This window comes from Rhea americana, unplaced genomic scaffold, assembly GCF_003343005.1.
Source record: "Rhea americana isolate MKP2758 unplaced genomic scaffold, rheAme1 scaffold_41, whole genome shotgun sequence".
NCBI lineage: Eukaryota > Metazoa > Chordata > Aves > Rheiformes > Rheidae > Rhea > Rhea americana.
In genome coordinates this window covers 992414-1064290 of record NW_028186546.1, presented here as the reverse complement: position 1 = coordinate 1064290, position 71877 = coordinate 992414, and the positions used below count along the sequence as shown (strand labels likewise).

Here is a 71877-nt window from a genome sequence, read left to right as displayed (position 1 = left end):
TCCTTGAATATGAAATCCCCTGCATGTGGACATTCTGGGAAAGTGGCAAAAGACATCTATTCACAATAGGATTGCAGGAGACAGCTGAGGGACTATTTCCTGGAATGATGAAAAAGACTTCTTTGTGGATATCTGTCTGGAGTGTTTCTAATTAAGTGATGATTTGAATGCTCCTGGGGTTTTGCTGAAATACTAGTTATATATTGAGACATGCTGACCCTCATATGAGCACGTTTTTAGTATTACTTGGATAGAAAGAAGTTGATGAATGCTTGAGCTGAATAAAAGCAGTAAAATGTGGCTGAAGGCAAGTGTATTTGAGCTGAGGAGGGGATCAGAGGTGTATAGTCATTCTTCAGTGGCTGGGTTTGGAGTTGGGACCCAAGATGTTGCTATAGTGATTAAATGTGGGAGATTATGCTTCTGAGGTGACATTTAAAACACAACATGGGGGCAGAGCCATACCCACCGGCTGTTCTGCACGTGTAAGTACTTGCTGTGAGCAAGTAGATCTAGAGCCACCTTTCCCTTGCTTCATCATAAATTGGGGAAGTTTGATGCTTGTTAGGAAGAGATTCAAGGGCTCACCTGTAGGCTTTTCCGTGTCATCTCCTCCCCTTCCTTTACCTTCCTTCTGTTCCTTGCACTGTCTCTTGCTCCTCTCCTCCTCAGACATAAGCAACTCCCATTCCCTTCCTAGTTGCAGGCTGATCTGGCACCATCTCGTCCTCATCTCACTTTTCCTGAGCACTTCAGGCACCAGGTCTGGCTCAGCATAGCTGAACCTGAGCTTGGCGTGGCCAAGTTACCTCCCTGCAATTTGAGACCATCACCTGAGCATCAAGCTGTGCCAAAAGCTCCTCCAAAAATACCAGCCTTTTATTTATTTCTGTGTTTGGGCAGGCCTCATTCGAGGCCTTCGCATCCTATGTCTCAGGAAAGGGACGTTCCTGTTGTTCTTGTTGGCCTCACTAGCATCTTCTTCCTGTCCAGATGGTGTTTCCAGCAATATCCTTCTGGCTCAGCCTTATCACTCCCTATTTATGGYCCTCCATGGACCTTCCTAAGCTCCTACTCCTTGCCTGGGATCACAACATGTCTGCCCTCAGTGTAGCGTTGGCCAAGTATCTCTTCTGCCAAAGACAGCAGAGGTGGGTACCATCTCCACACTTGAGCACCTCTGTGCTGCCCACTCTCATGTCCCCTTCTCCCTCCACCCCCACCCCGTCCAGTAGGATCTAGCAAACAAACAAACAATTTATGAAAGCTGAGAGGGAAAGCCAACAGCAGCTGCTTTAAATCTGTTGTAATGCTGGCAGCAATTGCATAAGGTTTTTGCATAAGGCAGAGGTTTTGTTGATGTCCCCACCCCATTCCTGAGAAATATTTAATTTATTTTAGTGTCACTGTGCCCACTGCCCATGCCCTCAGCACATTTGCAGTGCTGGAACCACCCGTCCACATTTGCAGCACACTGCCAGCAAGTGGCAGCATCAAAGACCATCTTTGGAATCATTTCTCCCCTGACACAATCCCACAAGAAAGAGGCAAGATTCAAAACAGCCTCCTCAGCCCAACCCAGCCAAGCTCAATGTCATTCCCTAGACATGCAGGGCACAGTAAACAGATGGGTCTCACCATGCTCAGGGGATTGGTGGCTCTTGGCCCTGACCGAACAGCAAGGTTTCAAATTAAACRACCCTTCAGCAAGAGCATCCTACCCCAGTGATTCTCATCTGCTAGCAAGATGCATTGCTAGGCCCATGGCATAGTATTGCACGAACCTGTCCCCGAGCTCTGGTGTGCATTAGATTTTGGGGGTGAAGCAACTGCCCTGTTTTGAAGATCTTACCTGGCCTTGCAGATCTGCGGCAAAGTCAGACTTCACATCTGCAGCCCTGGGAGCTGAGATCTGCCTTCTCAAGACTCACTTTGCACCAAAAACATCTTCAATATGAAAAAAAATCAGCATAGAAAATACTGGCCATAGTTAGAATTCTACCTGCTATGTCTGTAGCATAACTTGTAGGCCAGATCTTGTTGTGTACGCTGACATATAAGCGCAACTTTTCCTTTGCAAATCAGGTCTGCACACTGTTTGGGGAGAGGTAGGACCCATATGCCCAAAACATTAGTGCAGAGCAAAGCCTGCAGCTGCAGAGTGAAGAACAGTTCATAATCTTTTGAGATGGAAGTTAGTCCGTCTCCTTATCTGGAGATATTCAAAACCTGCCTGGATGCAACCCTTTCTAACATGCTCTAGGCGACCCTGCTTGAGCAGGGAGGTTGGACTAGATGATCTCCAGAGGTCCCTTCCAACCTCAACCATTTTGTGATTCTGCGAAGCTGTAAGATCTGCAAGGATCTGCAAGAAAGTCACAAGAAACTTAGAAAGAAAAAACTAACTAAAAAACCCTACTATTCTAAAGCAAAGAAACACCCCAAATTTTGCTTCCCATGCCACAAATTCCCATCAGGACTGTAGGGGGAGAAAAAAAATATATCTTTCAGCATCCAAAACTTTGTGCTCAAACAAATTATACACATCTTATCATTTTACCCTGTCCTGTAAATTGTAAGGATACTGCCAATTAAGGATTGCCAGCGTGGAACAGATGGAAAATATTGAATGAAAAAAAATCTGGTTCACTCAAAATCTGCTGTACTAATTTCAGCCCAAAAGGATATTTTCCCCTGCCTCTGTTCCCCAAATGCCTTTCTCTTTAGGGACTTCATTCCAATTTCAGGCACTAAACACCTCAGACAGAGCAATGAAGTATTCAGGACCGTGATGTTTACATCTGTGTTAGGATTCATGGCCAAATGATTTGTTCAGAGCTGCAGAGGGGATTTGTAACTGTGCCAGGAAATAAATCCACATTCCCTGAGCCCCAATATGTTTTCTTAACCACAATGTAATTCATCCTGTCTCCAGAAAGGCACATTTGGAGGCTTTAGTATGRGCTTACTGGGAATGGTAATATCTGTTTCTCCCCAAAATTTAGAATTTCTATCAAAAAATAAGAAATCCAAGCTGAAAGTTTGAAATCTCTAATGGACTTTTTGTTGTTTTTTTAAATCTCATCAACTCTTGAGATTTTTTAAAAATGGTTTTAACTTCACAGCATTTTGATTCATCCTGTTTTGACTGGGTTTAGCACAGAAGTCAAAACAAAACGAGATGATGAAATCTGAACGAAACCTCCCTCTCCCTCCTCTCTCTTTCAAGTGAAATGAGAAAGCTGAGAGCAGGGTTTGACTCCCCTGGGACAAATACTGTCAAACCTCATGCACCCCCATGAAAACGCTCCTACAAAACTGCTTCYGGAGCCATGAACAGTTCTGCCAAAGGTATTTTGGCCTGCTCCACATTGAAGGGAAGGGGGAATAAAAAAAATAATCAATCTGTCATTTAAGCCTACGTCCCTCTGCCTAGCAGAGTCCTCGGCCTCCCTGGACCGACGCAGTAGCTTTGAGGTTTCTACCTGATGACAGCGGGAACCTGAAAAACGAAGTGCACGTCAGATGTTTTTCCCTGGCTCTTCCGAACRTTCACGTCACTAATGAGAAAGGTGGGTTTTCTGCTGAGAGTTGAAAGGATTTCAGACTGCAAAACAGGGAAAGGCTTTCCCCTGCCTCATGGGATTTGCAGTTCATTGAGAGGAGATGAAGGAGAGGTGACATGAAAGAACGGCATAAAACGACGAGCGGTTCTGAGCGCAGAACTSCTTACTTCGCTATTTTCATCGTATCTTGAAAAAAAATAATCCACCTAGCTGGATTAAAAGGCAAACAGAGCACCTCGTCAATTTAAAATGTGTTATTACAATGCCTAATTAAACTGTGGAGCTCATCACCAACAGACATTATGCAAGCTCAGGTCTTCGCAAGACTGAAAAAAGAGAAGTGGAAAGAAACTGGCATTTGTCTGGCTAATGGAGCATCTTCAGTTATGTTAGTCTGGTTTGAAAAAGTTATCAATTCTCGTACTACAGAGCACAAATAAGCTACCAACAGCCCATTAAGATGAAATTTCCCCTGTGGGAAAATTGCATAATTTATCAAGTGTAGTGTTTCTTACATCTTTCTTTGAAACAGCTGGAAATTATTAATGCCGAAAGCAAGATCTGGAGAAAGATTGGCCACTGATTCTGGTGCTCTCTGGCAGTTTCTGTGCAATTGAATAATTAAAGCTCTGAGGGTACAAGCAGGCCAGGCTAGAGTTAAATCAGTCTTGTATAACTTAAGAACTTCTCACTGGGTCTAGAAAGCAAAAATGCATTCTCCTAAGCCTATTCCAGGAAAAAGAGGGAATCAGAAAAGTGTGGGACCTTCCTACAACGTGAAAACAGATCGAAGGCAGTTTTACAAAGTGTTCCAGAGCCAAAAGGCTACGCCAAAGCTATGTGTGCTCAGATTCCCCAAGTGAGGGCTGTGGTTGCCTTGGTGACGACAGGATACAGCGACTACAACTCAAGAGGATTTTAACCCAAGGGAGCAATCTGACAGCAGGAAAGAGGGGTTGCTCTTAGTCATAAATACAGGGAAGTGCAGGTCTGTGAAGATTTTTTGTGTTTTCCACATAATTACATAAAAGAACCTGTGACATCCACCAACAAAGATGTTAGGACCATTACCAATGGTACCGATCAGGAACCTTCCTGGAAACCGTTTTAGTGTCTTTCGTCTTATGCGTCAATTGCTTACAATTCGAGACAGGGACTGTCTTCAATTTTATACACAGTACTTAACTCAAGCCATGCCCACAACTAGCACTTTGAGTTTCTACAATAATACAAATAACAAAACTGGACAAAAAAAAACAATTTTTTTTTGTTTCCTGGAAAAAGTGCTTTACTTCTCATTGAAAAGTCCTCAGTTAGACAAAAGCTTCCCTGAGGTACCACTGTAGCAGAAACCCGTAATGCAACCCGAGGGGAGAATCTGGTATGTGATGGCAAATGCCATGACCCCTGCAGAAGAATGGTACAGAAGGCCACGAAGAGACAACTTTATATCTTCAAAATATTTTTTTCATCTTTCAATTAAAAATACTTAATTTTCAAATTTTTTATTGAAAAAAATCAAATTTCCCATGGGGGAAACTGTCACACTAAGTCATGAACAAGATATTACTACCCTTGCTTTGGTTTGTTTTTTAAAACCAATGTACCTGTGGAATAATGTTGCCCACTAGGGTTATTGATTTCAGTTGTCATAATCCATATCTCATGAAATTGATCTTTTTCCCACTGATGTGTAAGTGAGAACATAAGTCAGGAGCAACACAACTGGTTCACTACCAGGACTGCAGCAGAGAGAGAAATCCATGCAAAATCACAGTGCTTAACCATCACTGGTGTCACCTCACACATAAAGGGAAAACACAYGGAGAAGCACTCAGTTCTGGGACCATAATTACAAAAATAAAACTGTACCAATATCCTACATACTCTCTCAAGAGGCATATGGGCACCCTAATAGTGTTACAAGAGATGAGTAATGCCTCAAATGCCATAGATGTCACCAGCAGCCGTTTGTCTGAGACACAAGTCTATGTCAAAGTGGGTAGGGCCTCATTTATTTAATCCAAAGATGCCAAAGGTGCAGCACAGAGCAGAGAAACATGACTAAGTACTAATTTCATATAATGTGTGCTGGAAGCTGGTGGAGCTCGATATCTTGGATATTAAGAAGAACTAAATTATCCACAGATTCTCGATTAGCAAATTGCTGGAGGATATGTGCCCTGGTAGAAATGAAATGTGATGTTCCAGCTCTCATCTCTGGCACAGGAACTCTAACCTACCCATCACTAGGAGCCTGGAGGGTGCAGTAGGAGTAGGTTGCTCTGCACTCATCTTTCTTACATTGCTTATCTAACCCTGTGCTCCTTGCCTCTGCAGGGAGTGGGTTTTGGACTAGATGGACCTTGTGATGACTTTTCCTGTCCCCTTGTTTGATATTAGCCTGGAATTTCTCAGGTATATTAAGTGCTTTTTCATATCAGGTCAGGGCCTGTTTGCTTTCCTCCTTGCTCCAGTCTCCCCCAGACACYAAGTCATGCTTTCCACTTCTGAAAATTTTGATGTAAAGCCAGCTGTCATGAGCCTGCTGAAAACTCTGTCCTCTTCCTGCCCTTCCCAGGAGCCCACACTTCTTTTTGGATGAAAGGGCACAGTCCCATGAAAGTCTGTGTTGYCTGCATAGAAGAGCCCTTAAACGTAAAATTCTGGATTCCTCAGGAAAGGAGAGAATCACTTCAAGGTGTCTGCTCCTGCCTGAGACCACCATCTCATGATCAGAAATATTGAATGTGCCTGATTTCTCTAACAACATTAGCATGAGCACCTACTTCAGCTAAATAGGACACTTAATTGCCATTAATGTTAAAATAATTAGAGCATGGTCAACAACAAAGGAGACAACACGATCATTGTAACTGTGTAGAACTATTCATGACCTTCCATAAAAAATACAGGCCATACTTTTCCTCCTCAAGCTCAAAGGAGAGTATAAATTCACTGAATAGAACAACCAACAGCAGTCCTCAAGATTTAGTCTTTCATCTCTCATCCAGGGATAAATTTATCTACAAAGAAAAATCTGTTGAGATTCATGAATGCAGACAAAGACAGTTGCATTAGTCAAAAAGCCTGCATTGCTAAATACAGTGCGTATACTGAGAGTGACCTAAATATCCATAAAATTACCCTGTCTAATTTCAAGCAAGAAAAAGCTACACAGAATTGCTTTAATTAGCTTAAAAGGATGCTGTCAGCCACTTTCTGGGAGCATATTTAATGCTCCATGTTATTCATTGTACATATTTTGTTCTTCTACCATGGGATTCTATGTTTGTCTTCTCATCATTACTAGCATTATTATTATTTATTCTTATCGAGGTCTCCTTAGAAAATGCATTTTGTGCTCCTTTGTGCATCCCATCTGGTCACCCCTTCAAAGCATTTTGAACCCAGCTGTCAGTTCTAAGTTAACCACAGTCTGAAGAAACTTTCATTTCCTTAAAGTTTCATGTAAACAAGGGGTTGGGTAGAAGCAAGGGATTCTGGTAGGGTCCTTATTGAAAGAAACATAAGAAAAAACAGCCATGCTAGTTGACAGTGAGGGGCCATCAGCACATACAGGCTGGCTGGCCATTCAGCCCAGGCATGCTTCTGGGTGAGCTATACGAGTTTTGTCTCTTCTCTAGCACAGTTCACATGCAGCAGAGGTGCAAGGGAGATTCACCACTGTCATGAGGGTGAGAGCTCAGGAGACAAACCCACAGGAAAAGAGGCTTCTTCARTTCTAGAATTCATGTGAAAGCTCCTCTGCCATCCTGCCAACAGCAATATGAAAGTAAGCCTGGGAGAYAGAAAACAAGACAGACTAGGAAAAGAAGATGGGAGGAAAAGGTGAAGACAGAAGACTGTATGGAAAGGTGCTGAGAGCAGTAAGAATATGGCAGAGAGCAAGGACTGGTTGAATTCTGTATTGTCTTCCACAAAAGCCCAGATCTTGTTGACTGTTTTGTACCACCGTGGATTAAATCTCAACATCCGAAGCCATGTTTGTTGAAAGTGAGAATTTGTGGCCCTGTTGGGCAAAGTTTGGGCTGACATGCCTGGCATCACCAAGGAAGTCTGTGCAGAGGTAGGGGCAGAATCTAAGCCTCCAGAGAAGGATTCCTACATTTTAATCAGCCGACCTCATCCCCTTCTGGAACTGGGTTCAGAGAGGACAGACAACCTTAAATCTGGCATTTTCTCACTTCTAAACATTCAGCTTTGGAACCCAACTGATGATCTTTTTGCTATCAAGAATTCTTAAAGCTGGAGAAGAGAGACAGAGATGATGAAAGCCCACAAAATCAGCAGTTCCCTGGAGAAAGAGAACAAGAAGTAATTGTGCAAGAAAGAGAGTACCATTTGAAACTGTATAGCGACAACTTCAAACATGCAGTTAAGATGTGAAGCTTCCTGTAGCTGAATATTGCCAATGTTTTACATGCGTCCAAAATGGGAGAAATTCAGGGATGAAGAATGCTTTGCAGGATATTAAATAGACCTATGGTTTGGGAAATTCCTGAACTGCCAGTTTTTAGAGACTGAGATACATCCACATCAGTGGAGGTATCACTATAGCCTTGCTGACTTCTCATACTCTTCCCATGTTTTCACCATCAGTTGCTTGCACAGAATGGGCTAGATGGACCTTTAGTCCAGACCAAATGCTCGCTTCTATGGCTTTATTTTTAAATACTTCCTTTTTCGTATATTATTGCAGTAGGCTAGAGTTGGACTTCACTGGATGTTGAGCATTTCAGATAGAGAAACAGACTCTGAAGTCAAACCCAGAAGTTTTCCCCCAGGAAATCTCTCAGGGAAGCAGCAGGCTTTTCAGTTAGTCCAAGCCCTATGGTCTCAAGCCATAGTGAAGCTTATTCTTGACAGCTGCAGGCAAAGAGGGGGAACTGCAGGTGGAGAGGGAAGCCCTGCTGTGGAGCAAGCCCTCTGCATCCATCTGACAGTGAGACAGAAGGGAGCTGTGAGGTGCAATGGCTCAGTTAAAAATCTCTGAGTTCTGGAAGGAAAGGGGATGACTTGTCTTGGTTTCCCCTTTGATAAATGAAAGGATCTAAGAAATTCCTCTAATGCATTTGGGGCAGTAGCAGGWGGTGTCACACTGACCAACAGCAAACTGGGAAAGGCTGGAAAAAAGAAGCAGCTTCAAAGAGAAAGATTCAGCACTTCGGTGCTCCTGAGATATGGAGCATCCTTTATATCTTTGGTCTGTTTCCTGAAATACAGTGCAGTGCTGAAGGCAGGGAAACCAGGGGCAGGACTTGGAGAGCATGAGTCTGCTACAAACACAGAGGTAATCCAGTGAGAGCCTCTCTCTTCATCGCTGGAGCTGAGAGAACAAGAGAAACCCAAACCACAGTCTCTATCAACTTGGACAACCCAGCAGGATACAGCAGGGGAAGGAGAACTTGGCCTCCTTAATCACTCCCAACTGTGAGAGGAGGGCTACGTCTGGGTATCTTGCCAAGACATGGCTGGGACTCCCAACCTGATTCTGTTTTCCCATCTCTCTTTGCTCCCAGTCATCTCCATTCTGCCTCAGTTTTGAACATAATTATATCCAAATTCAGGCCTTGCGAATAGGGAAGCTTTTGCCTCTCAGAAAAATCCAGGCCAGCACCTTCCCTGGTCCAGACTTGAGCTAATACATCCTTCAAGCCTTCTGAAGATGCTTGCTGGCAACTAAACCTGTCCTTGAGCAGATCTGAAGGAGGCACTTGGTCATGGTAAGGAGATGAGAACATGGCACTGGGGTGATCATGCAATATGTGGATGGAAGAGAGGGGGCCCCATTTCTTARTTTTCTGCCATGGGCCTCTGTAAATGTAATAGAGCCTGACAGTCTCTTATCTGGGTGGGTGAGGGATTCACATCTCTGACCAAGTGGATCYGGAATATTTTGCCCCCGTTGTAAAAATGTGGTTGCCGTAACTCACCCATAATGCCTTTCTTGGGAGAGTTTCAGGGAATGAATCTATCCACTACCAGTTCCCTACACCCTTCACTTTCCTTGCAAACGCTCCTGCTTTCCAAAATTAGGAAACTTTCCAAATGGAAATGTAAGGAATGTAAATTGATGCCTTCTCTCCAATATGAATTATCTGACTCCTGCAGCCATCCCTGTGAGATTATTTGAGCTGAACTTGACTGTTGCAATAATTAATTTCCAATCAAGCAAATTTGCCTACATCTTCCCTTTAGAAGTCTGCCTTAAATCAAGGGTTTAGGCACAATATTCCAGCTTGGTTTCATTAAAAATAGATTGCTATTGAAAGCTGCCAACACTGTAAATACAGGCACCGCGCCACCCTGCAGGACAGATACACACTTTCCACATAATGAAAACGTGCCTTAAAAGCCATCTCCACAGCAAACATCTTCTGTAACTGGGGGTTGCTGGGCTGCTATCAGCAACCCTGATGACCTTCTGCTGTTGACACGTCTAATCTTACTCGGGTGACTTTGAAGCGACCAAAATAAGCGAGACAAGGGCTCCAGCAGGACTCAGGAAGGGAAGGTCTTGCCAACTTCAGAAAATTTCTCAGAGATATTTTGTGTGCAACCCACAAACCAGAGAGCAGACTCAGCTGCTCTGAGAGGAGAAAAGATGAGGAAGCAAAACTCCTCTCTGTAGGACACAAACAGCATTGTGAAGGCCAAGTGATGAAACAAATTGCAAGTGATGACAGACACYGAGAGAAAGGAGAGACAGGTTATGATAAAGCTACAACCCTCCAAAGCAGTGTAATTCACACCAGGTAAGGAGCCACAGCTGCCCAGCATCTCGGGGAGAGGATTCAAAACACAGCATTCCTGGGACTAGTTCTGACCTCATGGCAGCCTCCAGCCCAAGAAGGTGTAAGTGGGACCTGGATGGGCTCATCTTTCCAAGGCTGCCAGGCCCTTGGGAAGGGATGGATGGAAACTTTCTCCTTCTCCTCAGGCTTTACCCCTTCATTTCCCTAATGCCAGGTTTAGGCATATGCCCTTTTCTTGAAAGAAGTTCCTCCATAGAGAAGGTGTCACTGACCGGCTCTGGTGCTTTTAAAGGACTGTGGACACTGACACTGCAGAAAATGAACCTAGCAGTGTGGAGAGACCATCCCAGCTATGTCTAGAGACTGAAGCTAAACTCATTAAAAGTACAATCTGATGACATGCTAAGTGAAGCCAGTTATATTCAGGTCTGCTGAACCCTTCATCATTTTGGGCTGTGTAGTGTGGAAATTCCAGCAACGTGCCCAGGAAGATACAAATTCATTTTCATAATGCTGTCCAAACCTTCACCCCAAGTTTTAGAGGTGAGGTGCTCTCCTTCCTACGAAGATTCCRGCCAACAGTGAGGCCTTTATCTCTGATTCGTCTCCCACCAACACCAAGGTCCCTAAGAGGGTTGTCTCCAATTTGGTGGTGAAGGCAGTTTTGGGTTTTTGTTTATTAAGGAAGCRGCCACTGCAGGAAAAAAGGGAGAAGATATAGTCAGGCAAAAGAACATGTAGTAATCTTGTTTTCCAGTTTCCTCAACCACCAGAACTGCAGGGAGGAATAAAAGTTGACAGTACAAGCTTGCCTGGTAGTTGAAGCACACCATGTATTCTAGACCTGTGAATAAATGAGAAATCTCCTGGAGAAACTGGTGTCTCAACATGCTATTCTGAGACCTACCACTGGTCAAGGGAAAGAATTCATCATCTTTTATCAACACTAGGATACAGAAGAGGAACTATTTTTTTTTCCTGGAGGGCTGCTTTTTCTTTATATATAAATCTTGTGCACAGTTATTTATTTATTTTTTTAAATAAATCATTCAGCTGCTTCTGTTTAAGGAAAAAATGGAAGACAGATGCCTGCCCTTCACTGCTTCCTCACTGTGGTCTCTCATCCTTCTCAGACCCCCAATTCATGCTTTAGTGCTTATGCACTGAAGAATCACACTATTCTTTAGTGACATACTTAAGCAGATCACTAAAGAAAATGAACGAGTGCTCTGTGCTGAAATCATGACTGGCTGCATGCAGAAAGGCAGGAGGAGAGAAGCCAACACCTGCTTTTCGTTTTTCCTATTGTCCCATTGCTGAATTCAGCATCTCACAAGACATTAAATATGTTCCAAACACACTGGGCTTTGTGGCCAGTATCTCTTTAGTGCCTCAACCTAAGTGTTCAGAGAAGTCCAATCCAGTAGAAAGTTGGATGGTTTTATGAAGAGTTCCTGTGTTTCCTTTTGCTAATCTTTCTCAAGCCACTGGATACTCTCCATYGAGTAGGTGTATGATCCAGACTATGCCACTTCAGGCTGCTGGTCGGCCAATTAGTATCTTGGTGTTTACCCAAGATACATTCCTTCTAATGTATTTATGGTCCCCATTTAGCCCAAAATATAGCTTAAGGAGCCAGCTGAGGATGGTCTTCTCATCTACAACATAAAGCGTGCTAGGATCTGACTTTTGTCTAGCTCTGTGGTGAGTTCAAGGATATTCCCTGATGTTTCCAGAGCTTCAGGGGCCTGAGAGAAGACAGGCTCCCTTTCACTCTCTCCAGCTCTCTCGTCCTCATACACCTGCAGACCAGGGGAGAGGTGGTGCCTGAAGAGAGAAGGCAGTCCTACTCCCCTAGTCCTTGTGCTGATGGTCTACTCGCTGAGTCCTTCATTGCCATCACCTCCAGTTATGACAGCAGAAACTGACTCCAGCTAGAGAAAAGCAGGTCATCCCTTACTCAGGCTAAGTATCACTGAAGGCTWTCTGCTATCCTTAACATCCTCTCATTCATTGCAGCCTGAATTGGGCAGGTGGAGGAGACATAACTTCAGCTTAACTAAGTCAGTGGCACAATTTGAGGCCAAGCCCTTTATCTTTGATGTGTCTTTAACACTAAACCTACCTTCATGAGAAGCTTGGCAGGAGAATAGTTGTGGAGCAGCTGCAATATGACCTTGGTCTGTTATTATCCCATGTACTACAGTGGAATGCAGCAAACACAATATATAGCTTCCTTTCTCAAAGGGACAACAGAGATGTTACCTGACCAAGGAGAAACAGGACAGCGTTGGCAGAGATGAGCACAGAGCTCAACTCCGCTAACTCTTTGTTCAGCTAGGACCTCTAGACCTGTCCCTCCTACCCACTGCAATTGAGGCATGAAGCATCTCCCCATGAGGAAACCAGAACAGGTATGGACTGATGGTGCRCAAGGCCTGAGCTAACTTTTGGAGGTGTGAAGATCTGTTCTCCCCTGTCACAGAGAAGACACTTTCTCTATTCAATACAATATTTCTGCTCAGGTTCCTGGAAAAGGGGAATGCAGGATAAGTAAGGAAGAAAGCATCAGGGAAAGGAAGAGGTCTCCTGGAGGGGGCTTTTCCAAGGCTCTTCACCACATTCAACACTCCCCTGAATCAGCATTGCTTCTAAGACCTATTTAAATCACTGAACTGAGAAAAAGGGACTTCTCTGCCATGTGAATTTCTAAACCCACTGCCAATTCTTAAATAACGGAGATGCATACTGAAGCCATTCTTGCCRTTAATTGCTAGCAAACCCACATCCCCAGTAAGTGCATTGATAGCATATCTCGAGTCCAKTTTTTGTTGCAGGATATATGTATTTTTTTAAAAAAAACAGATTATTAGATTKTTTTATTCTTCTTGCTTGTGCCTGACTGGCTGGGTTAGGGGGATACTTAAGAGACCACTGTAAAATTACTTTCATCATCTACTGTTCAGTCGGTCTCAGAATCTATTTTCCAGACTACAAAGCAAAATTACAGTCATTCAATATTAAAGTATTTGCAGAGTGGTATTAAGCAGGGGTGCTGCTGTATTATTTACCATGGCAACTCAGGATGCTAATTTATCTTTTTCCTAAATGTGGAAGAGCCAAGACACTCAGAAATACTCTGCCCTTAATGTGACAAAACGCAGTTGTGTTGCATAAAGCATTTTACCTATGCGGAGAAACCTCCTTGTCACAGTGAGGCAGGCAGAGCTGGGGATAAGGGTGTTTGTGCACTGATTAGATGACTCAGAGTTGCCTGGAGGGGTCAGGCCTTTTCATTCATYAGCTTCCCTCCAAAACTTGGTAGAGAGGCCTCCAGGAGGGTCTGAATATCTCCTGCAGAATAATATGGGATACTTACATAGGCAACATTTCCCTRGGTTTTGTTTCAAAGTGGGTCGTTTTCTTTATTCTGCAGTGGATGTTTTCATCCTCATAATGTTTTCATGAGTTCTGCTCAGCTCAGATGGTCCTAAAACAACAGGCTCTGCTACCTAATTTTCCTTTCATTTGATTCAGCTCTGTCATCTTGCAATTGCATCTACTGATCCATTGCTTTCTATGAGTGCTGTCATCACTGGCACCTTGTGGTGCACAGCATGCCATGTGCACATGAAAATGTTGATTTTTATTCATTRCCACTAAATGATGTGGTAATGTCCCTATTCTTTGGAATTACCACAAAGGTGAAATGATTTGTCCAAAGTTGCTTGAGGAAGTTTTAAGAGAGTCTAATCCCCAGCCTAGAGAGTTCATTGGTCTTGTCTAAATATAAGTTAYCATTGACTCATTTGTTGTTTTGGATCCAACAAGCTTCCTGCTACTTCCTCACCCTAAGCAGCCTCAGTCTCTCCAATATCTTGCCATGAAGGGCTTTTCCATACACCTGTCATTCTGGCTGCATCTAGGTTACCTGATAGGAGTATGTCCCAGCCATGTTTCCAGTGTGCCTTAGAGTAATCATAGAATCAGTAAGGTTGGAAGGGACCTCTGGAGATCATCTAGGCCAACCTCCCTGCTCAGCACGGTCGCCTAGAGCATGTTAGACAGGGTTGCATCCAGGCGGGCCTTGAAGATCTCCAGAGAAGGAGACTACACAACCTCTCTGGGCAACCTGGACCAGTGCTCCGTCACTCTCACAGGGAAGAAATTCCCCCTCACGGTCAGGCAGAACTGCCTGTGCTTCAGTTTCTGCCCACTGCTTCCTGTCCTGTCACACGGGACAACTGAAAAGAGTTTGTCCCCGTCCCCTTGACAGCCTCCCTTCAGGTACTTGTACAAAGTGATCAGATCCCCCCTCAGTCTTCTCTTCCCCAGGCTGAAGAGGCCCAGCTCTCGCAGCTGTTCCTCATAGGGCAGGTGCTCCAGCCCTCTGATCATCTTTGTAGCCCTACGCTGGACTCTCTCCAGTAGCTGCATGTCTCTCCTGTACTGGGGAGCCCAGAACTGGACACAGGACTCGAGATGAGGCCTCCCCAGGGCTGAGGAGAGGGGCAGAATCACCTCCCTCAACTTGCTGGCAACACTCTTCCCAGTGCACCCCAGGAGACCATTGGCCTTCYTGGCCACAAGGGCACATTGCTGGCTCATGATCTGTGATCCACCAGCACTCCCAGGTCCTTCTCTGCAGAGCTGCTCTCCAGAAGGTCAGTCCCCAGCTTGTACTGGTGCCTACGGTTGTTTTTCCCTAGCTGCAGGACCCTGCACTTCCCCTTGTTGGACCTCAATGATGTTCCTCTCCGCCCAACTCCCCAGACTGTCCAGGTCTCTCTGAATGGCAGCAGAGCCCTCAGGTGTGTCAGCCACTCCTCCCAGCTTGGGATCATCAGCAAACCTGGATGAGGGGACARAGTGCCTCCTCAGCAGGTCATTGATGAAGAAGTTGAACAGTATGGAAGCCAGTACTGAGCCCTGGGGGACACCACTAGCCACAGGCCTCTAACTAGACTCCATAGCACTGAAGATGACCCTTTGATCTCTGCCTTTCAGCCAGTTCTCAAGCCACCTMACTGTCCACTCATCTAACCCACACTTCCTGAGCTTCTCTAGGAGGGTGTTATGGGAGACACTGTCAGAAGCCTTGCTGAAGTCAAGGTACATAACRTCCACTGCTCTCCCCTCATCTACCCAGCCAGTCATTCCATCACAGAAGGCTATCAGGTTGGTTAAGCAGGATTTCCCCTTGGTGAATCCTTGCTGGCTACTCCTGATCACCTTCTTTTCCTTCATATGTCTGGAGATGGCATCCAGAATGATCTGTTCCACCACCTTTCCAGGGATGGAGGTGAGGCTGACCAGCCTAGAGTTGCCTGGGTCCTCCTTCTTGCCCTTTTTGAAGACTGGAGTGACACTGGCTTTCTTCCAGTAATCTCTACTGGAAGATGAGCTGCAGTGCTCTATATCTGCTTCCATACCCACATACCCAGATCTCCCTCAGCTGTGAGGGGGAATGGAACAAGGCCTGGTCTCCTGATATGGAGTCAAAGCATGGCCAGGATGCATGCAGGAGCCTGGGGAYTTTCATGGACCACTGCTGCCCCATAGAGTCTATTCAGCTTCTGTTTACCACTCCCAAAGCAGGGGCAAAGACAGCCTGTGTTGTGGAAAGATGTATGGTTTGTAGAATGACACAATAACGCACAGTTATTRGTATCTTCTCCACTCTAAACACTTGGTGTGGTTTGTGTGCTCTTCTCCTTTTCTTGGCTTCTGCTGTTAGAGGAACAGGCTGACACACTGTTCTTGGTTAGTTCAGTATTTACTTTGGGATTCCATTATTTCTTCAATGCACAGAGAGACACATGACCCACAGCCCAACAGTTCATAGCATTGAACCTTGCCTATACCTGTGACAAAGCCTGTGCCAATTTCTCAGCCATCCGTTACTAATCCAGCACAACATCTTCTGCTATGCRGTTATCTGTCCCACAGGCTTCCAATGAGAAGCAAGACACATGGGACCTGTTGAATCACATCAAGCTTTCCTTATGACCGGATCCAATCACAAATCCCTCACTGCAAGGTRATGCTTTGCTGCTCCCCAAAAGCTGATGGAATTCCTTGTGGTCACAAATACCACAGACACATTACACCCACTAGTGAAAAGCATTATCTCTTGGCCATCAAGATAAAACTCTACCTCCCAGGAGCTGTTTGATCAATTCTCCACCTCCTGTTATCCAGCATTAACTCAAATGCCCTGTTGCTCCCACAACATCTTCAAGATTTTGACATATGGAAGAAGAAAAAGAAATAGAGCCTGGTATTTACTTGCCCAGTAGTTTTGAAACACATACATAGTCTGGATGGGGAGTGTGGGATGGGTTGAGCAGGTAAGTGCCAAACATTAAGGGTCCTTCAGCTTTGGAGGAAACCTTAGGAGAACAAAGAAGCAGAGGAAGTGCCTGCTGTGAGCTAGAAGGACTGCTCTAGTGTCAAGTAGAAAGGAAAAACCCCTGTCCCAAGGGCAGGGCCATTCTCTCCAGCTCTAGAAGAAGGAGAGAGCATGGAGCCACCACATTCACAGGGCTGCAGTGTTTCTGCAGCATCCAACCCATCTTCTCTCTTCACATCCCATCCCTTGCTAGCCATGCCAAGCACACAYCCTTCCCCAGCACCCTCCTTTTCCCACTCTTCTTACCTTGGCCTGCTGCAGTTCCCAGTTCTGCCTGCTCCTCTTCCCTTCTCCATATTCCTCTCTCACCCAGCCTCTCCTCTGAGGCCCTTTGCCTCAACCCCTRCACCTGCCTCAGATGCCTTCAACTCCCTCTGCTGTAACGTTTATGTTTCTGAGGCCACAGTCTCTTGCAAACCTTCTCCTCACTCCTCTCAGGATCCTGTCTACAGCTCTCCTCACTCTTTCCTCTTCTTTTAGCAAGCACCTCTCCTGCCACTATACCCTTCACCACCCAGTTTTCACTCAGAGCTCTTCTCCACCCCGCTCCTGCATTTTCAGCTGTCTCCATCAGTCTCTCTTTCTCTCACCTGTGCACATCAATGATATTTCACCTGCCCTCAGACTTTTTTTCTCACACCTCCCACCACATCCGAGTCCTGTGCTTCTTTGATGTGCTTGATCATCACAGTCACCTGCACAATTGTCTGTGGCTCACACCTCATATCCATCTCCATTACTCCACTACTGCCATTATGCCACTCATTTGTCCTTCTCCCTGCCACCAGGCTGTTTTTTTCCCCTCAGCAAATCAGTCTTCGCACCTCCAGGTCTTCCACCTTCCTCACTAGGCAGCAGAGCTTCTAAAACTTTTGTTGACAAGTCACATTGCAGCCTCAGGCTTCTTTACCAACCGAACATAGCAGTCACCTTTTGAGCTGCTTCTTCTCTGCTGCCTCGTCTGTACTCTGTACCCACCTCATCCRTGCCCTTTTCAGTCTCCACTGGAGCAGTCTTGCTGACAGGCAACACAAAGGCCTTTTACATGATTCTGTGTGGTGTTCAGGAAGGCCTTGCTTAGGAGAAAGGCAACAAAGTCCTTCCTTATGGGATCTRCATATATGTGGTCCTCACGGCACTGTGGTGAGCACTGCCAAGCGAGTGATCTGAATGGAGATGCCCCTTGCTGAATTACAACGGATCTACCAACCCCATCCCACAATGTGTAATGTAGTATAAATGTAATCGTCTCTGCAGAATGAAAGGCATTTTGCCAGGCTGCACACAGCTTGGTCCTGGATGATAAAGACATAATTATGGCTTTGGTGGGTTTGCTTTACTTTGAGGTTTCCACCAGTGGTGAAATGTTGTTCCATCCTAACCTTAGGGAAGCAGATGATCTCATGAGCTGAAACTGCACAGGCCAAACTTACCACAGAGCATATTGAAATGGGAGAGCTGATAGCTCCAGACCCTCTCTGGTTGGCTGGCTGTAGCAAGGAAATATGTGATAYGCCTTCCCCCGCAGCTAGGAAGGAGCCTGCTCAGTCCAAGATTTATTTGCTAAGGTGTGGGCTTCTTGGTTGTTGTTTTTGATTTTCCCTGAACACCTGAGGTCAGTAGATCCCAATTCCACTCTGCTCAGGAGAAACACAGGGGCTCATTGCAATTCACCACTAGTATCGCTGCAAGGTATCACTTCAGTCCTGTGTGCACGTTCCCACAGCACCAGTCTCCCAGATCAGAAATGTGCTGTGCCCCTACCAGATGATATCTCCATCATRCAGCGGGGACATGCTCATGCTGGACTCTGCACCCAGTTCTTGTCTCTGACTGCCCAGTACAGCTCCCTTCTGGTTTCTGTGCCCAWGTTTCACTTCTGCAAAACCCAGGACACAAAGGAAGGGAATACATTTGGCATGCAGCTAAGGAGCACACCAGGCGCTGTTATCCATCTTACAGGTTAAACAAAGACTCAGTGTTCAAAGTCAAACCATGTAGACAAGTACAGGATGAATAATGGCACTGCAGGCTTTTCCCTTTGGAGGAAGCAGGGGAAAACCACCGTGTCTACTTGAGCTCTTTCCAGCCTGGTCTCAGATCAGAGGCCCTTTCATGGTCATGGTGTTAAAAAACTGCACTCCATACCTCATCCAAAACCTATTTCTCAGCAGTTCATAGCTCTAGTACTTGACTAGATAGTTCATTATCTTCCACAACTCTTCTCCTTCCCTGTTATTCATCCTAAACRTATCCTGTCAGTTCAACCAGGCTCTACTAGGACACCACATCAGGCAGAGGAAATACCGAATACTAATTTAATTCGCAGGCTTTGCTAGGAAGAATGCTGGTTGTCACAAACTAGACCAAAACATCTTGGAGAGATTAAATCACTTAGATGATCATGGGGCAGTTTTTGAATCCGTTCCCTGTCCTGTTTTGTTTACTAGTGTAGTTATAGCCWTTGTATCTACCCGGTGTTGCAGCACACCTTGCAGGCTGGCCAGCTTCTCTAGGAATCTCTCACATGGCTTTCTACTGGGCAGGATAGGCCCTAGTCTTCTTTTTCTGCATAGGCTCCTGTTGTCCTATCACTTGCTCTGTATCTCTCTTTCTGTCATGGTTCATCTTCCTTGCACATGAGGAGGAGGAAGAAAAGGGAGGAAGCAAAACTTAATGAAGCTCTTGAGATGGAAAAGTCTGGCGGACAACCTTGCTTGACATAGTCAACTGTCATCATCAGCTGTTTGCAGGTAATTATTTACGAGGAATTGCTACTCTCTATAAATCTATCAATGTTTCAATGAGTCTTAACCTTTTCCTCCTGTGCCTTCTGCTAGGCTTGCCAAGAGTAAAGGTCTGAGCCAATGGCTTAAAGAGGTGTTTGTCTCTAGCACAGCCCAGGACGTTTTGCACTTTCTCAACATGCCATGGGATAGAGCCATGATTGACTTCATCCTATCACTGACACATTCCTCTTTCTGTCTCTGCAGCTGTTGTGACCTGCCTGAAGTGGCCTCATGTTCTCCCTGTGGGGAAAATAGGATAAATTAGTTGGATTACATTGCCTGATGCCTGTGGTGCTGCATGGAGCCAGGAGTTTGGGTTGAATTTTCTGCCTTGATGTAGGGAACCTGAAAGGCAGAATGGTGGGCAGGCTGCATGACAACACTCATGCTCTGGAGAATGGTTTTGTAACCAAATTCAGGCTACTCTAATTTGTTTCTAAGCTCTACACTAATTTGCAGCTATGTYCTAAAAGACATGTTTTGTTGCAAAGCTCTCTTCTTTATAAGACATTTAGGGATTTTAAGAAATTACAATTAAACCCAGCTTTTACCAACAACAAGCTATTTCCAACAGCATGTCCATATACTCCAACAAACATTCACCAGCTCCAGTCCTCCTCTCTGGCTGCTAAAATTTAGTTTGAAAATAATGTATTTGTCATGGTAAGCCATTCCCAAACTCTTCATTTTGTATGGATTTGAATACTGAAAAAAAAATAACAGCTTCAGAATCCCCAAAATGAAGTGAGCTGTACAGAACATTTCAAGACCATCAGTCTAATGAATACAAACCAAAACAAAAAAAAGATATTTCACAAACTCAAATTTCACATCTAAACTACCTAGGTTAGTGATGAAGAAACCATGGTAACTGCACAATTTAATTGAGTGTTTTGTTGGCTAGAGAGAATGGGAAAGATTGCATAATTGGTGCTTGGGAGTCTACATAAACATGACATGGTTTGGGTAGAGAGGAACACAATATAGCACATCTGGCATTGGGGTGTGTCTACTTTATGTAACACAAAATCAGAGGGTGTCAGGAGCTTTGTAGTGCTCCTCCAAAACAGCACAACKCCTGGTGAGTCAGCCATTCCTCACCACTCCACTAGCAGCCTGAACCTGAGGCTGGCCTGGAACACRGAAAGGAGTGGCTTCTTTCAAGGTCCTCCCCTGTCCTCTGAGCCCTGCTCACTTCATAGCAAGCCAATATAATGCACCACACAGCAGCAGCACCCAAAATGCAGCCATTTGGCTGTTAGGTCAAAACGTTACCAGCTGACCCCAAATTTCCCACCTCTGTAAAATGAACTAAATAAACTTTGGGTTCACCTTGCTTCCCTGCTTCCTTTGCTTGCCCTTGCTTCCTTTGACTTACTTTACCTCTGTTTCTGTCTGTTCAAAATTTCTACTTCACCCTGTATTTCTCTGATCTCTTCCTGAATATTTTGTCATTGGCTATCTGGCTAAAATACAGCACTTAAGATCTCTGCTACAATTCTTCCAGTTGCTGTACATCACCATCTTGTTTGTCACTCATACCAAAGCTAGGCATTGCCTTCAGCTCAATCAYTGCCTCTAAGTTGCGTCTAAATCTTGGACATAAGTCATTCAGAAAAAATCTCACAGGTTGTATCTGCAGTGCTGGTTGGACCATAAGCCCCAACACACATACCAAAAAGCTAGAAGATATCCACACCGATCAAGAAGTTCTCCACAGAAGACCTTCCAGCCTAAAGCAGTACCTAAGATTCACTCAAAAAATGCAGGCCTTGACTGTGTGAAGTCCAGCAATGACAGCTCTGCTGCTTGTCCTCTGGACACTGCAGCTTGTCCCTACTTCCCATAGCCAGAGGTAAATCCACAAGAAGCAACAAGAGTGCATCCAAGTAGGGCTCTGCTTCTGGTAAAAGCAACACAACGAGGAGCGCTTTCTGCATCACTCTAAATAACATATAGCAGGGGCAGGTGGCATGAGCACATAGCATTGGATGAATGTAACATCTCCAAACTGACCCTAAATATCTACGTAGATCTTCTCAGAGCTACAGCCTTTCAAGTCCACCTTCACAATTTGAGCTCGTGTTTGGGCTCTCAGTGTCTTCACAGCAACATCCCAGTCTTTAGGTTGGACAAATACAGTCTCATCTTGCTAACAAGCCTAGAAAAAGTACAGAGAAGAGCAAAGGGAAACAGGTTATAAAGTTCAACTGATTTCTCCAGACTCTCAAACGGAATGCGAAAGGCGAAGCTGAAAACACCAGTGAAACAAATTGCAGCACACTCACAACCTTGGCACAAGTATCAAGCCCGTTCCTGTTCYTGGATGTTGTGCAGGTGCACAGCCACTCTCTAAACTGTGTGCGACTTTCCCACCGTGCTCTGTGTGCTTGTGGCTCGAGGAGCMGTCAGAATTGAGCCGGCATGTGTGTAGCCAAGCCTTGCATGTTTGGAGAGTTAGCAAAYCCTGCTGAATGGAATCTGGCTGTGCTGTTTGTGTTGCTAAAGAGCAGCACATGGGCATGGATTCACTAGGCTCCACTAGTTGGTGAGGAACGGCTGGAACCCAGCTGCATTTCGAAATACAAGACGTAAACAATAATTTGCCAAGGAGAGTAAAAGTAACACTTCTCAGCAGATGCTATAAACAGTCTTGCACATTGTATTGGAAACCTTAAGGCCATTAGCCTTACTATCGATACCTCAATAGCGCAAGCTGGAGAGAAACCACTACCAAATTGCTCTGCTCTATGGCTCTTCTCACGTGCCTCCTTCTTGTGAAGGCCGCTCCTCTCTTCATTACAGTGACAGAAATTGCCCTTCTGCTTTCTTCGGTGCCTTTGGTTGGCCTCTCCAATGCAATTAAAGCTTGGCACAAACCCTTATTTGATAGAAATAGAAACTGAGCCTAATGGAGCACCCAATATTTGCCCATGGAGGATAGGTCTRATTTTTTTAAGGGATGAACCCCTCCATGCTGCAGTGTGGCTCAGGGCGTATTCTAGTCTGGCGTGCACAACTGGAGCCAGGTACTTCCTTGCTTTTCTGCAGCACTGAGCTGAAGCCTCACRCTGAATCCTTATATAGTCTTGCAATTGGCTACACGAGACTGATTTTCTTCCCAGACTCACCAGTCTATCAGTAAGGATGACCACACAGGAGGGAATATCATAATCAGATGTTTGCCTCCATGCTGAGGCCGTGTGCTGGAACTAAGGATGACCCTGGGCTAAAGAGAATAGTCCTGACTCCTGAAAGCTCCCTTTTTTTTTGGCCTCTCCTCTCCTGTTGAACCCTAGAGCTTTCCATTCAAGTGTGAAAGCATCCTCTCTGATCTCCACCTCTGCCTCTATGCCAGTCTTTCTGCCTCATTTCATTATTCATCCTTGGCTTCTGGCCCCACACATCAAGGCAGGCTCCTGACAGCCACATGTGGGGGGGGGAAAAGAGACAGACAGTGGTTGCTGACAGGGAGATATTTGGCTGATTAGAGACCACCAACAGGAGGCACCTTAAGKGAGCCTTCTGTTCATCTCCTGCTCCCTCTTCAGCAGGTTCACCACCAGAGCTGGTGAATTTCCAAGCCTGACAAAGAGCACATGAAAGCAAGGGCTGCAGATGCATTTGGGAGGCAGAGGAGCAATGAGTGAAATAGTAATAAAGCAATTCAAATCATGATTCCTCTGGTGCTTGTCCATGCTCTGATACCCCTAGTAGAAAAAGGCTTGGGGAAATACAGGCTATATCTGCACTGGGWTGGGAAGAGTAGCCTTGAAAGTAGAGCTGTGATGAAGGTGCTTTCGGTCTGTATTACCTTATCCATCCTAGCTTGGCTTGAAGCAGTGAACACCTGCCTTGAAGCAGCCACGGCATTCTCAGGAAGCTCTTGGGATGCCTGTGGAAGATGTGGAGAAGTCKAACAGAAATATGAACTCATGAACCCCTTACGTGTACAGACTATACRAGTATATTAGGTTTCTTCAGTCTGGAAAAGAGATGATAGAGAAAAATACCACGGAGGTCCACACATCTGAGAGTGGCCTGGAAACTCTGGCCAGTCTCTTCCAGGACAATGACCCGATATGTTGCAAGAAAGGGTAATGCATCAGGTGAAACCAGTAGGACTATTCAACAAAAGCCCATAGAGGCAGTTCTTCACTCCTGAGCTGTGTATATCTCTACTACATGATCATGAGGATGTTCGCAACTTATGCAAGCTCACAGGGAGACCAGACAAGTTAATGGAGAATAAATTAACTGAGAATTACAACATGTGTAGAGGCCACATTCAKCTCAGGAGATGCCTTAGATAGGATGTTCAGGGCTTGGGAGGATCTTCAAGGAAGCACCTGGCTCTGTTCTTCCACTTTTCCCTAGAAGCCTGCTTTGGCCATTGTCAAACACAAGACATAGGGTTAGACGGATGCTCTGTATGACCAAGCATGGCCTTTCTTATGTTCCTGTTATGTTGTCTTGCATCTGTCTAGACGGCCCAGGTGAAATGAATGAAAGCGTAGGTCCACTTGGGCCTTGCTTCTCCAAAGGACTTCGGATGATCTGACAGTGTATGACGAACAGCAGGCAAAAGAGTGGTTTTGGAACTATAGTTAGGCAGTAGCACAAACACAGCCCCTGGGATTAGGGCACTGAGAGGCCTCAGAAACAAAAGACAATTGCAAATGATCAGTCTTAGGTTGCTGGTGCAGGAAGCAGTGAATTTGTCAACACAGGGAAAGCAGAAGCAGACTTGGTGTGTAGTGTTCTTTGCCTGGCAAGTATTCTGCAGCTAGCAGCTGCTTAGCCAGGGAGAACAGTAAAATAAGAGGTCGTTTGGGGAAAATTTGGAGAAATCCAAACCCAAAGAGAATTCAGTCCGTATTAAGGGTTATCTCTGTGTCCACATCACAAGGCACTCTGTGTCCCTCCTACACCGCAAAACACTGAGCATCTCTGCTCTTACCCGTGGTGGGGCCATGCGTCTGACTCTGGGGAATGATCTTTGGTCTGAAAACCCAGATGAAAAAACTGAAATTTATATTTCCCGAGCTGAGGATGAACATCTGTTCCAAGTACAGACACAATCCCACCTTCCCACTTGAGCTGCCCCACCTTGCACATRAAAAGACTCTGCTAGCTTGGTCATAGCATCACACTGGGAGTTTGGACTTAGTAGGTCAATGCCAAAATCCTTTGCAGTCACAGCTTCCCAGGTAGTATTCCCCATCGTATGAGCGTAGCCTACCTGACGTTCTCCTGGATGCCCAATATCACAACTGACCGTGTTGAAATTCACACATTTGGCCACAAGCTTTTATTTTGGTGGTTATTCTGGGGTCTCCGAGGCCAATCTTCTGCATCCTCCCATGTGCTGATTTGTTGGACACAAAATTCTTTGCTGAAAAAGCTTGTTTCACTCTGTTCCTAGCATGCTCCTTCTCTGACTGGCTCGGGCACCTGCTGTGAATAGTAGGAGCAATAAACACATGAGTCCTTCCTTTTGGGGCCTAACTAAGGCAGAGAGAGCAAGATAGATACATACCTTTCAAGTGGATTTGGTAAAATAGGGGTTAGGGGGAAAAAAATTCCACACAGAAGGCAAGTGCTAGTTCAATACCTGAGCTGGGATTATCCTCTGCATATACAGTGCACGTGCTCACATTTCATTCTCCCTCCTCGTGTTTTCTCTTCGCTTACCCAGCAGCATATATGCCTCCTGCTCAGCAAGGGCTAAGCAATCAGTTTGCAACCCCTAGAATATTCAGCTGTAAAGAAATTTCCCCAAAGCCACATCTGTTCATAGATGTGTCTTGCAGGCCCCATGCTGACAGTGGTCTCGTTTTACCAGGGGTTACTCTGTTGGCTCCTTCCTCTGAAATCCCTTCCCAACCTGAAGTGGAGCTTGCATGCTAGCCTTCTTGGGGCTGGTGATGCACAGCCATTCCCACCTGGTGCAAACTCCCAGCCCACCCACCATCAACTCCTTGAGGACCTTTGAGGGCCACAAAAGCTCTCCAAACCCATGGAGACACTGCCCAATTTCAAAGCCTGCCCCCCAACCCAACCCTGTTCCTTGGCCTGAGCTCATTTCTGTACCCCAGAAGAGTGAARGGATTGCACAAGGAGGAGAAATGGGGAAATTCCTTCACTGATTTGGAAGTATTCAAAGCCCTGTGGCATCAGGACCTCACAAGAAAGGGAGAACTTTAAGTTCTTCTCGATGGTATAGTTTATCATTTGTTCCCACTAGGAAAAAAAAAAGAGAGAGAGAGAATATGAAACATTATTCTCTCACAGGGAAAGTGGATATGCGCAGACTTACCTGGCCGAGGTGAAGACCAGTGTGGGCCTCTGCCCTGGATATTTTTTTCTTTCGAATAGTGCTCAGTAATGTCTGGGAGCAGCAACGATGCCTCAGTGCTTGCCCTCGGAGGCTGAGTACGAACCCCGAGCACCACTCRCTCTGCAGCATGGATGTTGCAGAAGCTCTCCGTCCTCCACCTCCCATCAGCTGCAGGTGCCCAGGAGAACACTAACACCTTGCTGACAGCGGCRCAAATTCATCAGCGGCCAGTTAATTAACTGACAACCAGCCAACTTCGTTCCCTTATCTCACAGCACACAAATGAGCCTGGTAAGGTAATTCTGCCCGAAGTGGACTTCATTAATGTGACACTAAGAAGTCAGCCCTGGAAGGGAAGCATCTGAAGAAACAGAAGATATAAATTCTTACCCTCGTGTCTGCRTCCTTTCCATCTGGAGTGACAAAATACAGTTATTTGCTCACCAATGCCTGCATCTGAAAGATTTTGCAGTGCAAGAGACCAAAGATTTAGGAAAGTTCTTTTGTTCCAGGAACCCTTACAAACTTATTAGTGTTGAGAAATGTCAATTAAAGAAATTTTGGTGCTCTGAGAAACTCAATAAGTCTTCCCTAACTCATCTTGCCTTTAATAAGGCATTTCTGACTGTAGAAATTAGTTCATTTCCCAAACAACATTTTACCTGCATTTCACACACCCCCACACATGCACGCTCAATATTTCAACATTGCCCTGTTTCTGGGACCGCAGATCCATGTAGGAAAGGTTGTCTGGGGCCTCAGTTGAGTCTGAAGTTGCAATAGAGAGATAACAACATCTGGTTACACAACATTGAAATTCTATGGGGAAATTGAAAACATGAAATGCACATTAGGCATTATGTTCATTTATAATGTGCGTGAGTATAACCTGGAGGGGTTTTTCCTCCCTTATTCAGAGGAGAGCACACTGGACWGAAAGTCTGAAGAACTGGGTGATATGATAAATTCTCCTAACTAAAAAAATAGGAATCAGCTCATGTGAAAAAAATGCCAAGGCTGCAGATGAGACTGAATTCAGAGAAGGGCAATGGCACTGGATCTGCAAAGCTACGAGTTTCTCTGCCTGTAACCTCACAATATTCTGGCTGTTTCATTTTTACTTTTCTTTCTTTCTTTTTTTTATTTTTTTTTTCCTGAACACCCAGTAGGGCTAGCTGGACATGGAGTCAGTTCTGTGGACTTGTGCACACTTTGCAAGCCACAAATGCGTTGCACTTGCCACCTCCCATCTTGTGTCCTGTAAATAAATCATAGTTGGCTGCTTGTTGTGGGTCTTTCCTTTACTTTTCTTCTTCCTTTTTTTTTGTTTTGTTTTTAGATTTATTAAGTCATCTTTAAAATGTTCACACTCCCAGATATTTGCCAAGATTTAGCCTGGAGCAGTTCCCTCCCAGCAGCTGCAGCTTTAGTGCTTACAGTGTGGGGAATAGATTAATCCCTGGCGTCATGTCAATAAAATCAGCAAGTGACACAGTGGGCCCAGACTTTGACCCTCAAAAGCTTTGCTTTTGGAAGGTCTCCGGTACGATGATTATCCTGCAGCTCRTTGTCAGGTTTACCTGTGCAAAGCCAGAGCAGAAGGCTCCCACCAGCAGGAGCTGCCTTGCCAACTTTCCTCCTATGCCTTCTCTACAACTTAATGCTGTAAGATAGTGATTTTCTAGAAAAGTGAAAAGTGGCAGAACTTTTATCTCAGAAGCTCACTGATCTATTTGCTGATGTCATGCCTAGCATCTTATTTATTCAATAATGTCTCAAAAAGTAGGATTTGTTTGAAAATTTTAAAGGTGAGTAAGTATGTAGCTGAGGATAACAGGGGAGACAACAGCGGCTTTTGATGGAAAAGGAACTGATGGATTGGAAGGAAGTTATTAGTGGAGTTTAAAGATCAGCCATATGGACTCTTTTTAAAAATATCTATAGTAATGGCTTTGACTAAAGGAAGAGTAGGGAGCTGATGGTGTTTGCAGTGGGTGCAGAGATGAAGACAATCTCTGCAGAGGYAGGAATTGGAAATACCATGAAAGCAAAATGTCAGAGCTTGAGAGACAAAAAAGGTGACATTTAATAATACAAGGTGCAAGAATGTGCACTGAGGGATCAAACAAAAAGTTTTATTTAAAGGGAAGAAATTACAGYTTGGAAATAATGGAAGAGGAGAAAGTATGGGTATATGAGCTATCTAAAAGCCATGGAAGTGAGACATCTGCAGAAAAATGACATCCCTGGATGTAATGTGCAAGRAATTTCGGTGCTTGTATGGAAATCTTAATGCCATTGCAGTAGATGTTAATGAGACTTCAAGTGAAGGATCCTGAATGGCTCCAATTATACTTTCAGCCTCCCAACAACTTAGATGGGAATGCTCTTTACCAGCACCCCGTGGGGATGCAGCCCTGTCGGCTAGGAGAAAGGCTTGTCTAGCTTGGGGGCAGGTGGAAGAGCAGTGTGCTAAAAGGAGGAGGAATCTGGTCAAGAGTAGGCAGAWATTCAGTTGGGAAGGTGTTGCAGAAAGGAGTGAGGGTGCCTCCAAGCTCAGCAACTGTGGCACGGCCTGGGCAACTCTGAGCTATGGCTTGACAGATTTAAGTTTACCCAGGACAGTTACTTGTGACAGCAGGGTCTCACCCAGACCYACATAGTCCAATGGTTCCTCTTGTTGGGCCAGGGATATAGGAACAGTGCCTGCTGTCTGGAGCTGCAAAGCTGCAACTTCCGTGCTCATTTTCTCTGTTATCCACTTGAGTCACAAGCTCCTAGGAGCTTCTTTCTAGGAAGAAACCCTTTGAGGAGGGTTTACAGGGAGAGCTCCCATAACAAGGCTTTGTAATGTTCTCTGCAGAGACCTATACCCATTCCCATACAAATGGCACTGTTTCCAGATACCATGTCTGTCTCTAACATAAGCTTTTTACCACTGAATCTATCCCACAAGAGTACAATTTTTGTAGACTCCAAAACCAATAAAACAAAAATGCAGCCCACACTTAGGTGTCCGAACAAGGCACCGGAAATGAAGGTTGAGCAGTACTGAATTCTGCTGTTCAGGGTCTAGATAGAACGTATTTGCAGCATAGATGTGATATATTGAAGAATTAGGTTGCATGCTGAAAGAAAGACATCTGTAAGTGTATAGTGACTGGTGAAAGGTCAACAAGAAAATGGGTTCTGTTTAGCAAATCATAACCTTGCATGAGCTGAGCCTTTGAAGCAGAGGAGTTGCCAGTTGCCCCACATCACAAAATACACACAAACTAGAGATGGCCCTATTCTTTTCCTCCTACCTTGAAAGGCAGATGACCAAAAATGGGAACCCCAAACAAATCCCTGAGCAGAACTGGCCAAAGTTTAAATAATCAGTTTGGGTAGCAGTTCCCGCAGGCAGAATCACAGCAGAGAACTGCACAGGAAAGACGGCAAGATAGCTCCCTAGGAGTGGTAGGGAAGAGAGATTACAGATACTTCCTCTGTTTGTTACTCAAACAATATAGAAAAGAAAATTCGTTTCATTCCTAGCAGTGATGCACAACTGTCCTCTATTCACTACGTGCGCAGTGTGCTCCCCACTGTCCTCAGGCCCCTGTATGTCCCACAGGGCTGCTGCAGCTCCCAGCAAYGAGAGACWTGGTGCTACTGGAGAGAGTCCAGCACAGGGCTACAAAAATGATTAGGGGACTGGAGCATCTGCCCTATGAGGAAAGGCTGAGAGAGCTGGGGCTGTTCAGCCTGRAGAAGAGAAGAATGAGAGGGGATCTTATCAATGTCTACAAATATTGTAAGGGAGGGGGTCAAGAGGATGGGGATGGACTCTTTTCAGTGGTGCCCAGTGACAGGACAAAAGGCAACGGGCACAAACTGAAACACAGGCCGTTCTACCTGAATGTGAGGAAGAACTTCTTTGCTGTGAGGGTCACAGAGCACTGGACCAGGTTGCCCAGAGAGGTTGTGGAGTCTCCTTCTCTGGAGATATTCAAAACCTGCCTGGCTGCAATCCTGTGCAATGTGCTTTAGATGACTTTGGAGCTTTGGATGCTCCAGAGGTCCCATCCAACCTCACCCATTCTGTGATTCTGYGAAAGCAATGTAGCTCCTGTGCTCGAGCTGTATAGACTGACCCAGCAGACAGACACCAAGCAGGGATGCAGAGAACCATAGCCCTTGTGCGGTGATTTGTTGTCATTACTGATCCAGCAGATAGGGACACAGAGCCGGCCAGAGCTAACAGCTGCCTTGCAAACCCCAGCTGTTACAAACTAAGGGTCCACAGCCCAACCTAAAACAAACCTGTCTTTGTGTATTGGACTCAGAGGAACTGTGAAACAACCCTGCATGAGGAATGTAGGAAAACTCCTCACCTCCTTCCTACATTGGAGAGCTTTCCAGCTGGCATCATAGCTTCTCTTATAACTTCCAGCCAAATCAAATATGTCTGTGCTGCCTCCTTCTACCTCCTCCCTCACACACAATCTGGTCCAAATAASCATCTGACCTTGCTCTCCACATCCCCTATGCAAGTGGGTAGAAACTATTACAAGTTGGGGTAGATCAAGAGTCCCTCAAATATTTTTTTTTTCAAAAAATCTCAATTTGTCAAAAAAAAACATATTTGGGAAAGCACAAGGCTGAAAGGCTGTGGGAGTGCTTCGGATCAAAGCCACCAAGGCTGCTCTTCCACCCATGCCCTGTCTTCCYTCTCTTAGCTCACTACATGCCCACCTCTGATGGCTGGAGCATTCACTGGAGACTGAAGGTCAAGTCCCAGCTGTAGAGCAGAGATCCACGTTCACTTTAGCAAATACAAAACTAAATTACAGTTTCAACAGATTATCTGCTGTATTATTGTATTGAACCAAGTCACACCTGACTTGTTTCTTCATCTGTGAAACGGACAGAAAACTAATTGCGATCTTCATCTCCCAAGGGGTCTGCCAAGGAGTTGCATATTCTCTGAATAAGGATAGGGAAAGTGTAACAAAGTTATGTGCATTTAGACACAACACTTCCTCCATTCCTTTGCTCATTTTTGACCAAAAATTCATTACATGAATCTCCTGCCCATCATTTCTAATTAGAAACCAAGGGCCCTGTTGAACATGCGCCCAACTTCCAAGGAAGTCACTGTGTTCACTTTGAGATGGTGATTTAGGAATAGCCGTGCCCAGTGGCTGAGGCTTCGGCTTTATAGCATAATCTCATTTTGAGACCAGTATTAYGAGGTGGGGACGACTGCTACGAGTCAAGTATTTCTCAGAAGCTGACCTGTAACTGTCACYGTGGACAGTATGAATTTTAGTCGCATCCAGTGTTCCCCATGCAGCATTGTGTTAGCAATTGAAGGCAGCTCCAGAGATTCATCAAACCTCTCTCTCCTATACTCACCGATTTTCTCACTATACTGGCACCAGGCCTTTCCATTACCCCGGTACTTTTACTTGGCCTCTCCAAAAAACAGCCTGGAGAATCTTATGCAAGCAAAACACTCCGCATTTTTGGTAGCTTACTTATTAAGACATTATTGTTAGATGGGAGCTGCCATCAAAACCATTTGGCTGGCTCCACAGGTCTTTTGTTTCCTTGCTGAGCTCCTTTCAAACCCACAATCTCCTGACATTTTCTTCCGCAAAGACCTATGTCTTGAGCTGCAGTTATGTCATGCATGGCCTTCTGGCATGCTGGTCTAGACTCATCATCTCCAAACAGAAACAGGTGCCACCCTTCCTTGAGGAAATCTATCTGAAGGCACAAACCTTAACGTCGGTCATTGGATCTTAGAACTAGGAACTCTCATGGTAACATTCATAGGAAGGTTTGAATAGCCAGTTTAAAGCTGTTTTAATTGCACAAACAATAACAATTTCTACTTCCACCCTGTCACTGAGAAAGCCAAGGAGTGTTTCATTTAGTTCCACTGCAGATGGAGTTTCCCTGTTGGCTTCAAGTTTATCAAGACTACAGCTGCTCAGGAAAATGAAGTTTTTTCAAGATTAAAATTTTCTCTTGGGAATCAATCATTTTGCCAAAAAAAATGAAGGAAGACTCTAGTACCTAACAGTCCACCTAGGAAAAGGACTGGGTGCTGACTTCAATTAAGACTTCTCCTGCCTGCCTGGCAGTTCAGCTGCATATCTCTCTGCTTTTATTTTAGCCTGAGATCAGTTTTCCACGATATTGAAAGCAGCTGATCTCTAATGAAACATCTTATCCGCTTGTCTGAGGTGTGTCTTGCTGCCGTAATGGAATTGTTTGACTTGTTGAATTAGACAGTAAGAAAGGGTGTTTTTTTTTATGACATTAAGAGTAAATGAAAAGAAAAGATAAGTTTGATTTCTTTTAGAGAARCTTAATATCAGCCACCCACACAGCTGAAGTATCCTGGGATAATTTCAGAATTTTAATGTTAGGATTCCTATTTTCCTAACAGTTGGTAATTCTGAATCACTGTTTTCCAGATAATCAGACTTTTCAGCAAAAAGGAATTTGTGAGTTTTGCCCAGTGCTAGTTTTAATGCATAGGCACTGCTATTAATTTTCATGTACTCCAGGGATTCTACAGCTTACAATGGAGTTTATGGGTCCATAGAGATCCATGAACAAGAGTTAAGATCACAGTGCTGCTTGTTACACTAGCAACAACAATTAGCTGAATAAAAATAGTCCTGGGATGTGTGTATTGGATCCTCAGCTGGTGCCAGCTGGAATCAGTCTATTGCCTCACATGTGAAATACACACAGTCCTTCTGACAGAGCCAAAACTCCTGGAAAAACTAAGCAGCAACCATGGGTCCTCGGAAACCATAAATAACCCAAGAGAAGAGCAAGGCATTACAATAAAGTGAACATTTTGCCTGTGTAAACAACAAGCAAAAAAGCCCTCTGCTCAGTTTGTTGACCACTAGTTCTCCATCCCAAGTTTTCAGGATGCTGATGAGAACACCAAGCGAACATCATTTTGGACACATAGTCCAACAACATAAAGGAGCACTATGCTATCCTTTGTCAYCAAACCAAGAGCAAGTCTCTGGATTCAAAGCAAACTTCTGCTCTTCAGCTGCTGAGCAGAACTACCCAAYCATGCTCTTCACTCTTCTCCTGCAKCCAGGTACAACAATAGCAGTTTCTGAGCACTTTTTGCTAAGAAATTACTCTGTTTTGTTGCTGCATTTCCCATCAGGGCTCAGCTGAGGGACTGTTTATGGTGATCTTCCCATACTGAAGGCTGCACCCTTGCCCTATAGTTATACAATAAATTCAAGGTCTCTGACTGCCCACTTGCTCAAGATGGAAGTGAATTTTTGAGCCAAAACAGCTAGTCTGTTTGCTGTGGTGTATCGCTCAAGCAGACAAAGTCAGCTCTTCSTTTCTCTTCCTACAGCTCTCCAACAGATGGCATCAAAGGTCCCTTCTCTGTTATTTTGGGACCATGAGGCCATGAAGAAAACCCTAAGTTGACATCACTGTCCAAGCACAGCAAAGCCTACCATATTGATAGAWAAGCTCGTGAGAAAGGTGAATCCCTGTCTGTAACTCTTGGAGAAGGGCTGGCTATTTGTCTCAGAGCTCTTCCCCTGCACAGCGGTACTATAAGATAGGTAGGGATTAGAAGCTGTGCATTTTACTCACAAAACCACTGCTGAGTTCACATGTCACATCAAGATCTAAGAGCCACACTTGCTGATTTTCAACCAAGAGTCACATTAAAATATTGTTTATTTTCTTCCTTCCTTTGAATCTGCAATAATAGATCATTTGTTCCTCCCACACATTCCATCTTTGCAAGGCAGGGACAAGCAAAAATAAACAGCAGTAGAACATTTCTGGGAGCATACATCGTGCAACACTCTGCCCTATCCGTTCTTTTGGGGAGAGGTCTGCAACTCAGACGTGAGCCACRATGTGCAAAGAAGGAGACAAGAAGCAATGTGAAAACCAAAGACCCAACACAGTGAACGCTGCTGCTAACACAGACTGGAGACATATTTATTGTTATATACCTGGGAGTATCACGTGGTCYCTTCTACTAACAGATCTATCAGAAGTGATCCAAATTATTTCATTTTGCAGACTTTCACAGTTAACAGTGTCCAGAAACCTGCTGTGGGGCCCACATTGACTCTATGAACTCCATGCATTTCTGTGGGGAACAGACCTCAAAGACCCTGACATTTAGTCCCTAGTTTTCTCCGTCYTGTCCCTTGGACTCACTTTTGGAAGCTTTTCCAACACTGAGATCCTTACTAGAGTTGCAATACACCCCGCGTTTATAGAGATACCACACAGTTCCTCACAAAGTGCTTCATGGTGCACCAGCTCCTGCATGGTGCATTGGTTGACCCGTGGTAACTTTTATGTCATCAGGCAAATGATCGCAGTCAAAACAATCTTACCACTGTGTGTTACCAGACCTTTCAGGAAATCCCATGGGTGAGTTCTGCTTGGTAAGACATACATTAGGGTAGTATTGCATGGAAACGCACGCGGGACTGTGCATGCTATAATCCTTGGACATGTTTCCCTGCTATTCCAGCCTTCTCTAAACAAAAAGGTCACATACATTGTTCCCTCACTTTGTCTGCAGCAGCCTGACAGCTTCAGCACGATGATACCAGGCCCAGCTCAATTATGTCAATTAAATACTTGTCCGGACTTCAAAGATTTTGGTGTCAGATTGGTGCCAGGAGGCGGGGTGCAAGAGGGGACGGCTCTTTTCAGCGTTATTAAGAGCTCATCAAGCACGTTGTCACTCTTGCGAGATGCCAGTGCTGTGGGTTTGTAAGGCAAAATGTGCCCGGTCTCTGTGGGATTTCTGTCTTTTTGATCAGAAAAAGGAATTGACTCATTTCTGGTTCAAGTATTCACCTGAAAGAAATAACAAAAAAATAAAGAAAAAAAAGGGGAACTGTGACAGAAAGGAACTGTCAAAAGCCCTGTGTTCTTCCTCAATCTGCAAGAAATAACTATTCATTAAAAGAAAGCACTTGAAAAAGGTCGTCAAAGACAGTGATACATAAGATGARGCAACTTAGTGACAGACGTGTCTGATGTATTATTTCCTTTATTGTTCCTTAAAATATACCTTTGCAGCATAGCAACTCCAGCTCTGTGCTGCAAGTGGGTGAACTCTACTCAAGAGAAGCATACTCTCCTCGAGAAATCTTTCCACGACATTGTAGATATGTTCTGGGCGCTGTAGTAGCACAAAAAGGTCTCTCCTGAGATCTGAGTCCCCAGGTACCAAATGGTCAAATGCACTGCCAGAGATGGAGCTTGCAAGCCCAACCCGCAGCAAGCTTGCAGTGAGAGCAGCGGTGAAACAAGAGGCATTATCACCTATCCTCACAATCYGATTAGGAGACACCAGGACTTCAGGCTTTATCCACTCATAAAGGCAGGAATCTCAGTTTTCATTTTTTTTTCCTGTATATATCATGCCATTAAGACTGCTGAAAAAAGCTTTAAAATACAATGTTAGAAAGACATCTCACTCAGAAAACATATTGAAACATCATCAAAATAAGCTGTTTGTCTCTCTGTTTGAATCTCATGATCTTAAAGGCAATCTCAGAGCAAAAAAATCTTCCCTAGCTGGGATTATTATAAACTACTTGGATCTCAGCAGCATCACTCTTGGACACTAACCCCAATATTAGGTGTTGTACAAATACAGGACAAAAAGATAGSCCTGGTCCTCAAAGAGTACACATTTAGGTCTACGGCTTTCGAATCAAGCAGCCAGATAAGTAACCGGTGTCCAGTGGCGTTACATTGTCACCTGGAAATTTGCAGACTCCAAGTAAAGTACAAATTTTTAGCAGCAAGAACAGCTCAGTGTTAGTTTTGGAGTGTTTGGGGTAAATTCAGGCCCACCTGAATGCTCTGACTGGAGATGGAGTACCCTCCTGAAAGACATGCTGGTATACAAATACAGAGCACTGTGCTACTTGCAAAAAACACCRTGAATTTCTCTGATTACTTATGCTTAAGATCTGCTAGGCTATGAAGGTTGCTAGTTTGAAAAGCCAGCCCAAACCTAGGCTAGGTATAGCGGCTTGTCTGAATCATTTTAAAATACTTCCTTAGCTCTTTTTCCATATATTCATCCCCTCTTTCCAGGGAAATAAACTGGATAAATGGCTTGTAGCCAATATCTGCAGAGTGAGCAATTCTCTCTCATCTCTTAAATTCTGTTTTCCTGCTGAGTGCTTTGTGAAAAAAAATATAAAAAATAACCCCCAAACCAGCTTTTGAGCCAAGAGACTCCCTGAGTCTGGAAGGCTTCACAAGTAAAATAAAAGATTACAATAAAAATTACCTTCTCAGCCAGTCTCTGCAACCAAGACTGCTGCCATGATCAGCACCCTGCAGCTGGTCCCTTTTGGAGGCAACACCTTGGACTCCGATCCTGCAAATCCCACGTTCCCCGGTTCACCATGCAGAGGTGAAGWAAATGGTGTCAGATCAACCCTATTGGAGAGATATATACTTGTAAAYCAGCCTGAATTTTCTCCTCACTCTGCAATATTAGCAATGCTCTGGCCTGGGGAGGGATACTACAGCTGCTGGGGGCTGCAGCCAACCCAAGGGGCAGTTTTATTTGCCTAAGCAACTGAGCTGGAGACAGACTGGTATATAGTTGGAGAGAAGGTGCAATCTCAGACATATTGTAGTAGGGCACAGCACAAATTTGTCCWTCTTGGCCCAATCTGCGAATAATCACCAGCAACTACAACTTAGGAAAGAAACTGGCCTTTTCTGCCATACATGGGAAATTACGATCAAATCCGTASCAGCTTTAGCTGGTGTGGGCAGTTTTTCTTAAATAGCTGGAGCCTGCACTCTTCCCACATGGCATTTCAAAGCAATGCCCTTCCCTGTCCACCCACACAGCCCACRGGCTCATCAAATCCCTTGTTGTTTCTGCACAGGGTTATTGCCACAGCCTCTCTTCTTGGCTTGGCTGATGCAAATTTGCCTTCATTGCACATGCAAAATACCTCTCTGGAAGAGTATTTTTAGCTCCTTGCATGGGTCTGGTCAACTCTCTCTGCATCCTGATTTTTCTCTTTGCACTGACTCCCCCTTTAGAAGGAAGGTATAAGTGATCTGCCGTTGCTATCTAAGGCCTCTGTGCCCGCTCGCGCCTCATCTCCTAACCTGATCCCATCTCCAGGCTTACCTGGCTCATCCTCTACTTGCTGCTGAATTCTCAGGCAAGCAGTCTTGTGCTACTCTCCCCAGCTGTCTTCATGCTGAGAGGAGCCCCCAAATGCAATCACAGCACAAACCCATCCTTCTCCTTTAATCTTTCTCTGATAGCTTGCCTTTTCCTGTGACACCTGCAATAAAAGGTTTGCCTCTTGGATAATCAAGAGAGCTGCCTGGCCACAGTGACTCATACGGGCTTATTGCTTCTTCGTGACTCCCTTGGTCTGTCTGTTGTGGTGTTTTCTGCTATTTCAGTTGCAAACMCTTTTGTTCTACCTTTGGACAGCATCTAGCAAAAGAGTCCCACAGCCAGGACACTGTGACGTCTTACCACATAYCAGAGACTAAACTTCAACCTGACCGTAGTTGCCTCACTTGGCCAGCACAGCTGAGCTGAGCTTGTTTCTGTAGCAAGTGTTGCTTCTGGAAGGGACACGGCCAGCGTTGAGGCAAGATGTCACTGATTTCCCCGCCTAAAGAAGCAGAGTATCATTTACAGTGGTCTCAAGCATGGCCAGACTGCTATCCACAGCTCTGGAGAGAGGCTTGAACTCATGCCTTGGCTCCAAAGAGAGAACTGCATTAGCCAGAGGGGTGTAATGAATGCTGATGTATAAATAATAAACCAGCAAGACGAAAAGAGTAGAACACAGCATGGGATTAATCAGGTATTGCCAGAGGGATGATGCCAGACAGGCACTTCTTGTGGTCCCTTGCCTTACAGAGCCTTCTTGCAGCATTTCAGCAGGTCTCTGGATTGGGTAGAGACCAGTGGAGGGTCACTAATTGCAAAACAGAGCCAATAATGGTCACAGACAAGTGGAAAMATCTTTAAACTACGGCATTTCATGCTGTCTCCCCAAAGACCCACAACCTTCCTTCGCCAGCTTCCCGRTGCCAAAACCCGGTCGCTTTGAAATTTTCAGTTTGAAACCATTTTCCACAAACTGGAAAGGTCTCGTTGCTCTGACCCAAATGACATGTTGTGCTCTCCAGCAGCTGGGTGTGGTATCCGCTGCGTCTGAAACGAAGAGCCGACCCTGGGCCGAGAAAGGAGCGCTGGAGAACCTGCAGGATCAGTAGGCTGTGATTTCCCTACCCGGGGAAGAGAAAGCAAACTTGGGAGACTAGCATCTGGGCAGCATTTGTATGACTTGTTTCGCTCCTCTTTTCCAAAATACTCTCTCTTTCTTTTTTCTCTCCACTTTCAGCCAAAGACTGTGAAATTTTCTTCCAAAAACATTTTCCCATTCTGCAGGCAACTATTTCCCTCCCTTATTCTTTCCTTTCTGTTTGATCAAGAAAATTCTCAATATTTGGAGACAGAGTTAAGATGAGTGAACAGAAACAAGGGATATGATGCCACTTAGTGGAACACTGTTAGATAATAATAAAGCACAATATACCAGCATCCGTGTTTCGGATTTTTGGTCATCTCTCTGAGAGGTTTTTCTTATTCCTGGTGTGCACTAGGGACCTCATAAGGTACCAAGCTAGAGACAAGGGATGCAAATGTGGCCTGTGCCTCACAACCCTAGAGCAGAAGTTCACTTTYTTTTTCTGCACATGCAGTCCTATGGCACAAGGGATTTTGCAGAAGAATAGGAAAACCAGGGATGCAAAAAGTTCAGGGCAGATGCAGTTGATTTTGAAGGTGTTGTGAATTGCCAAATGAGCATCTTGCAAGACAGCAAGCCCTCATGCTCTCCAAGCAGAGGGGGAGTGAGGACAACCCCTTGCTGTGTCCTGGATAGATCTGCTCTTGGCTTTCCCCACCAGCTCCCAACTAGAGTACAGCCAGGATGGCAAAATTCAAAGGCTGGTGACAGTTCAGTGAAATTAATTCCTGGTGAGATGGCAAGAAAAAGCAGRCAGGAGCATCATTTTTTCAAAAGCAACACGGGAGCAATGCCCAAACCCATGGGCTGCACTACGTCCCCCAGACTGTTCCCCTCCCCGAGCAGGGGCTGACATGAGCCAGCTGCGCAGAGCCAGCCAGCGCTGCCCTGCTGAAGGCTGGCTGCTGATAAAAGAAAGTCTCTTATCTCTTCCCTCTCCCTCCTGTGCATATACCCACACGCTCTGCAGAAGTGCCAGGCCCGCGGAGCTTTTGGTCAGCAGCAGCGAGCAGTTACCATGCTCGCAGGCGCTTTACAGTATTTTTAGCCCTCCTGACATTACCAAGGTGCAAAAAAAAAAAAAAAAAAAAAAAAAAAAAAAAGTGCTGATTTGGCACATGTATAAAAGGGGTCTGCAAACCACGGGGATTTGCCTGCCCTTTGAAAACGGCGGGGAGCCGCGGCAGTATGGTGAGCCGGGTGAGTAGAAACAACCCCCTTTTCCTAGCGTTTTGCTTGCTCTTCCATCAGCTCGTGCRCACGCTGGTTTCCCAGGGAAACCCAGGTGCTACATAAACTCACTTGAGAGCATTTCCCAGGGTTTGCTCACTCTTCTACCTACCACCCCTTGGCTCTGTTCATTTCCATGCCAAAACAATACCYGAATGAATTTCCACATCCACATAGTGGGGTGGCTGGTGTCCACTGGGAGTGTCCTCTGATGGCTTCTCTGTGGCTGTCCCCCATCTCCTGATGACCTCCACCCTCTTGTCTCCAACCCTCTGCACCCCAGCGGCTTTTTTGCCACCTCTGGGCTCCTCCTCGCATTTCTCTTTCCCTCTCCACCCTCTCCCAGGACAGTTACCCTGGGAGAGATGCCACAGAGATGTCAGATGGGCTCTCTGTTCATGCTGTGGAGGTTTTGCATTTGATCCTCTCTATTTCTGAGCCGCCACCGTTACAGCATGTAAAGACAAGCCACTTTAGCCACTTTCTGCCCTCTCGATATTGAAACTGCACACAGCTGCCTTCGATAACGTTGCCTGGGGTACGTCAAAGTTGCACGGGGCTGTCCTGAGCTAACGGTCTGGAGCCTCCTGTTTAAGGCAGAGGGAAAGTCCATGCAGTTTCAAGGTGACTGGAATTATTCCCAAATCTGGGCTRAATTCAGAGATTAATTCCACCACCCCCTACTACCACAGGAGAAAAACAGGAATATTTTTAACAAAGAGACAAAGTGTTTCATGTGAAAATTTCTTGAAAGAACCCCAGAAAAAAATTTCTTGAAAGAAACTGTTTAGGGTTATGTCAAAGTGGAGCTTTGRCTTACAAAGGAGCTAATTTTTTTAAAAGGCACAAACATGGAAGTGAATTGGAATGAAATAGTTGGTTTGAACAGAAGGAGAAATCTTCAGATTAAAAATACAACTGGGCAAGTGAGGACTGTAGTGATGTCAATTATCTGAAGCGACCTCAGTCGCTCCAGTATCTCTGGGGCYGTGGCCAAGCGCCGAGTGCGCAGCTTCCACTGCTTCCCTGAATACTCCCTTCCCAGTTGGGATGTGTCAAGGAAACAGAGATGTGCCCAGAGAAGCAAAGCAAAATGGGGCGTACGCTCCCCAAGACCCTTCTGCRGTAGGGTGCACTTTGCATGGAAAAGACCAGGCAAAGCATGAAAAATGAGAAATTCTGTGATTCTCAGGCTCTGCTGGGATTTATTTTTCAAGTCACCAAGCTCAGTTCATGTCAGGTAACGACAGCAGAGGACACAGAAGTGGCCTCTTGTTGCTCACTTAGCAAGAGGCAAGCAAAATCCCTCTCCGCCCGCCACAGCGGTGTCTGTGCCAGGGGATGGGAGAGCAGCCCAGCAGCAACCGCAGCTCGCATGCACAAGGACAACTCGAACGTGTCAACAGCTGGGCACAAACAATTCATCTCCTCATGCTCAGATGTGGTCGGCGAGTAAATATAGAACGTACGGCCTCCGCGGGCTGCACCAAGAGCCGGTGACGGCAGCGCGGCTTGGGCGCCGGTGCAGGCTGCCCTGCAAAGAGCAGCATCCCTCACGGGMGAGGGGAAGGACCTTCCTCGGGGAGGTCCTCACATTGGGGATCTCTCTGGTTATTGAACCATCCAGCACAAGATTAACTCATTGGCGCTGGTTACAAACACTTGGTGTTTGCGCATGCACGTACGTGTTAATGGAAAAGCATTTTGGGGAGCTTGGGGTAGACGCAATCTGTCTTATTCCCACCTGGACACGGCTGTCCTGCCTTGGGGCAAGCACCCCAGTGCAGCTGCTGAAAACCCAGCAGCCTGCCTCTGCATGGGAGAGGCTGGATGAATAAGGAGAGTGACATTTCTGGGCTATGCTAAGTGGCTCACAGCAGGCTCTGCTATTTGCATTGCACAAATAGTCATTTTATGATTAAAAACAACAACAGCAAATAGAAGCTAAAACGAGATAAAACTAGCAAGTGCTTTGCAGATGTTCAGGGCATTCAGGAGTTGGCTCTACCCGTGACTTTAACCCAACAACCTCGTCAGTCCTGGATTGTACCTTTCATTSCCCCTTTTCACCCCTTTCCTCCTGCAACCTTTTCAATCAACTCAGCTACATTTCAAGTGTAAAGCAATAAAACAAAAAAAAAATGACATTTTTCCACAGAACTTGGACAGCAGAGTGAATCTGAGCACAAAAAAAACAAGATATATTGAGTGTGAAGGATGGGAGTCCTCCTAAAGAAAACATTTGCCTGTGAAGGTATCTCTTTGAAGCAAGAGAACACTAATTATAGTAGCTCTCTGTTCTCCCTGATTCCTGGCTCTAAAGGTGAAGAGAAATAYTATATGATGAGTCCAGGCCATATGCAAGGAAGCAGAGGCATAAATACATTCCCTGCACTCACTCACAGACCTTTMCAATACACAAAAACATCTCTCTTCACCTTAATTTCTTCCATTCCCTTCCAGTGCAGAGACGCAATTGCTGATAGCCCACCAGTAAATCTGTAACTGTTGAAAAAATATATTTTCACTTGGAAACAGCTGAGGGCTTCTCTGTGGCATTGTCATCCCACTTTTCTTCGGGAGTTGGAAAAGAAACAGTACTTTCGGCTAAACTCAGTTGACCAAGTCCTGATTGGCTGAAATTAGCCATATGGGCAGGCAGACAGGCAGGCTCTGAAGGAATCTGTACAGGATATGTTCTTCTTTTTAAAAAAGCATCTATCTTTGCGTCCACAGACTGCCCCGGTTTCTTCGCTCCCTTACCAACTGCATGGATGAAGACCAGCTATAACAGAGGCAAGTCATCCAAACCCCAGACTATCAAAGCAAATGAACCAGTTTTCCCCTGTTACTTCAGGAATGCCAACCACCATGGAAAAACAACCTACCCAAAGCACATTGAGATGGGCCCATCACAAGAACCACAGAGAAAATGTGATGCCAGCCCATGCAGATAGTATCATGCCTCGCTGGAGGGAGACTCAGCCATCGGATGTTTGTAACGGCAACTTTTCCCTGGGACGCACTTCTGAACAGATTGACCGCAAGACCCCAGAGGAACTCCTCCACCGAGTCACCAATGCAAATGGGAAGCTGAAGCAAGGCACGCTGAAGAAAGTCTCGACAGTGCAAAGAGTAAAACATGAGCTCAAGGATTCACCCTCCAAGGATGTTTTCCTGTTTTGGGCTAACAAAGTCAACAACGGCAGCAAAAAGGCTACTTTCCAAAAGCTGCTGCAGAAGTCATCTGTGACTGTGGAAAACCGTTCTCCAGTCCTTTTTTCCAAGGAAGGGCTTGGCAGCTTGAAAGAAAGGAAGCAGGCCAAAAATCCCCAGAGAAAAACCAGAAGCGATCTCTTTCCTGACTCAGAGGTTTTCAGCCATGTAGACACCCATGTCCTATGTGTAAGCCAGCAGGTAGGTACTGGTGTCCTTCAATATATGCACAGATGGTACCACGGGCAGATCCACATCCTAACATTTAGCTTTTTGCCTTATGGTCTGATGACAACAGTGGCAATGTAGTGCCTTAAAGCAAAACTAGAGGACCTCAAAGCCATGGGATATGAATTTGTCCTCACCATGGCCAAAGATCCCTGCACTACCCTCCTGCAACACTCCTGCACTGCTGCAACACAAGGTGCTGGCTGGCAGGGGACAGGGACTCATCGGGTGAGACTARGCAGAAGGGCTGGTTTCTAGGGCTCATTATGGGGCAGGGTTTCTCATAGCCCCAGATAGGATTGCAGAGGGCAGAGGGATCCTAGAGMGGCTTCTGCAGAAGGTACCAGGGGACAGGAAAGGAATTAGATGACAGGTAGCATAGCGTGTGTTTACTTAGCGAGGGAGCCAGCATGCTTCCCACCCAGGAAAGCATGCAAAGCCAGTAGTAATCACACAGTCTGGCCACGTCCAGCAGCTTTAGCAAAGAATCCCCTTCGTATCTGTTAGTCCTGAATCCTGCTTTTTCACAAGTGAGAGGCCTCTGTTGTGTCCTCTTTTCAAGCAAAGCCGCAAGCAGGTGGTCTCGAAGCAGGGACAGCTAGCTAGGATCGGACACGGGCCAGCCCCTTGCTCCTTTCGCAGCAGGGTGCCGGCAAACGAGGCCGTGTGGAGCGGGAGGTCTGTCTGCACAGGAGGAACTGAGCTCTCTTAAGGTGAAACCTTTGATTTGTACCTAGCCTGAGGCTAATCTCCTTTGGGAATTAGGATGCTCCAAAATTTCAGGGTCTACCTGGAGGGGAGTGGAGGGGTTTCAAAGACGTAAGAAAGAGGGTAATAAATACCTCCAAGGCAACGGAGAGCCATGGGAACAGCTTGTTTCTCTGTTTATTCAAAGTGCTAAGCTGTACTAAAATCTAGTGCACTTAGTTTCTCTAACCATGAAATATTAGTGCCAAGAGCAGCAGCAAAGCAGTCTACTGACTGCCTACAAGTGGGGTGTTGCTTTTCTGGTGGTGGGTGCTGCTTAGCTTTTGGAGTTGTGGGGACACAAGACTTCCCCTCCTGTGGAAGGAAAATTCCCCTCTTGTGGAAATCCCTCTCCCAGGCCCGCAGCCCTGCCRTCAGTTCCCAGGGAATCCATGGGAGAGCCTCAGATAAGGTAGGCTCAAAGATGAACATTTTTCCCAGCATTTTAGGAATAGTCTGGGGAATGCGTGTGTGCACCTGACTTGAGCACATGAAATGGATTTGGTAGGATCATTGCCTGGGTGGTTTTGGAGAGAATAGACCCATCTGCCAACTTTAAATACTCCAGTGGAGCAAGCAGCTGCTTGTGACCCAAGATGCTCTAACCCATTTCTTCAGGCTCTGCAGACATAGTCAGGACCTGGATTATGTGGGAATGTTGTGACTTCCTGACTCACTTTTTACCATCTCTGAATGAAATAGAGAATAGAGTAGAACTGGGCTGCAGATCAGCTGGGAAAGAGCCAGCAGAAGCTGGACCACTTTTCACTGCTGTAAGAGTCCTGTGTACTGAACTTGCACCAAGACGTGTCAACAGGGAAGCAGGGAGCTAGATATTTAATGGCTGAGATTTTCTTTTCTTCCCCACCCCCCACAGGAATAATTGACATTATTTGTTTGCCTAGCAGCTGCACACTCATAACAGCTTCATGACAGAAATGCAAGGGATCAGCAGGAGCACCATAATCTTAACATAAGTGCTCTCCGGCTGGACTGTATTTTTAAATACRGCATCTCAAGAAAAATCTTTGGCCATTACAAATGCAACATTTCCCATAAGCAAAAGATAGAAATTTCCATCTATGTGAACCTCTCTGACAGGTGGTTTAGGGCAGGAAAATCATTAGGGAATGAAATAGCAGTGGCAGGAGCTTGGAGGAATGAGCTAGACTAAATTTTACCCACTGAAAGAAAAGCCTGCTKCCAAAAATGCATGTATTAGCACAAAGGAGGAAAGAGCCCAGAAATGGACATCACTGAATGGGAGGAAAGGGGTAGGAAGGCTTTTTAGGGGTCAGGGATGGACTAAAAAGTTAAAGACATTTTAGAGGTAGGAGCAAAAAAAATCTTCTTTCCACCAATCTTGGATAACAGGTTTGACAGAGGTTTCACAGCTTCAGGAAGAGTATCTGAGGCAGCATGCTGCTGATCTTCTCCCTTGTAAATACACTGTGTTGTTAACCAGTGCGTGGCTGGAAACTCACTGTCCATGGCTGGAGCATGATAGAGCAGCTCCATCAGAGACTTACCTCTGTGCAGAAGACCTTCTGGATGAGGGGATGTGTTGATCCAGATAGAGAGAACTGCAGTGGTCGATGTCCCAGCCAGCTCCATGYAGAAATGCCATCTTCAGTCCTAAGGCTTACAACTCCAGTCCTCTAGCTTTTTATAAAACACAGCTGGCAAAAAACAGGATAAAACGTTGAGGTGGCCCCCACACTGAGCAGGCACCCACTGGCACAGTCCCTCAATGGCACAGTGCTGTGGCTGTGGTGATACCCAWGGTCCAGTTAACCTCACCTGTCCTCTCCATTCCAGATGAAATCCGGGCAGGACAGGCTGTCCATCCCGGCCATTGTACGCCTGATCACTGCCGAATCCCAGAGCAAGCTGGAGATGCTGCGGGCAATATGGTTCTGGATCTGCCACAACATYGGTAAGTCTGGCCCCATGGCTCTGCGTAGATGGGGCAGAGCTAAGGCRCCTTTCCTTGGGCCTTGCCTGTACCACTTCCTGGGTTTAGTTTCCCTCTGGCTTCACTTCCTACAGAGCAGAGACTCCTCAGGCAACCTCCTGTAAGCCCCATATTCCTCCTTTCCTGCAGTCAGTGCTGAATCGAAATATTCCCCTTTCAACCCACCAGGAAAGATCCTAGAGTAGGAAGTGGTCCCCAGAGTGAGACCCTCCATCCTGGACAGTACACCTGCTTCAGTCCAGATCTACAAAAGTATTTGGGTGCCAGACCCCCCACAGACACCAGTAAAGGCCACAAGCCTCTATTTCACTCTGCTTTAAAACATCTGAGMCTATTTCTCCGATAATGCGTGTATGGTGCAAATTTGACCAGGCTAGACCATGTCTGGCAGGAGTCATCTGGAGACACAAGAATCTCAGCACAATGCAGCCATTTTGTGCTACTTTACCCTGCTACGTCCATGTGTGCAACGCAACACGAATGCCCCATGCCTCTCTGAATGGCACAACGGCTGTTTACATGCACTGAGAATCCAGCTCCCCGAAGGCTTTAGTAATCCTTTGCTCATATACGAAATTGTCAGACTCCTGAATAATGATGGATAGAAGAGCTGCCATGGCTTCCAGGGTGGGTAAGCAGAGAAATAGGGTTGGACAGGAGAAGGCATGAGGTTGTTTCGGAAATAATAATGCGTTACATTGGCCTGGAATTGTGCGTTTTTCTCCTTTTCCTAGAATATGATGTGGATGGTTTCCTAGGRCTGTCTCAGAAGATCCACATGCCAGAGCAGGTCCTGCAAACTGGACGAGCTGTGTGTTCAGGTTATGCCCATTTATGCCGGGAAATGTGCAGGTAAACCTGACCTTGCCCTTGTGATTCCTGCCCCTTGAAGATTTGGGGGTAAGAGGCATATGTAGCTGGTACAGGCTACACAGCTGGCATCATTTACCAACCACATCCCTGGACACAGTAACTGCCCTTCCCTCCATCTCTGCTCAGACAGGAGTAGATCTGGGCTCAGCAGACTGCCCCACTGTCTTTCCCTAATTCACATTAGAAYCAGAGATATGAGGGCTAAGGCTTGGCAGCGGCTCTGCTTGCTCCCCTGGGTAAAAGCTGAATTTGGCCAATGGCTGGCACAAGCAGAGGGGGCAAAGGACCAAAAGAAAGAGTGAGCAAKGCTGGTAGTGGGGTCTTGGTGTTAAGAAGGAGGAGGTTGAACTTACCATGCTAGTTGAGGTGGTCAGCAAAAAGCAGGCACAGAGCAGCGTCCAGTTTGTGGTTACCCTCTCTGCTGGCTGTCCCCGAGCAGGGAAGCAGGTTTGAGCTGCGTGGAGGTCCCGGGATACGGCCGGAGCCCCGGCTCTCGCGGAGGCCGGCAGTGTCAGCAGCAGAAGTCCAGCCACATGTGGAACGCGGTGGAGCTGGAAGGACAGTGGTGCCTCCTGGATGCTTGCTGGGGTGCAGGGACTGTGGATGCAGAGAGCCGGTTGTTCACGCCCAGGTGAGACATCCCCACCACCTCGGGAGACATGGTCCTCAACACAAACAGGCAAGGCTCAGTCTCTGCTTGTGASCCTTGAATCACCTGGGTTTGGATCTCCATTTCAGATACACCTTCAGGGGTCATTTGCCGGTGGTCTAGTGAGCTACTCTGCCCACCTTCAACCAGAGCAGGCACTCGCTGACCTCACGCAAACGCAGACGCTCTGCACATAAGCGCCTCCATTCAGTGCCTTAATTCACGAGCTAAAGTGATAACTTTTCAGGTGACAACTTCCCTCCCCCAACTTGTTTTAATTTGCAATGAGTGTCACTTTTTAAGTAATGAATCCTCATTTTCACAACAACTTTGCTCTAATGTGGCTCTGTATGTAATTACTTGAGATTTCTCAGCCCATGCTAATAATAACRCTCATGAAAGTTATTTGTACAATTTAATAATTACCATTAGCTGTATTACAGGATTGTCTTTTTAAAGTTTTTCTCTCTAATAATGCATAATGAAATAGGCATTATTAGAGAAATAGTCGTGGAATTTCCAATGAGCAATTATTTTACTGAGAATAGTTTTAAACACCAGCGGGTCTGCATTGTTTTAGCTGTGCATGGGAAAAGAGTAGAAGCAGACTGAAAGATCACTGAAAGCAAAAGGTAGAGATAACAGCTTCTTGTGGGTCCGAGCAAGCCAGCGTCCACTGCGTACTTGATCCTTGKTGGACAAGCACAACAAGCCCTAACCTGCAAGATGCTCAAATCTTGCAGGTGAACAGAAGCAACGGGGCTTCACGGGATCATTCCAACACAAGGAAGGATGTAGGATCGTTCCTACATCTGCAGACTGATCCAGTCAGCAAATGCCTAAGCAGGGGCAATGTTTAGAAAGTCAGGTTAGATACATTCCAACTAGAACCAAGATGCATTTTTTTAAAAAAAATCACAAGTGACTTCTCCGAAGAGCTTTAAATCAAGACCAAAAGTCATAGTAAARTATGTAACAAGCTTTTGATAGAGGAATCACTCAGTAAAACTATCTGCTGTGCAGTGTATGGGGCCACCTTAACTTCCCGTAAGTGGTCTGTTAAAGGGCTCTGAATAGCAATTTCAGTTCTGAGCATCTCAATACTGGAAAAATAGAAAGTAAGAGGAAGCTGAAAAGGCAGCAGCATGAAAAACTGAGCAACCAAATGTGCTCATTTATAAGGGAAGGATGAAATATGAAGGAAGGGCACTCGGAAGAGTTGTCCCCAATCCTGAGAAGATTAGGAACTAGTTTTAGGCAAGTCACAGGACTGCAAGTGAGGAGAACTGATTTTAATGTAGGGAAAAAAYTGCAAATGCATCCGGGCTAGACAGAAGGAGGATCCTTCTCAAGGCCAAATGAGAGCCCCTTCCTCCCTTCCTGAAGTCGGTGCAGCTTTGATGGTATCAGCAAAGCATCACTGCTTGGCATGCGAAGGGTTTTCCACCCTTCTCATTCCTCTTGTCTTGCAGGTATGATGATTTCTTCTTCCTTACTGACCCTGAGCATTTCATTGAGACTCACTGGCCAGAGGACCCCGAATGGCAACTTCTGCAGCCCTCCATCTCGCGGGAAGACTTCGAACAGAGAGTTTTTAAAACTTCAGAGTTTTTCAGACTGCAGCTCTCCCTCCTTTCTCCGAACAYTTCCCTCCTCAAAACAGGTAAGTGCAAGGGCTAATTTCTAATAATATTGTTCTTGCTTGTTTGCTTGCTTTAAAGCAATAAGCCTGAGGTTGGGAAAAACATATCTCATTCAAAAATGGCCTATCTGTCTATTTTTAAGCACATTTAACATCCAGTAGAGCAGAGTATGTATTTAAGTAATTTCTGGAATCATAGCCTATGTGTGATACTGTGATTAATAAACTGGGAATTAGGATTCGTGAACTGTAATTAGTTGAGTCAGATCACTTTTGCCTTGGCTTTCCCATCTTAATTCACCAAAAGCAGCAAAATAGTTTCAAGGTACCTAAGACACAATCTTCACTGTATTCACAACTTGGGGAGGGAAACTACCAGTTAAAGCATGGTCTGAAACGTTCATCTCCCATTTCCAGAGAAAGAAGGAGGGGTGGGAGTAGAGTTGTTTTCCTTGGTTGTAGTTTCATGAAGTTTGTTCAGTTTGGRTACAGCATGATCTTTATTTACCTGGACAGTCTTTGTACATCCATCCCCATGAGTGGTCCCAAGAACATACAGATTTTTTTCTGCAAGGGTAAGCTAGGAGAMAAAGCTGAGGGGAGTTGTCAGAATTAATGAATATGAATGGCTAAGAGGCAAGGCACACTGTAAAGCTTTTGACTGAGAGGGGTTACAACTTACCCAGAAAGCAGAATCCTCCAGTATTTCCAGGACTCTGGAGCTTTACCAAAACTGGCTGTAGTGCACTTTTTTGGAGGAATGAATGCCTGGCAAAAAACAAAAGATGACTGGAAGCAGCTTAAAAGTCTGTGCAACCTTGTCTGCAGGGATCTCATGGTGCTTTGCCAGCGCAGAATGGCACAGCACCCCAGGGAGGGGTCTTCGTGCAACTCTGTCTCGAATCATCTTCGCAACAAATGTAGGCACAGAGGAACAGACACTTTGAGAACCACTTTTGGGCCCAGGTTGCCAGTGAGGCTCCAAGGCATACAACCAAGTAACACAATGTCTGCAGACTCAAAGGAAAACAGGAGATTTACAGTCCAACCCGCCCCTTTAAACATGTGCCAAAGCGATAAATTGCAAAACATAGACTCCCACCACATAGCATTAGTGTGGTGCAAAAGCCTAAAGGGAAGACTGAAGAAAAATAAGTATTCATTATTCCCTCCACCTCCCAGGTTTTGATAGCCAAAAGATACAGAGATGGAGCCCAGAAGTAGCTTTGGGTCCTCGCTGGGCTCTAAGCCCTAACCAGARGCTGCCATGTGCCATCGCATACCTGGGGAGAAGTGCTGGGGAAGCAAAGCAGCTTGGCCCATACCAGCCACATCCCTTCTTTGCACCCACTTGGCCAGAGGAACTCATGTGCCCCAACCACAAAACTTGCTGGATGACCTGGACTGCAGGCATAGATTTCTTYTCCCTCTGAAACTGAGATGAAAGAAGAGTTTCCCATTAGAAGAGAAAAAAAAAATGCCAACTATTTCTCTGTGAATATCTCATCTTGAGGAGGGAAAGAACTGTATTTCTGGACTTGACCTGAATGGTTTAATTGCTTCAAGTAGCCTCAACAGTCAGCTCCGTATCAGATGTGTGCTTAAAACACCAAATTGCAAATCCAGATTATGAACTAAACCAGATGTCTATTTTTGTTGATGCAAAATTGTGGTTATATTGATCTAGTTCGATGGAAGTAAACCAGCATCTAACAGGGTGTGTTTAAGCAACGAGGATAATCTCAGTGCAAAAGCGCTTGGGATCTTTGATACCAAATCAGCCCATTTTCCCTCTTCAGCTACTGCGGATCAATTCCTGCTCTATTACATTTGAGCAGCTCCCATCTGCTTAAAATGCTTAAAATGCTTAAAAGCTTTCAGCCAAGATTCCTCCCACAAATCACTATCTGATGGGAGCTGAACGTGGGGCACCTTGCAAAGGGACCTGATTTTCAGGAAATGCCTGGCATCCATACCCATCCTCTGAAAATCCAGCCCTTGGCTTTGGTGGTGTTGCCTGGGCCGTGAGGGTTGGTAAGAGCAGTGATTCAGTCCTACAGAATTAGGACTTTGTAAGATTTTTTTTTTCTGTAGAAAACCAGTCATTGGAGGCATGTTGTAGATACAATAGCAAGGGTGGGAGAGGGGAAGGGAAGACTTTTAAACACTTTGAGAAATTAGAAACATGCCTGTATTTTAATGGTGTTTTCTTCCCCTGAACAATTAACGCAGCCTGCACTGACCTCCTGCAGCATTCAGCGTGCTGACACAGGAACACATCCCCAGCTTCACCTGGCCTCCCTGAACACACCAGGAATCTTTAGCTCATGCCTTGAGCTAACTCAATAAAAAAAAAACACAAATGGGTTTTTTTTTTAAATGTAGCCATTAATTATCTCCTCGGGTCTCCTTCCCAAGGCGAAATGCATTACTGGCTTCCTTATCTCATCATCGCTGGCTCCGCTGCTTGCAGTGTTCTGTTCTTTTCTTCCTTCCTACACATCCTAATACGATGCAGCCAGCCAGGCCAGCAGCTTCAGAAACTAGCATAGAGCAAATTTAATAACAAGCAAACCTGCAGTTAATAAAGGCTGTCATCAGCAATGTCTCCACTGAACACTTGCCAGGAGAGAATTGTTTGCACTTACTGTGTGAGCCAAGTCACAGCTTTAACAGGCAAGGCATAAATAAAACCCAGCCTTCCCATTCTTTTCACATTGCTGTTTCAACCTACCAAAAAAGAACTGTGGGGCAAACAATGAAAAAATCCAGACTCCAACAGGAATCCCGCCCCCCAGCTATTATTCATTAGACTACAAAACATGCTTCATAATCTAATAATTAGCAAGGGACAATTTTTTCAGCATGAATCTGGAGGGCCTTGTCATTTTATGTTAGTCCCCAAAACAAATGGATATTGTGCACAGCATGGGGGCTGATACCAGTCRCGGGCTCCCGCAGTGCCATCGCTTGGTGCTGCACTCTCTCCAGCAAAACCATCGTTGTGGGACCAGGACACTGCAGAGCAGCCACACGCTGAACGTGAGATGAGCAAATCTCAGGCACATACTGTGGACCCCGGGTAATGAAGAGTAGGCTTAACTTCAACAGTCCTTGAGGAGGGTGGGTTTAAATACGCATTTAGGCATACCTGTGTGCCATGGTTGSGGTCTGTGCAGCACCTTGAGATCCTTCAGGGCCAAAAGGACTCCAAGTCTTCCTCTCCATGGCCCCTTTTCCCCATGCTTTCACCTATATCTGGAGAAAAAGGGTATATAATACCATGAAATCTGGGCTTTACAGTGAGGTTGCCYCAGTACTTGTAACTCTGAGCTGACGTAGCTCATCGTGCCAAAACGAGCTGGCTATCTGTTTATCAGAATATCCCATCTTCATCAGTACCAGGTCTGAAGGTTTGCAAAACTTTGTCCATCACAAAATCAGTCAATAGTCCCTTCTGCCCAGGAGCAGACAGAAATTCCATGGGAGGTTTCACTTCACTGAGAAACATCTGTCTTGCTGCCATAGAGACTTGGAAACAGCAAAATAGCATGGCAGGGGGGTGGGGAGGGGGAAACCAGGGCTGCACCAKCTCTCCTCCTCCATGGTGACCTGTCTGAGGGGCTTTGTTTCTTGGTGTGAGGGTGGGTTCTCCTTGGCTTTAAAGCTGCCCGCTGCAGCCAGGCTGGGGGAGAAGGGTTTGCTATCAGACAACACATGTTGGGTGGTGCAGTGCCTGAAACCAGGGACCAAAACATTGGGAAGGAGCCCTGGACCTTATCTACCAGCCATGGTACCACCACCGGGTACCAGTAACAACGCACCTCCTCTGCTCTGACCCTCCTGCTCTGCCCTCCTCTCTAGTTAGAACACACTCCAGGCCACAGCATGTGGATTTTTTTTTTTTTTTTGAAGTTATGATAAGGCCAGAATTTAGAAAAATACAATAATAGTAATAATAATATAATAGCAATGGAAAGAATTAAACCCATTTCTAAAATCTGGYAGTGTTGTGGGATCTCCTACCATCCAGGCTGGAACATCCTGATCCTCCCAGTTGGTACTGGGTTGATACCACAGTACCAGACCCGCAGCTTAGAGGAACAATTCCAGCTCATGAGACAATGCAAGAATTACCAATGTATGGGAGACTAGCTTTGTTTTGGGTGTCTCAGTGCACAAAGGATAACTATATGTACCTATCCCCATCATCTCCAGACCTAAAGACATCTACAGGCAGGTAGTGGTATCATCACTCCACTTTCAGCGAGGGCAGAAAATAGTAAAAGGTGAGGAAGAGTCTTGCTAAGGTCCTTCAGCAGGTAAGGGTAAAACCAGAGGTGGAATCAGGTTTCCATCTCCTGCACAGACATTTTAGGTGTGCACTGCAAAAGATCAAGGTCTTGATCTGAGATGTAAATGTATTATACCACTGATGAAAGAGTTGTAAAAGGTGTTTTCACCCTTCTACAGCCCATGGAGAAGCATCAGTGACACTGGGGAGCACTCATCCAACAGAGTTCACCTACCAACTCTCCAAACTGCAGGGCACAATAACTGGAGAGGATGTAGGCGCAGTTCATGGAATGATGATGGTGTCCGAGACCAGTACGACCATCAAGGTGACTCCTCCAACTGAGGGTTTGTTTGATCTCATGATCTTCGCACGTGATGCTGATTCTCAGGCCCCCTACAACTGGGTGTGCTCCTATCAGATCCAATGTCTGGAGCCACGCACTCAAGAGAAACTGCCTGAAAACCCTTTTCACTTCTGGGGCCTTCACCAAAAGGTGAGAGATTTTGGCATCACAGATAGCAGCCACAAAGGGGAGCTGCTTGTTGCTTCACAAGGAACTTTGCTGTTGAGTCTCCAGATATCCCGACCCTTGCTTGCCACATATGAGCTGGTTAATAGAGATTTAGATGCTACTCTGAGCAAGAAATGCCTGGCCTCTCAAACCGAGGAGGAGAAGCTGAGTTGTCACGTGCTCTGTCCTTTCCAGGGTTACTACCGACTCTCCGTGTTCGTGAAAGATTTGGGAGCCAGCATCTTCAGGAATGCAGCCAACTTCCTCATTCACTGCTTGGGGCCCATCAACCAGAACGAACTCTTCCCCGCAGGGCTGAGCATGCACTGTGGCACCGGGATCAGCTCCACCAGTAACGGCCTCTTCAACCCTAGCCACTCTGCCCCCATCATCACCACCAAGATGGGGAAGTGCAATATCACTTTCCATACACGCACTGACATTGAAGTGATGGCCAGCTTGCACAAGGACAAAGTCATCAGTGCCAAGTACCCCCTGGAGAGATACGTCCTSGTCACTCATCTGAAGACTAAAGTCAGTGTGTGCATTTTGCTCCCCGAGTCAGGCATCTACAAAGTAGGGCTTTTTGGGAGAAGCAAGGATGGCAAGGACTTTGTCCATATTTGTGACTACATCATACGCTGCTTCTCTGACCCCAGCTGGCCTCCTTTCCCCAAGGTGTACAGCCTGTGGGGGAGAGGGTGCATATTGCTAGAGCCACGAACGGGAGTGCTTCAAGAGCAAAGCTGGGTTCGGTTCAGGCTTAAGGTTCCCAAAGCCTGCAGTGCTGTAGTCATTGGGCAAGAGAAGGTGGTACTTCGGYTGACCCCGAACATGGTATGGGAAGGGGATGTGTTCACTGGGTCTGCAGGGACACAGGTCAAACTAGCAGCCAAATTCAGCCAGCATTGCCCTTCCCTGGAGGTCATCCTGGCATTTGAAGTTGCAAGTGGGTCACCTGCATCCCTGGGGTGTTCAGGGTAAACCACAGAGCAGTGGATGAATTCTTCAATGGAAGAATCAAAAGAACTAGGGAAGGAAGCAAAAGCTCTTAAAACTGAAGGATGTTGAGGAGACATGGACAAAACTCCCAGAACTTTATGGCATGTTGAGGAGAGTCTGGGTGTTACATGCAGAGCTTTTCTTCCCACAGGATATCCAGATATTTGCCAGGGCCTYCTATCCCACTTGGAGAAGATGCTGCCGTTTAAATCAGTACCAACACATGGAAGGCTCCTAATATTTTGCTTCTGTCAGAGGAAACCATTGTTCAGCTTCTCCACAGGAAGGATGTCTCATTGCTTATTACCAGTTTGAATAATTGTTTGGAATGTTTTATTTGACATCTATTCAAGAACTTGGAAACTCACATAGTTTCTTTCTTTTGAGAAAAAAAAAAAAAAAAAAAAAAAAAAAAAAAAAAAAAAGGCCAAGCTGGAGCCAACAACATCAGATGGCAGCAAGATTTTAAAAATGTAAATATATAGTAAATCAACTAAGATCTACTTGCGGAGGAAGTCTGTGCTTGGGCAATGGAGAGGGTAAAGGAAGGAAAGGGATACCATATTTTATCAATTGTGTCTTTAAAACATCTTCCAGGTCTTTATTATTAGGGATGACATGTAGATAAATACTTAAGAGCATTGAGGATTTGAAATGAAGAGAAGGAACATGCAAGGAAGAAGTTCTTTAGCCAAAGCATCTAATCACAGAGCAGAAATTGCAGGCAACTAAGCTCTTAAACTCYGGCACATGCTGCAAGGCAACATAAACAGGAGATAGCAACACTGTGCAGGGCCCTCGCAGCRTCTAGGAGAACAGATTATACTTGCTGTTTGAAAAAACATACTCTAAGAATCTAAAGAAAAGGCAGGAAAAGTAATTACATCATGCGACACGTGGAAACAGTGCCACTGTTGGGGTATATTTAGACAATTTCAAAGACGYATTACAACATGCTTGAGAATAGTGAGATGGCTGTCTCAGGAGAGGAATTACAGCGTTGTCTTCACCTTTCTTGGAAGCTCTCTTCCAAGTTTGTACACTGGGTTTTCAGGCTCTTTTGATTAACGGGTTTTRTTTTCTGTGGAATCCTTTGCAGTGCTGGTTCAAGATCCCCATAGAGTGAGCACTGACTTACTGAAAACAAACTCGAWTTTCATGGTTAAGTGAAAGACTATGGGATAAAAAGGTATATAGTTAAAATACTTCTCCATGCCTGCACTGGACTGATGCTGGAACCTGGGATTCTGGCTGCAATAACGAAGAGCAAGAATTGTAGATTATTTTTGGATGCTGCACAAGAGACAGTGGGGTATACGGTCTACTTTTTTTTCAGGTTTGGTAATTTAAATTTGATTTGTAGTAGAAATGCTAATAGATTTTAACCTTTTTTGGAAATCTGTCAATGGAGCTAACGTATCACGTTTCACACCAAGCTTGCTGGAACTGCGCTGGTGTGTTGGAACAAAAGCATGGACATGTTGGAAGACTCCATTGAAGAACGAAGTACAAGGACTATTCTTGACCTAAGGGAAATGCTTASAGTGACAGATAGCTAAGCTCTTCACTAATGATGCTAAATAACAACTTAAGGAGTGTGGATCCCTGAATTTCTCTTACAGCCCACATTCAGACTATTTCATATTGGACTAACACCTTAGATAAATTAGACAATCAGACAAAAAAATTCTACTGTCTGTGAGACTGAGCAGAGAATCCAACYCCAAAAGTCAAAGCCCTGAAAGCTGCCAGCATGCAGGACTGTCCTCTGCACTCCTGCCAGCTGAGTACTTTCACATCTCCCCTTCACACAAAACAACAGTGTTGACCCCCGCAGAGCTTCCCAGTTTGTGCTTCGTCCACAGATACCACTAGTAGTGAAAACACATCTGCAGAACCAGCAGATTCCCTAAGACGTGATTTTTGTTTGTTTTTGTAGAAGCATTTTAGCTTGATAAAGAAAATGACTGCTAAACAAAGTGTCTCTCAGCTACCATACCCACCTTCCTGTCTATGGGTTTCTCTCTYTCAGCTGGTTTTGCTATTAATTTTTCTCAGCTGTGCCGCTCTGACCCTTTTGAATCGCTGTACGTGTCTGCGTGTACAYGTGGGGCTGGAACTGCCCCATCTTTGCCCAACTTCATGATGGTGGTCATGATCACATGCCTCCAGAGAAAAGCTAACTTCCAGCTCAGTGATTAATTCCCCTTGATGCATCGTAACGAGGTCCAGATTAGAACTACCTTGAATTAGGGTCCAAACAAYTTATGTCAGAATATAATTACCTGGAGGTGCTGAGAACTTTAATGACACTCCACGGGGGATTTTTTGCTTCAAGGATCTGAAATCAATCTACCCATATTTCCTCTCTGAGTAGGCTTGGTAGAGCACGCAACCTATTTTGAATGTCATTCTTATTTAGATTTACATACCTCAAAGCACGCGCCCCCAGCTCTAAGCGCCTTTGCAATAAACACAAGCACCACCTCTCCAAAAATAACAGCCCTGAAGCAAGTGCCACTCATGAAAAAACGACGATAAGMAAAAGAACAAACCCGTATGCCTCTCCCTCTCTCACCCCCTCTGCCCAGGAGGATTAAATTAGGTAAAGACATATTACACCACATACCTGCAGCGATAAAACACACCTCGATCCGAACAAGGTTGCTTCAAAATGTCATTAGGAGGCCTCCAGGCAAGCACTGAGCTGTGGACAGCCGAAAAACAAATAGGAGGCTGTGCCCAGCTCCAGGTGCCACCTTGATTGAAAGGCTCTTTTACAACAAATGTCAAAACACGTAAGACCAGGAAGGGCTGAACCAGAAACTTCAGCACTGAAAATACGGGCCTTGCCTAAGCAAGGGAAAGCCAGTCACCAGCTGGAGTGAGCTTTTATCTTCCTCCATGGAGCTGTGAGCGATATTCACGGAACATGGAGTCCAGACTCCTTGGTTTTATACATTTCCCTGTGTTCTGCCTGTGCATATTTTGCTATTAGGGTGATTTATGTTAATACTTAGTTAGGCTGAATTTTTCCAATGAGGCCATAGCATTGAGATACCTACACAGTGTGTTTTCTTTGGCTTGTTGTTGTGCTTCTTTACTTAAGTGCTATTAAAACCTGAGACGACCATCCTTTTCCACCTGTGTTTGGACTTCATTGAGTTTGTATGTGCCCATGGGTTTTCCATGTCAGGAGATCATGCTGAGGCTGCAGTACAGGAACTGGTATGGTGATATGACAGAATGGTTCTGCTGGTGGTTCTTTCACCCCTGGAGAAACTCATGGCTGCATGTGCACTTCTACACGTGCACTGCGTGTTCACGTACCTCATGGACCAGCCTGGCTCAGCTCCAGTGAGGATGTCCCTGCACCCTGTGCCCATAGAGATCTTACTGCTTAGGTACCTAAGGTAGGATCCATCTGTGTGGATACCTGCACTAGGACAGGATTCACTGACTATGGAAGACTACAGAGTGACCAGACCAGATGATATGTCTGTTAGGRTTAAAGATGTCCCCAAATTAGTGTCATCATCACTAAGACTGCTGGGTTTTGGTYATTCGGGTCAGAGAACATGCCTGAAAAAAACAGGTCTTGCATGCCGAAGCATCTTCAAAGTRTAGAAAGATGAAACATCATCTACTTTCAAGGGTTATTTCATGCTTTTCCTCTTTGGTCTGAAAACTGGAGTCTCATAGCAAAGATGTACGAAAAAGYTGGGTATAGAAAGAATACATGAAGAAAAGTATTCCTCAAAGCAGAGCTAAGCTTTCTCATTCCGTCACAAGAGGCATTTCGGTGAGAATGATCTTGTTCAGCATGCCCCTAGAGATACGGTTGGGGAGAAGAGTGGGAGGGAAGAAGGCTTYAGAGGAAGCTCAGCTGCAGCTGTGTCTCCACAGGCAGGTGTGCAGTAGGGACCGGAGCTAATCAGACCTCTGCCAAAGGCAYGTCTACCTCTCCAGAATGCAACACCGTATTGATAATGCAAGGCTAAGTGGAAAAGATGAWTCAGGAAAATCTCTGAAAACGAGCACAAGCACAAAGCGTAAGAGACTCAAGTTGTGGAAGTCCACCCCACCCCACCCCAGCCCCTTTCCACAAAAAAAAAAGGGAAGGAAATGATGAGCAGGCATTTTTGCACAAAGAGGGAGAGAGAACTTCCAAAGCTGAATGCTGGTGGGAAAGCCGCAAAGGGCATTTCTATAACAACAGAACTGAGAGATTAGCTCCTGGGTAGGCTAAGCAGCAGGCAAACACATCTCCTAAATCCCGCATTATTAAGGATTTAAGCTACAAACCCATTTTACGAAGCTATCCAACCATGGACACCTCGTTAGCATTTTTATGATTGCAGCCAAAGATGCTTCATGTCTAGGGCTGAAAAAAAGATAAAAAAGTCACCATGGGACATAAGTTTGAGAACAAAAGAGAGAAGGAACAACTTCCCATTGTACAAAGTAACAGCCAAACTCCTTAGGAGAGACTCAGCCAAGAGCACTGGAGTGATAAAACCATGACATCACATTTACAGCAACACATTTACTTGTTCTACCAAAGTCTTCATTGCCTTGGCTCTGCTGTTTTCCATCCTTGGGTACATTGCGTACTCAGTAAATACATAAGAAAGGGACTTCTGCTATCAGCAATCCTGTTTACCATGAATAAAAGCCCGGTAACCAAGGTTACTCGTGTTTTGCTCTTGTGATTTTGTTTCCAGAGAAAGCAGTATTTCCCCTCCCCTTTTTGGTGTGGCAACAGCAACTCCTCAGAGAAAACAGGGCTCCATTGTACTCACCCCTGAGCACAGAAAGATGATTCCCACTCAGCAGACCTTTCAGCCTCTACRTAAAGCTCTACAAGAAACTGTTAAACACATGGTACCTTGGCTGGCAGCCTTCACCTTCACCTAGGCCAGGTGGCAACCAGAACCGGTGCTAGGGGAAAGACTACAACTGTACAATGACGGTGACCTTGTCTTACTCTTCTAGTTTCCRGCATTTTGGCAGTTTAGGGCCTGCCACAGGCGGAGTTTGCCTTCTCGTTATTCTGCTTCATGGATTTTAATGGAATGTTTCTTCTATGAACTCAGCTTTCTGAATGCGTTTATACCTTTGGCATTCCCCTTGAGAAAACACAGCGAAGCGTTCCTGAGTTTAACTGTAGATTGCACAAAGAAGATACCAGTTTCCCTGGTAGCTAAATTCAACCCTGCTTGGAAACACTGCATCACTTACGCAGATCAATTGCAACAGGGTCTTCATATCTCTAGGTACTTTGTGTTGCTAGTAACAGTAAGATCAGACTTTTTTTTCTTGCATATAATACTACTGATGGATCAACAGTAAGGTTGATTACCTGGCCAGAGGAGAACATGTTGCAGGATGCCACTATTCTCATTACTCGGTATGGTGATAAGCTCTGCTAGCAAGGGCAAGCGTGTGCCCACACAACGGCACTTGGCTCTGTGCAGCCTAACGTGATCTAGCGCACGAGGACCAGGCACCTGCGAACCACATGGGAAGAAGGTGGCAGAGCTCAAGCACTTGATAAAGAGAGCAGAAAGGATCATTTTGCAACGATGCTGTTAGGGTTTTTTTGCCCAGTGATGCTCCTTTTCTAGCRGAAATCAGTCCCCTGTTGTCCGAGTCCATTTAGGTCCCATCTCAAGTTGGGATATGCAGGCTTGGGGTCCATTTTCAGATCACGTTAGTATCACAATTGAAGTTTTCGAGTGAAGGATGAGCTCAGGCTTCTTTTCTCTCTTAGATACAAACATACTTGATCAGTTCATTTTTTCCCCTATGCCCTCTCCGAAGACACTTTGAATTGATTTTTTTTCAGGTATCTCAAAAGGAGAATAAACATAGCTCAGATCCCCAAAATAGCTGCCGCCAAAGCAGCAGCACAGGAGCCAGGAAACAGCTGTGCTTTTGCACATTGTTTTTGTTCTCCCACCTTGTTTTATCTTCCCTTGGGAGGAGAATGGAGAGTCAGCTTTGCTCCTGCCCTTGCAATACTCTGCTAGTTTGCGCGAAGGGCTCCGTGCAGGGATCTACAGCCCCACACGATTTCAGGCAGATGTTGTGTCTCTYCAGTGCTCTGATCTGGATTTATCATGCTGAACTGAGCCTGGCTCCTCATCACAACCTCTGTGGGGTTAGCTAGAGAGCAGGGTCTGGWACAGGGTGTTTGGCATCTAGAAAGCCTGGTGTGTCCTCAGGAGGTGCTGCACGTTCGTTGCCCAGCCAGGAGGACATCCCCACTGACTCAAACCCTCACTGAAAGCACCCACAGSTTGAAGGGAAGAATGAAGGCCCCAATTTTCCTGGAGGAACACACTGCAATGGGGGTCCCATCCTGCCACGAGGGGGTGCCACATTGAGTTTGGGGAATGACTGCGTCCTGCTGCGCTCATTCCACAAGCTGAGAGAGAACATCTAGAGAGGAGACCTTGGGTAATCACAAATCACACGCTGCTCTCCATGGAAAGGGATCACAGCTCCTGATAATGCCCTGTGACACACAGGGCACTGAAGTCATCCAGGTAAAGTCCAGCATTCGCTCTGAGCCCCATCACCAACATCAGTGGATCTCCCCGTCTGCTATAGAAGGTCTTTGTTGTGACAGCTTCTGAATGGCTTGAATACAAGCTGAATAAGGGGCAGCCTTGTTTCATGCTCTGGAAAGAGACTGTGCTCAGAGGAGACCTTCAGATCTGACTGAGCYGCTAAGTACAAAGATGATGGGACTRATATCAAAAGTGCCTGTAAACATCCTCCCAGACATGCCTCACGTAAACCCATTCTGTGTCCCATACCACACATACAGCAAAACAGGGATCTCCTTTGGCAGAACTTTCCTTCTGAGGCAGAGACAAGATTTGCTCAACATCTTTTCCCCACAATCTTGCTTTTTTTCCTTAATTCCTCCTAAGAGACGCAACTTTACAACAGCACTTGGGCTAAGAGTGTATTTCTAGTACAGACAAGTGGTCAAAGCCATGGCTTTGAATTGCACAGCTGTCCAAACACATCTGTGCAGRGAAGGATGAGTCTTCACATGCACCACAGATGGGAGAAAGCTGCCAAAAGCAAAGCCTTGGAGACTTCATCYACTTTCTGCTGCAGAATGCAAATACACCCTGAGCAATCTCACCACTTCTCTTGCAGTATTTCTGGAAGCTGACATGGAGATGTGACTAGGAGAAAGAAGGTTTTCTGTTCTCATCCTGCTCCCAGTTAAGCGTCCCCCCTCAGAAATGCTGATGCAGCTTTCTAATGCAACTGGCTAGAAAGTTCAGCCATCAAATGCCTTCAGGGAAGCATCATGCCCCAGAAGAAGCAGRGGAGAGTCCTAGGACCAGCTAAGCAATGCCATGGCCTGGCACTGGCAGCAGTCCTGCTTTGAGCRGGTTGTGTTAGAGGTCTCCAGAGGTCCCTCGCCAGTGGCTCTCCCCAGCTCAGTGCACCTCGTCGAACATGACAGGAGTTTTGCCATCCACAACAACACCAGGGTGTCACCTGCTCACTGTTTTGCAGCATATCCACATGCCTGGTACTGCTCTGGCAGAGAAGGATGGACATAGAAGGTAGCAAAGCCATGGGAGCTAAAAGCAGCCTTCGGCAACCCAAGTAATGAATTGTGCATCATCTTTTTAATGTACCTTGCAAACCAGGCACGTTACAGCCGCACTTGCCCAAGCGAGGTGAGTGCCAAGAGGCCAGTGCTGAAATCAAGGTACCAGCAACAGAGAGCAGGGGTTGAACCTAGCATCGGTGACGGGCATTTCCTCCTACTCCCTGTGACTTTTCTTTCCAAGCAAGGTTTAACATCTCCCTTTTCTTCCATGAGAAATGAGAGAGGAAATCTAGCTGYACATGACATAATTAATTAAAAGACTGACTTACAGGAACAAAAGCAATAAAAGAAAAAAGAACAATTAGATTAAATTAAATTTAAAAAATAAGCTGTAGCATGATGGCTTGGTTGAATGGTTGAGAGCAGCTTTCTGCAAGCTAAAAATCTTTCACAGGTATTAGTTAACTCTTCAAGGGCCGACCGACAACCGCAAGGCTTCGTGCAAAGCGCTAAGGAATGCCTTCCTCAGCTAACCTCGCGCGCGGTGAATGATCTGRGGGGGAGAAAGGCAGAAGCAAGAGCAGCCTTCACATTTGCTGAGCTTTGCTTCTGTCTTTAAATGTGGCAACTTCCAGGAACTTGCGTGCTTCAAGACAGGGGATTCAGAGGGAGAACTGAAGAAGTTGCACAAACATCCAGATCCCGGATCTGCCTCCTATTTTTAAAAATCTGTAATTAAAAATGTAGACAAAATGCAGGTTTTAAAAAAGTGCTCTCAAGAGGAACAAAGCAAGCAAGAATGGTGCTGCATGGAAAATTTCGTCTCCAGAGCAGAAAAATCAGGGAGTTAACTAATTAAAAAAAAAAAGAGAAAAAAGCTCAAATCTTCACATCACGAGGAAAATATTGATTTTCTCCTTACCATTTTATAAGTAGGCTACTGCTGTAGATTACTAGTTCAAACAGCAATGGGGAACCTACTGGGACAGCCTACGCAGGAGACTGTGAGCCCCACCGTTAGCAGATACACGACTTGGGCTTAGGGCAGGCCTTGACGGCTGTGTGTAACAGCACCAAACAGTCCTGGAAATGTTAGATCAAAGCTCGCCCGGGGCTGCCAACCAAAGAAAAGGGACGAGTGCATCTGCAGCAAACAAGAGAGACTTGGCCATGGTAGATTAACTGGAGATAATCATCAGAGATGTTTTCTCACAGCAAAGAGGTGACCTGGGGCAGGGGGAAAGTGGCTTTCTGGTGCGCTCCAGCGGGCAGCCTTCCCCCACTGCAGGCTTTGCCAGAGGAATCCTCTGGGCTGCTTTTTGCATGCATTAAACTTTGATTGAAAATTATCATTATTTTCTGTCCTCACTGGCTGCCAAGAAAGCGGCAGATGGGTGAACTCGGTGCTGCCGCTTGTGAGCCAGCTGAATCAGGAGCTCTCCGAAACGCAAACTCCTCTGCTCGTCCCAGAGGGACTGGCGAGTTCAGGGCAGAGTTCAATGTCTCCTGGACAGTTCTGATGTCTCCCTCCTCTGCTACCAGTCCCACGGCATTGGCTGGTGGGCTGCCATCTAGACTGGTAAGGAAAGTTTGCAGTTTGAGGCCAGCTGAGGAGAGGAGAAAGAAAACTTACAGCTCTAGCTATATGAAAAAACGTTCCAACGTTATAAGCTTTTCCTAGATATCAACACCTTCTGGCTTGCAGCATCTATGGTTTCTCTTCCCCCTACTAGAAGACATTTTTGGAGGTGAGCTCTGCCCTTCAGGTCTGCTTTGGGACATCACGTCCACTCCAGCAAAGCACCACCGAGGGATGCTCCCACCAGCCCCATATCACATGCTGCCGGGAGCGAATCCTGACACCTTTCCTCCATGTGCCCAGCAAACCAAACGGTCATTTCCTGTAAGAGAGCCCAGAAGGAAATGAAAGCAGCAGACTTCCTCACCTTCCACCACAGCCAGGATATACTGATCTGGGCTTGCCCTCGTGCTAGCATCATTGCAAGGCACTGAGCAGGCGCAGTATGCAGATGGTCACGTCCAGGCCAGAGCACTGACAGCATGAGCTCATGTTTGCCCAGAGAAGAGCATGAAAACAGCGGTCCCCCTTATCAGGACATTACTCCAATTAATCCTAGCAATTACCCATACCCGGCCCACTGTGGCCCATCTGCCTTCCTCACTCCAGGGATGCTGCTCTCATCCTTCATCCACTTTGGCAGATCTGTGCTAACCATGCTGTCACATCTGGAGCGTGTTTCCACCTTATCGCTGAATCAAACCAGTTTGCTTGTTTGTTGCCACAGTTGGACTGGAGGGGAAGGACAGAGATCCCCAAAGCTTCCAGCAAGTGGAGCTGACCCGGACACACAGACCTATCACCAATGGCTCAGAGAGACCACACCACCCTTCTCCAACCTATGTGGGTGATACTGCCKCAGGGCTGACCTACGGATGTCTTTCAAGGTTTGGCACTGTTTAATAAGCTGCTGGTTAACAGCAGCTGTGSTGCTGTATTTCGTTGGGATTTCCTCCATGGATTTAAGTCAAACTGCTTGTATTTATCAAACAGCATTCCTCCTAGGGCCTCCGWTCAGTTTTATTATTCAAGAGAGTTTTAAGTAAGTCAGACACTAAGAACAACTTTTTGCTGGGAAGAATAYGGGAAGATGGGAGCTGCTCAGCTGGGGAGGAGAAATCTCCACTGCTGGATTGAACTGCATGTTGAAAGATGCCTCAGGAAAGAGTGACCTCCTGGGGCAATGGGAATAAATGAAATGACTTTTCATGGGTCTTTCCATTCTTCTCTGAATTTCCTACCCCTCTCTTCTCTCCCTCTTCGCTACCTTAAGTCCTTTAGTAGTCATGACCACTTAGGTTGGGAGAAGATGCTTACAGGGCTCAAGAACCAAAGCAATACCCACAGCTGCTAGCAAGGAGGGGCGCAAGACAAAGTCAACAGCATATTATAGCTACAGCTAAACCCAGGAAATCCCCCTTCATGCGTGTCCTTCCCTTCAATTGGATCCCTTTCATGTAATGTCTCCCTCAGGACCTTTGCAAGTCTGGGGGGCCTCATACTACAGAGAGCAGCAAGAGACATGACAAGGGCACATGGAGGTGGCTAAGATGACCGAGAACACACAAGGACAGAGGGAAGGAGCACACTGTGCTCCTTTCTGTTCCCACCCCATTCTCCTGTGCAGCACACAGCATCCTGTCCTATGCCCTTGGTGGCTGTACTTGACTGGCCAGCCATCAAATTCATCGGAAAGTTTATTACAGTTTGTACTTACCTAACTTAACCCCCCATCCCCCCCAAAAAAAGAGCTATTAGTGGAGGGGACACTCTGCTTAAGAAAAGTTTGTATTTTATTTGCTTTTCAGCAGAGATTTTAATCTGCAGAACAGAGCAAGTGCGTACAGCCTGGTGACAAGGGCTGGGAAACGGGAGCACTGACAGACCCTGTTACACAGTAACTGGTGAGATTAGCAAGTACGGTTCACGCATGTTAAAACAACAATCCCACACTTTCTCCACCTGTTCTCTCTCAGTTCTAGTTATTTTCTTTAGTAGCAGTTCCCTCCCTGCTCCCTTTGCCTATTTTAGAGAAAATGAATRATGTAACTCAAGGAGCTTTTTAATCCCATCTCTAAAGAAACAAGGCTGCAGTGAGAGCAAGGGATGGCCTGTATTTTTGTGGCTTTTCATTAGCAGCTTTTGAGTTCTTGGCCAACCTCAGCTGGAGCTGAAGAAAGGGGCCAAGCCTCATGTAGCCAAGCCATTTCTGCAGATGGAAGGGAGCCGCTGAGCTATGTCCACCCTCACGGATGCCTCATTAAACACCAGAAAGCCTMGGAGTGCAACAGCCCTTGCATCACTGCCATGGGCCAGGCTGGCAGCCTGGAGATGGGGGAGGACTCAAAGAGACTTTCCTTGAAGTAGGGCAACTACTGGCTCTTCCATCTGCCTTCCTACTGAGGACCAGCACAAGTCCAGGAACAGCAACCGATTTCTTCCTTTTCTTCTTAAAATACAAAGCAGAAGTCTTTCATTCCCTCCAGACTGGTTCTGGGAGTACAGCACTGACCAGGACATCAGGACGTGCCTAGAGATCCAGATCACACCCCTTGCTGCCAGACTCACTAGCAAACTCCTGTGATTTAGTCACTCTGTAACTACACTGACCYACAGCGTGCCTGAGCCTGCTGGATGAACCAGCGCCTGGATAAACCTGTCTCCGCTGCCTAGAGAAGAGTAGGGAGGCTACACGCCTAACTTGAGCGAGACGTCCAACTCGGGTGGATCGGGGTCTCCCAAGCCATACCTCTGCGCGAGGACGGCACAAGGGAGCCCTGGCTTAACAACATCTCCTAACAGCATCTTTAAGCACTAGTGCACAGGAAGACCCATCTCATGCGGACGCGTTTCATCCTGCTGGTACATTCTGAATTGACTGTGCTGAATATGAGCAAATCAATCTCTGACAGTGCAAGGCATAATACAGAATGAGAGGCACGATAATTTGTAATTATCTGTTCATGGTCTTTGTGCCAACAAAGGCAGAAGCGACGTGTCTGATGGTACAGGATGAACTTCAGCCCTTATCTCTAGAGGTTCCATGGGGAAATAAAACAAAATTCTCTATTGTTGCACAGGAAACACATCTTTCAATAGTCTTAGGCATCAAACCTGCCTCTGGGACCTCCTCTGTCTGCCAGTGACATCCCTCCTGACCTTGAGCAAAACGCTTCCTCTCGGTTTCCCTGTGACAYGGCGAAAGCATGCAGACAACCCCACAGCTTCAGGAGGGCACCTATCCCCAAACTAGCGCTAAGGCGGGGGGAGAGTACGAAGGCTCCGTTTCGATATAGGCGGCAGGCACGCCAGCGTAGGGACTGCTTCTCCTCCAACRCCTCGTGCAGTCCCCAGCACCGGGGACTCCCTCGGAGAGGAGCGGACAAATCCACCAGCAACAAGAGCAGCAGGAGCAGCACGCTGAGCACCGGAAGCGTCAAGAGCAGCATTGCTTTCGYGCTGACTTCAGGCAGGAGGCTTTTRGCCAAGTGTTTTGTTTTCGCTGTCCCCACTGTGATGAAGGGATGTGGGCTCAGGCAGGTAGGTGACAGCGCTGTAGGTCGCAGGGAGYGCTGTGAACCAAGAGGAGACACCATCCCTGTGTTTGCCTACAGAAGGGACACAGACAACAAGGAGCCCACCCTAATCTAATGCATAGTCCAAGTAGCCACACAAGCCTCCTCACGTGCTCTGAAACTCTCCCCAAAAGATACCTTACCCTCTATGGCCCATCTCCACCATACGTTCCCTATAGCCTCCCCTCCATGCCTGCTCCAGGAAGGAGGGGAGGCAGACCAGCTCCTGAGTTACTCTTTCTCCATGCCTTCACAGAGCAAGCAGAGGGAGAAGAAAAAACTGCCGACAGAACCAGCTCTTAAGTGGACAAGATAAAGAGTTAAAGCAGGCAAAGCRAAAGCTTCAGAAGAAAAACGGTTATGTAATAAATCAGATATTAGAAGGCAGGAAGGTGTACTATATAGAGGAATCAAAGTACGGAACAGGATGTATATAAAGCAAATATTGAACTAACTTTGATAACACAGAAAAATAGAAGATTTTTGGTGGGGTTAACTGAAGGCTCAATTTTAACTATTATAAATTTCCTGTTTTACTCGTGTCGGGCGGTTTTACAGTGATCTATACAATACATTGTGTGCCTAATGATTTCCTAGCCATGAATGGGTCACTCAGATTTTACTTTCCATGCTTTTTTTTCTTTTTTTTTCCTCTGTCCTGGAGAAATAAAGCTATTGAAACCCTCCAGGCCTTGCCCATTGGGTGTTTTCTTTCCTACCAAGACATCAAACCAGCGTGAAGGTTTATTTTAAGCAAATTCAATAGGATGTATCATACAAGCACCTTGTTAAAAGCGTACAATGGGAGCCGAACCCATGGTTATTCAATTAACAAGTGTTCCATTTTCATGCAATTCCTGTTGTGAATTCATTACTCTAATGAGGCTAGCAATTTGTGAAGCTAACAAGGCATCATTTGTCTACAGACACGTAGGCTAAGAAATTCCAAGTCAACATACATCRGAAGGCAGACTTGTTTGTGAAAAGCTAAGCAGAACTGGAAACCTCTACAGATACTACCAGACTTGCCTTAAATGAAAGACAAACTAAACAAGAGTAAGGAATATGATTAAAAGCTCTGTCTCAAGAGACATGTTCAGATTTATCAAGAAGAACCTAGCTATTCTCTCCAAGGAAATGAAACCTGTATTGCAGGCTTACACTTAGCTATTACCTTTCAAAGCTTTTCAAGCTTAACGTTAGTTGAAGTTTTTATTCTTCACCTACTCCTATTGGTATGGGAGCACCATGCTCCTGCTGGCTGCTAGAGGCCTTCATCCCAACTTCTGCTCTGTATTCATCTGTGGCCACGGAGCGCCTATTCTTTCATCAGGCCAAAGAAAGACTCGTATTTAGAGGCTCAGCGTGAGACAGGATCCACTGTGATCAGTCATGCTTGTACGTTTCTGAGTATTTCTTTCTTGAGCGTTGGTGGCCGGAAAAGCACAGGCTACRTCTAGGTTCTCCCTTACCGCACTCAAAATATCCTACTATTCACGCCCCAGAGTCCACCTGTGTTTTTCGAAGGTGCTTTGCATTCAGGTTTTCTTCCTCAGTTCTTTATGAATACGTGAGCTCACACCCCTCAGTCAACATCCTCATTAATTGGTTTTTAGTGCTTCCTCCTTTCTGCTACCTCAAGGTCTTCCACTTCATTCTCCATTTCTTGACTCCCCAGTGTACAACATTCCTCTCTAAATTCACCAGGGATGTAAAATAACATATAAACTAAGATCATTCATAGAAGTATTTACTACACTCATTTCTTGYGAACTCCACTAAGTAACCTTCTCCAAGCCCAATTAGGCTGCTTCCAACTGTCATCCAATCTTGAGTTAATTCCTTACTGACTTTGACTCTTTCACCAACCCCCCCAGTCTCCAATTTAATGGCTTCCCATCTTGTAAACTTACCAAATGTATTGCCAAGAACTGCCATATTTTCTTTGTTAAGTGAAGGATTCTTTTACTGAAGGAGGAGGTCAGGGTGATGGGGTGCAGTCCGTCTGAACAATAAGGAGAATAAAGAAGTCAACCTGCAGAGGTCTTTTCAAACCCATCTTTTATGGTTTCTAGGCTAATCCATGCTCTTTCAGACACTCATGTATGAGCTTCTTCTGTCCCTGACTGYTGGCAGTAAGAAGTGTTATCTTGTACCTGGTGGGGAGCGGGAACACAACACAAATCAAAACAGAACAGTTTGAGATTTTTAWGGCAGAGGAGATCTTGCAAGTCTCAGCTTGATCTTGCCTAATYTCCCACAATAGGGATTTCACTTGTACACTCCCAGTATCATCACTGAAATGTGGATACCAGAGACACTACATAAAACAACATGTTTCAGTTTGACACATCACCACTGGCATCCATGCTACGGGGTTGGCAACCTCAGCTCCACCTAAGCTCCATCAGCCCACAGATCCCACCAGATGAGGTGGCCCATCTGAAAGYGAAAAGGAAGGGACAGAGGTTAAAGCAGACACACACACAGCTGTGCCCAGAGGTCCTCCTTTTTCAGGAAGGCACCACAAAGACTCAGCACTGCCAGTTTCCCCAAGATATAGGCCAAGAGTTTTAAAAATTGGGAGTATTTAGRACAATACAGCCTTGTATACTGTCTTTCTCAAGGCTATTACTCCACTTTATTTTTGCTAAGGCACAAACATAAGGATACGTCATCCGTTCCTATGACACAGGAAYGGTAGAAAAGATTATTCCCAAGTTAAATTATCACAAAATTCCCCAAAACATTGCWTTCTTAGAAGATTTGTTGATATAACTTAATGTATTTGCAGATGTCTTAAAACACTCCGGGTCGCAGGGACTACATTGGTGAACGTTCAAAAATTTGATGCCAACATGAGCAGACTCAGACTTGAATCTGCATGGAGAAAGCTTTGCTGGCCCACAGAAAGACTCGGCACAGAAATTCTAGCCACCCATTCTGTTCACTGCAGAAACCTAGTAGCTATACAGCACAGACCCCAAGACCACCTCCTAAATGGGTAAAATAGAAAATGAGGTAGTGGAATGGCGTTTCCTGCACTATTTCTGGAAGTTTTAGGCTAAGTACTCCTGAGGAAGAGGTAGAGAAAAGAAAAGGAGGGGTTTCCTGATTTTTACCATGGAAAAATAACTAAACAGGACAGAGTACTCTGAGGATTACAATATAGGGCAGAGTAGCAGGTAGAAAGGCACACCTGAGTCAACCGCCTCAGTCATGGGAAGCACAGAAAGGGGAATCAGGAGCTAGCAGAGTATATGTAAAGTAGCAATACAGTGTTAGCTTTAAAAGCCTTCCTATATCAAACCTTATGGCACATATATACAAGTACACACACACACACACCGTATCTATCTATATATATTCATATACACACTAAAAGTGTATTGTGAAGTCAGAATGTGACATAAAAAAACCCCAGAACAAAAAAAAAAAAATCCCAACTTGTTCTGTATTTTTAGGTTATGTTACTTCAAGTGCTCCATAAAAGAGTGTCATAACACATCCTTCCTAAGCCCAAGGCTGATATCTGCAACATATACTTGGACAGAAGCACAGTGAGAGGAACAGATTTGAGCTCTCAGCTTTGTTAAGCATCCTTAGCAGCACACAGCTAATTCTAGGGCCTAATCGCAGCCTCCTTTTGTGTCCACTTGTTATTCATGACTTCTGTTGAGGAGAGCATCTTGAATTCAGCCCAAGATAACCACTTAACGTCATGCAGCGTTTATGGAGGGGAGAACAGTTAATCCAGAGGTCTCAGCCACCAGAGGTTCCCGTTAGTCTGAGGACCAAAAAACATCCCCAAACCAAAYGTGAAAGTGGTCTTTTCTAGAAATTCCCAATTAACATCGCTGGTCAGTTTTCCTCTTTACATTCCAGCTAAAGAGCTCTTAAGAATAGAGCTGTACAGATTACTCGCCCCAGGCAGACTCTGAAGAACTGTACGTACTAAAACATCATGCACTAATTTCTCTAGCCTTTCTCTAGAAGGCATTTCTTTTGCAAAGAAAATCTCTTAAAATCTTAGCAAAATGATTTTTACATTTTAATGATCAAATGCRAACTGATCTCAAATTAAACACTGAGAATTCAAACTGAATGGAGGAACAAGCTGCAGACAATACAGGCAGCACAAAGGCAGCAGAGTTATGCAAGAGAGAAAGAGCAACCAAAGCGCTATTTAAAACCCACACTTGACGGATAACTCAGGTTTAAAAAAAATAATAAAGGAAGCAGCTTTTATTTCTTTGACCTTCACAGTGACTTAGCTGCGTTTGCAGAACGTTTTAAGAATAACTGCTTGGCAAGATATGAATAAAGCCAAAAGCTGAGCCTGTAGATTTCCCCACGCAAGCACCTGGTGGGGYGATGGTGGAAAACCTTCCCAGTTACTTGGCTTGTACCAAGGTCTAGCCCAAAGGCTGGAGTTCAGAAGATACTCCCACATGTTATTAATAACAGGGCCTGACTGCTCCCAAAGTCAACAGGAGAGCCACTTCTGGGTTCCACAGTCTAAGATTAAAATGATAACCAGC

At 45.5% G+C, this 71877-nt stretch overlaps 1 protein-coding gene and 1 long non-coding RNA gene across 3 annotated transcripts; one reads left to right on the top strand and one right to left on the bottom strand.

Moving 5' to 3' along the window:
• Nucleotides 1-34962: 34962 nt before the first annotated feature.
• On the bottom strand, nt 34963-39936 carry LOC146590373 (uncharacterized). The gene is made up of 3 exons (XR_014897018.1): nt 39609-39936; nt 36217-36368; nt 34963-35357 (listed from the first exon to the last, which is right to left on the bottom strand). It is a non-coding gene; the product is annotated as an uncharacterized LOC146590373 (long non-coding RNA).
• LOC146590372 (kyphoscoliosis peptidase-like) lies at nt 39338-57738 on the top strand. 2 transcript variants are annotated; one of them, XM_085314650.1, is made up of 8 exons: nt 39338-39427; nt 42194-42874; nt 45467-45584; nt 46358-46475; nt 46936-47127; nt 48618-48808; nt 53261-53577; nt 53791-57738. In XM_085314650.1, the coding sequence occupies exons 2-8, from the start codon at nt 42287-42289 to the stop codon at nt 54577-54579; spliced, it is 2313 nt and encodes a 770-aa protein (XP_085170776.1). In that variant the 5' UTR covers nt 39338-39427; nt 42194-42286; the 3' UTR covers nt 54580-57738. The 2 variants fall into 2 exon arrangements, with proteins under 2 accessions (XP_085170776.1, XP_085170775.1); XM_085314649.1 differs by having other exon boundaries at nt 53261-57738.
• The last annotated feature ends 14139 nt before the right edge of the window (nt 57739-71877 follow it).